Here is a 72,089-nt window from a genome sequence, read left to right on the forward strand (position 1 = left end):
CATTGTAAGGCATTCTGGTTAAGTAAAGGTAGTAGGATCACTGCTAGATACAAAACCCTTGACTGCCTTGCAGGCAGAGTGAACTAGTTTTCAGAAATATCTAGGGTTGGTAGGTTTCTTTTGTTGTAGTCCAACCCTGTAGAAAAAACACAGGCAGGAACCACTACCACAAAAGTCTATCTTATCAAAACACCATTTCCTCTCTTCACAGGGTTGTGTTTTTGTGCCATGCCTATTCCATGTGAGAGGCAGACTCACACATGTGGAGTACTGTTTTTATTGGGAGAAGTGTGGGAATGCGCAATAGTAGGCCATTTGTTATTATCTATTGATTTTTTCTATTCTTTAGCCTTCCACTTGATAGTGAGTGCACACAAACATATATTTTAAACAAATGCTCTCATTATGACCTGGCATTTTGGGTAATCCAGAAAGTGTGAATAACCTGTATTGCTAAACACAGATTCTTAGGTATATTTTTTAAAAAAATGCATAGACTTTATTGATACCCATGATTTATTGATTGGATTGTTTCACATGGAGTGAAGCATGGTCGGCACACCAAAAAAACCCATTGTAGGCTGTGACTCAGTTGGAGACTCTGTGTATCACAGGTTTTTGGATAACTGACAAAAACTATATAACTCAACACCAGAAGCATCTGATGGCTGTAATGGTAAATTACGTTTGTGGATCAGCCACAACTGACCGCTTGCAGAGATTTCACAACTACATAGCTTTCTGGATTCATCTATGGAGATCACATCTCTTTCGCCCACTATTCGGAAGTAGGAGGGAACTGCATAAATAGAACAGCATGTAGAACATTGCACAAATTGGTGGGAAAAAAATGATTTTTTCCACTCTCCGCCCGAGAAGAGAGCGATCTTAGCACTACAAACATTGGTAAATTTAAAGAAAGTACCCAAACTTGCTTGCTCTGCAGTTTTCCCTAATTAAAAAATAATCACATTTGGCTATTCTCTAAAACACCTCCAAGGGATACTCTAAAACCTAGGTACCATTACAATCTCTAACATATAAAGTAAAAAGACACACTCAATAGCTTTTGCTGAAATAAAGTTATGAATTAAAAACTGTCCCCACTGGGGGAGCGCACGCAGCGCCAAACAAGATGGTCGCCTAGCTCCGGAGCCCTTCGCTGTGGCGGAAATGTCACGGTAAATTTTGCAGCAAAAAACTCTCTTTAGACATTGATACAGAGAGTTTTAGACATTGAAACTGCTCCTGAACAGACTCATATGCCTGATATGGGTGTCTTCTCTGTTTTTTCAGGTAAAACCTCTCTTTATTGTTCTGACTCCTCTGCAGCCGCCATTTTTTTTTCCCTGTGAGGATTTCCTCGCATTTTGCCTCAGTTGCCATGCTGCTTTCCTAATTATTTGGTGATATTTAATAATTTTTCTATCATTCTTTGCCTGACCAGACATGTTTTCAATTTCAATAACAATAGTGCCGTATTTTTGAACTGATTGCGCCTACACTTGTGGAGCCTACCTCACATACTGTGAGACATTCCACTTCACTGGTGTTTTTCCTTCTCTCGCACATAGTTTTACCTTTCCTGCTCTATGGGCAGGAGCAAGAAACTATTACTTACACAGAAGAGATCCAAAAATCAATCTCCAGTGTCAGTATCTTCTTTCTCTGCTCCTGTAATTAGGAATACTACTACTATGGCGCAATCCAGCTCTTCAAAGTCAACAACTTCGTCACCAGCATCAATTAAATCGCAAATCTTATCTTCCGCTAACAAACGCCTCAAACAGGACCCTCCTTCTCCACCAAAACCTGCTTCTCCGATTTCTCTTGACACTATCTTTGAGGAAATTCACGCTTTGCGCCCCTTTATCGTGGAGACTAATTCACTCTTAAGGACTATGGACACCAAGTGGGCTCCTATGGACTCTCACATCTCCATAGTGTACCAGCAAGTTGATGAACTTCAAAATGTCTCTACAAAATTGCCCTTGAGAAGGAGGTCCTTTGGTCGAAGAAAGAAGCGGAGGACTTGGAAAACAGAAATAGGCGCAACAACATACGCTTATATGGTCTTCCAGAGAATTTGGAAGATGATGATCAAGTTCCTTTCTTAAATAACTTTCTCATAAATCTTCTGGACCTCCCTGCTTCTACAAATCTGAATATACAGAGAGCACACAGGCTAGGTCCTCGTTTGTCTTCTTCAGCTGCTCCTTCCAAACCACCAGGTGTGATTTTTCTGTTTTTGAAATTTACAGACTTGCTACTGGTTTTAAATGCAGCTAAACACAAAAAAACAGCTTGTCTGGCCAGGTGCTAAGTTATTTTTATCTCAGGATGTTTCCTCTGCAACAGCTACACGGCGAAAAGAATTTTTGGATCTTCGACCAGGCATCTTTGCGCATACTTGGAGCTCAATATGGACTTTTTCACCCATGTTTATTCAAGGTTACCTACCAAAATAAAACTTCCACCTTTGAGGTACCGGCAGAGCTGAGGAAATTCATCCAGTCGCATTCCACATCGTCAATGGATATCTCTAGCCCTCACTCTTCTTCGACCTCTATACCTTGACTTTTTTCTTCTTTGTTTTGGATTTACTTTGCTTGGTTTTACTAATGTTTTTTATCTTTTCACGTTACTGCAATAATTATATTGTAACACTATGTTGCCTTATCCGGTTCTCATCATTTCTTTTACATCCTTCTATATTTTATAGATACTTTTTTATCCTCTAACACATTTTTCTCTCTGTTTCATGTTTATCGCATATGTTCCCCACTGTGACACTCCCTTCCCGGTTAGTTGTGCCGTCTTCCTCGTGTCGCCACTCCCCGTACTTCTTCTTTCATCTTCCCCTAATAGGTACGTATCACAGTTGTCATCTTCTTTGTTTTTTCAATTTGCATTCCCTTATTGCATTAGTGGCTGTCATGTACTGTCTTCTCTTATTGTCTCTTTTTCACTCCTCTCTTCTTTCAGTCCTTCTCCCTTTTCTTCTTCCTTTCTCCTTCCCTTTCTCTCCTTTTCTCTAATGTACTTACATTTGGATTGTGAGTTTGACTATAGTATTTATTGCATCTTTGTTAATATTGCACGTTTTGTTTTTATTGTTGTTGACTTTTATGTATTTTTGATGATTTTACTTTCAGAGTTATTTCTTGGAATGTGAAAGGTTTTATTAACTCTATTAAGAGACAGAAAATGTTATCACATCTTGCCTTTTATAACCCTGACCTGTTTTTTCTGCAAGAGACCCATCTAACAGAAACGGAGGCTTCAAAATTGAAGAGGAGTTGGGTGGGATCAGTTTTATTCTCTCCCACTTCTAATAAAAAAAATGGTGTAATAATTCTATGTCATAAGGAAAAAAATTGCTCTTTTTTCTTTCCCTGCCTTTGGGTACTGCAGTGTTGAAACAGTCTGGTAAAACAGGAGGTACCTTTCAAGAAGTCACAATTTGCCTTATCCATAAAGAAGAACGTGATCCTATGTTTCGCAAAATTATAGACTGATTTCTTTGGTTAATGTCGATTACAAACTTTTTGCCAATACACTTGCTTTACGTTTAGATCCTCTTTTACCTCATTAAGGGGCCGATTATGATAGCGGATAATCCGCATCCTCCGGGCCGGCGGTAGCCACCGCCGGCTCGAAGGATGCAGATTATCCTCTGCAGACTGAGAAAAGACCCCCCGCCAGATTAGGACGGCTGGGGCATCTTTTTTCAGTCCGCCGCTTTTCCGCCGAGGTCGCCTTCCGACCGCGGCTGAAAGGCTCTAACATGGCTGGCGGTGTCTATCAGACACCGCCAGCCATATTAGGATGGCGGCGCTCCTATGCCTTTCCACTGCGGCAATTCCGCTGTGGAAAGGCATACTTTGTTTTCTTCGGGGGCCCGTTTGCGGGCCCGCAGGGGGGAAGGGGGGGTGGGGGTACACATGGGGGGGTACCTATGGTACCCCCCTGCCTTTGCGTGCATGAAGCGGCAGGCACCACGCGGTGCCTGCAGCTTCGTGCATGCAAAGGTAAACATGCTTTTTTTAACATTGCGGTGTGTGCTGCTTCAAGTAGCACCCGCCGCAATGTTAAAAATACAGGATGTGACCGCCAGGGTGGCGGTCACATCCTAATTAGCATGGAGGGACCGCCGCTGCCACTGTGGACGTCCCCTCCTCCTCTGGGGTGGCGGAAGGACGCAGGTCCGTCCGCCATCCTAATAGGCCCCTTAGTTGGTAAAGAGCAATGTGGTTTTGTTGGAAGCAGGTTGACCTCGGATAATTCTCGTCTTTTCCTTAATGTTTTTTAACAAAATCCCCTTTCTCTCCACATCTTTAGCGGCCATTTCTGTTGATACTGAAAAAGCATTTGATAGAGTAGATTGGTCATTTTTATTTGCATCCTTGAAATGGCATGGCTTTGGTCCCAAATGTATTTCTCTTATATATTTGTATATATTCAGCCCCAGAGCGACAGTATTCCACAATCCAAAACAATGCTTCCATTTCAGTTTTTTCGTATGGTGAGCAACATTTAAAACTCTCTGCTTATGCAGATGACATCCTACTCTTTATTTCCGATACTGACAAATCCATTCCTCCCTTATTACAAGAAATTGCTTCCTTTTCCCTTGTTACTGGACCTACTCGTCCCATCTCGCTCCTCCCATTCCCCGCCAAAGTCATAGAGAAGACCGTCAACAGTCAGCTCGCCGCCTTCCTTGAATCTAACAATGCCCTAGACCCCTCACTATCCAGTTTCCGAGCCAACCACAGTACCGAGACCGCCCTCATTGCAGCCACAGACGACATCCGGACACTGCTCGACAACGGGAAAACAGTGGCCCTCATCCTCCTGGACCTCTCTGCAGCGTTCGACACAGTCTGCCACCACACCCTTGTACAACGACTCAGGAACGTCGGAATACAAGATAAGGCCTTGGACTGGATCATCTCATTCCTAGCCAGAAGAACCCAGAGAGTCCGCCTCCCCCCTTTCAGATCAGACGCCACCGAAGTCATATGCGGTGTACCACAAGGATCTTCACTCAGCCCCACCCTCTTCAACGTCTACATGAGTCCCCTCGCATCCATCGCATGCCAACACAATCTCAACATCATCTCCTATAAAGACGACACCCAGCTGATCCTCTCCCTCACCAACGACCCAACCACCGCCAAAACCAACCTACACGAAGGGATGAAAGACGTAGCCGAGTGGATGAAGAACAGCCGCCTAAAACTGAACTCAGACAAGACGGAAGTGCTTATCCTAGGATCATCCCCCTCTGCCTGGGACGACTCTTGGTGGCCCTCGGCCCTAGGCAGCGCACCCAAACCAACGGACCATGCTCGCAACTTGGGATTCATCCTAGACTCCTCCCTCTCGACAAGTCAACGCCGTCTCATCATCATGTTTCAACATCCTACGCATGCTCCGAAAGATCTTCCGTTGGATCCCCACCGAAACAAGGAAGACAGTCACCCAAGCACTTGTCACAAGCCGTCTGGACTACGGAAACACCCTCTATGCCGGAACCACAACCAAATTACAGTATAGACTTCAACGCATTCAGAAAGCTTCCGCCAGACTCCTCCTAGACATACCTCGCCACAACCACATATCTGGTCACCTGAGAGACCTGCACTGGCTCCCCGTCAACAAGAGAATCACGTTCCGTCTCCTCACCCATGCACACAAGGCCCTTCACGACCTAGGACCCAGATACCTCAACACTCGCCTGACCTTTTACACCCCACCCGCCAACTACGATCGCCCAACCAAGCCCTCGCCACGATTCCACGCATCCGAAGAGCCACCATGGAAGGAAGATCCTTCTCCTACTTGGCGGCCAAGACCTGGAACTCCCTCCCCACCCACCTCCGTCTTACACAGAACCACCTCTCCTTCAGAAAACAACTCAAGACCTGGCTGTTCGATCAGTAGTGAACCCCTCTTCCCTTAAGCACCTTGAGACCCTCTGGGTGAGTAGTGCACTATACAAATTTATGACTTGACTTGACTTACCCTCATTAATTTTTGTCTTCCTCATTCCTTTTCTTTCACTGGGTTTGCATGGAATAGTTACAAAATCAAATATCTAGGTATGTGGTTCTCCAATTCTATTGCCTCTTCTATTAAATTAAATATGACTGCGATCCTGTCTCGGATTAATACATTACTTTCTTCTTGGAATCCTCTTTCTTTCATGGTGGGGTCGGTTGGACTCAATCAAGATGATGATTACTCATATTTTGATTTATGCTCTTTCTATGCTTCCTGTTCACATTCCCGGCTGCTATTTTAAACAAATCAATTCTTGTCTATCTAAATTTCTTTGGCAAAATAAAAAATCAAGGATCTCTCTCTATTATCTTTGTAGGACAAAATCTAATTGTGGTGTAAATTTCCCTAATTTTTGCTTATATCATAAGTCTTTTTGTCTTCGACAGGCCCCCAAATGGCTCCTCTCTGACTTCTCCCCCTTCACTCCCTTATGGCTCTCCATTGAGCGAGCCTTATTATTACGGTTCTCTTTAAAGGAAGTTTTGGCCTTTTCTGCCAAAACACCTCTTACCTCTCTCCCTTTGTTTAAACACACTTGTTCTCTACTGAAACCTTTATTACATCCTAATCCTATCTCTAGAGAATCCTTTTTAGACTCCCCTATTTGGCATAACTCCCTCATTACTATTAATGGTAGACCTATTTTTTGGAACTCTTGGAGATTACGGGGTATAACCTGGGTCAAAGACCTTTTTGATGTTCTAACTCGTTTATTTCCCCAGTTTCAAACCACTTTTCAATGTCCCCGCTCCTTCCTACAGAAATGTACTGCTCTGATGATGGTTATTCTTGATATTTTCTATTCTGTTCCTTCCTCATTTCTTCCCCCTGCCGCTCATTCTCTTCTCAAAATTCTTCTCTTAGTACCTAAAGCATCTCCTATATATAAATATTTCTCAGCTCCTAATCCAGAACGTATCAAAACCAAGTTGGAACTTACATGGGAATCTGACCTGGGATTTGAATGGTCTATTATTTTTTGGGACAAACTTTGGTCACGTTCTCTCAAAGGGCCAGATGTAGGTCGCCAATTACCGGTCAGTAACGGCCGATTTTGGCCGTTACCGACCGGTAATTGGTTTTTGAGATGTAGGGGGCCCGAATTTTACTGAATCTGTAAATTTAACGATTCAGTAAATTTACAGATTCTGTAAAATACCGACTCGGTATATTTACCGAATCGGTAATTCCAGATGTAGGTGGAACTTAAAATAGTGCCACAGGCCCTTAAGAATTCGTTATTTACCATGAAATACTATCTCATGGTAAATAACTAATTCCTGTGTACATGCACATCTGTGCATGTACACCTGTGCCATGTGGCACACATACATGCCCTAAGGGCATGTATGTGTGTCACATTGCACACAAGCCAGAATAAGGGGTGCAACAGAGGGTCAAAGTGACACCCTGTCCCCCTTGTAAATTCGGTAATTTTACCGAATCGGTATTTACCGATTCGGTAATTGACATTGATTCCTATGGGCCTCAAGGCCTATAGGAATCAATGGCAATTACCGAATCGGTAAATACCGATTCGGTAATTACCGAATCTTACCGATTCGGTAATTGATTCGGTAAATATGCCTACATCCCGATTGCCAGTTCTTAAATACCAAATCGGTATGATTCGGTATTTAGGAATCAGTAATCGGGGATTACCTACATCTGGCCCAAAATCTCTTGTTCCGCTTCTCTTACCCAATCTATGTTCTTTCTCTATCATAGGCTATATCCTACTCCCACTTCAATAGCTAAATTCTCTCACTCTACTAATACGAACTGTTGGACCTGTGGCTCCCCTAATGCTGACCTTCTTCACCTTCTTTTCCTCTGCCCTTCAGTCTCCTCTTTCTGGAAGAAAGTTTGGTCCTATCTGTCTTGCCTATTTAATATTTCTATTCCCTATTCCCTTCCCCTACTTTTCTCTGGAAGTCTCTCTGATTCCATAGACCTTCTCCCTCATAAAAATGGTCTCTTTGGCCTTATGCTCGCTTTAGCTTTCCAACACATTACTCTCAATTGGAAAACACTACCAAAACACTCCATTCAACACTGGTGGAATAGCCTCTGTCATATGCATCAACTTGATGTTGCTTTTGCCTCCTCCTGTAAGCCTGTGCTCAATAGAGATCTCTTTTGGCTACCTCTTATCACTTATTTAGATAATTTAGTATTAACTGATACTAGTTTAAATGCTGAACATTTCAATCCTCCTTAAACATTTATTATCAGTCAGTCAGTCAAAATAGCTTTATTCGAGTAAAACTCATAAAAGCAGAAGGAAAACATCCATGACTCATATAAAATTGCACAATTACAAAATAATGAGTTAAAATGTACATGCTTAAAAGAGTTAAAAAAACATTATCTGGGCAAATGGAAGAGGTAGAAATTCATTGTCACTAATTACAATAAGATAAAAATCATTTACTATAAAGTTAAAATGTTAGAAACTGATAAAAACACATTATAGCCAATCACATTACCTGGTCAAACTAAGTAGATTAGAATTGAACACTCGACAGAGACCGCCCTCCTCCTATCGACAGAATTGCTGCGGAGCAAGGCGGATGAAGGTCACACGGCAGCAGTGGTCCTATTGGACTTAAGTGCGGCGTTAGATACCGTATCACACCCCGTATTACTGGACCGCCTGAGTGAAAAGGGAATAACCGGACCTGCACATGAGTGGCTGGTATCCTTTCTTAAGAACAGGAGATTTCAAGTGCATTGCCCACCATGTAAATCCAGTGTAAGATGTCTCAGGCAAGAGGTTCCACAGGGCTCGATTCTGAGCCCCACATTATTCAATCTGTACATGGAACCCCTTGCCAAACTGGTGGAGTCATATGGTGTTGCAATAGTCTCCTATGCATATGATACACAACTGGTGATCAATCTGTCCCGTGATCCAGTTGTGGACGCTGAGAATTTCTCGGCCTGCCTTGTGGCACTTGACGGTTGGATGAAACAGAACTGTCTCCGCCTTAATGGTAACAAGACGGAAGTTCTTATTGTAGGTCCCTGTCCTTCCATCTGGACCTCTGCCTGGTGGCCCATTGAACTGGGCTCTGTCCCGGCCCCGGTAGACACAGTTAAAAACCTTGGCTTTCTTCTTGACTCTAATCTAGCCTACACCAATCATGTTGGTAGGGTCGCGGGAAAATGCTATGGACTTCTGAAGGTCCTGAGGAAAATCCTGGACCTATTGCCCCCCAGCTCCAGAAAAACTATGGTACACGCCTTGGTCACCTCCCATTTAGATTATGGGAACTCCCTCCTATGTGGACTTAGCAAAAAAGGCCTAACACAGCTACAACGCGTCCAGAACGCAGCTGCTAGGCTGGTCCTTAACCTCCCTAGGAGAGCCTCTGGGAAACATGCATTACGCTCCCTTCACTGGCTCCCAATAAAGGAAAGAATCAAATTTAAAACTATGTGCATCACCCACCGTATAGCTCACAAAAAAGCACCTCCATATCTTCAGGACCTGCTTCCAGTCTATCGCCCCTCACGTCCTTTGAGGTCGATGGGCAGCATGCTATTAGTGGCACCTCGGATACATAGAGCAAGGATGGGAGGACGTTCCTTTAGACACCATGCCAGCAATGACTGGAATAACCTACCTATCGAATTGAGGATGGAGCCGTCTGAAACCAGGTTCAGACAGAGGCTGAAAACCCATCTTTTCCCCAAGATAAATTCAGCATAGTACGCCCGTGTCCCTTTGCTCACCCTCTGTGAGCTAAGCTGAAGAGATATAGGTAGGGTTGTCAGCGCGGGGACGCACTGTTCTCTGTGCAACCAAGCGCTTAACAAATGGCATAAACTAAACTAAACTAATTGCTATTCAAAAAGAATCAATTACCCCCGATTTGTATTCTATCTTAAAACCCACACCCATCCTAAGTATTTGGCTACCGCTACTGAGATGAATGGCAAAGTGCTGGTGCGTATAAGCCTTTCTGCTTCGGCGCTGCTATTAATACCCAGTAATTTGTACATTGGGGTAAGCCAAACACGCCTTGGGGTAACATATCCAGGGCAGGTGAAAAGAAGATGAGCAATTGTTTCCTTTTGGGTCCCACAAGCCGGGCAGATATTACTGCTTACATCAGTCCACTTGGAAGTCAATGACTTCAGGGGTAATGATCCAGCCCTAAGCTGTAAATAGAGCTTCCTATCCCCAGGCTTGGTAATAATATCCCAATAGGGTTCAAGGCTGAGCATAAGTTTTGCCTCTAAAAAAAAAACACGCCAGGGTAGATGAATCAGTATTGCTCCAGGCATGGTATGCAGCCTGTTCCCAATATTTCTCCTTTAAAACCTTCTTAGATGGGAATAAGGCTTCTGCTAGGTTTTCCCACAACATTTTCATACCCAGAGCAACCAAACTACTTCTCACATTTCTTAACCAACGATTCTTGTGGAAGGGATCAGAGTTTATAACATCAACAAACCCTGCGGCATATAAAGAAAGCTCAGGTGTCGTCGACAACCTACGCCAGTATAGAATAGGGCGCAGCTTGGCGACATCTGCAATAGCTTTCCTGCCCAAATCATATCTTAACGGCTTCAAGGGGGTACTCTGTGGGAGACTGGTGATATTACAAAGGAACTTATTTACGGAGAGGGTTAGTGGTACCATTTTCTCAAACCCCCATAATTCCGCGCCATATAGCGCGGAACTAACAGCTTTTGATTCGTAAACTTGGAGAACAGACTTGATTGGTTTTGTTAGTGACTTTTTGTGCTCCAAGCTTAAAGCTCCTGTTGACTGCCTATGTTTTAAAGCAGCTATATCTATATGATGGTCCCACTTGAGATCCTTTCCTAGATGAACACCCAAATAGGTGAAAGCTTTGACCAATTCAAGAGGTTGATCATTCATAAAAACTTTCACTTTAAAACTACGATGCAGATTAAACACCATAAATTTAGTTTTTGCCACGTTAACCTCCAGACCTCGCACGATACAGAACTCTTCAAAGATTACTAGGGCGCGCTGTAGGCCACTAGGAGTTTTGGATATGATTAACGTGTCATCCGCAAACATTAAAATCGGAATCTTACTACCAGCTAGGGAAGGAGCGTCTGTGTTTAGTGGTGACAAGCAATCGACTTTTCCATTAATGTACAAAGAAAATAGTGTTGGGGCCAAGGTGCAGCCTTGTCGCACATCACGTTCAACCGGGAATTGGGTGGTGACCCTGTCCTGTCCACCCCATTGGATTTTAGCATAGTTAGCTTCGTGCAGCCTCATTAACATAGTTAAAATCTCATTAGAGAGGCCTAATTTCTTTAGTGTCACCCATAACTGTGAACAGGGAACAAGGTCAAAGGCTGCACGTAGGTCAACAAAGGCAGCGTATTAGCTGCCTTTGCCCGGAATCACAGTCTTCCAATAAAGGAGAGTAAAACGGAAGACTTGATCGATGATACTAATGTATTTGCAAAACTTCGCTTGGAAGGGGAACAGTATAACATTTTATTCAGGGTCATCCTCCTGATTACCTTTTGAATCGTATCTATCAGACTGATAGGTCTGTAGTTTCCCGGTTGAGATTTGTCACCCTTTTTGTACACTGGAATTATCACCGCCCCTTTCCATGAGTTCGGGATCTGGGCACCTTGCGCTATAGCATTTGCCAACAACATAATATATCTGCCCCACCGTGCCTTATCCTGAAGAAAAACATCGACAGGGACACCATCTGCTCCCGGCACCCTACCTCCAGCCACTACATTAAGGGCTCTTAAAACATCATTATCATTAAAAGCCTCGCCTTTATAAAAAACAAATCTAAGATCTTCCATTTGATTCTCTGAAGGGTTACGCGCATATGGTGGTCTAAAATAATTGACCCATCCTTCCTGCCAGACGTGGTTTTGGGGCTGGTCAGACTGGCCCCCTCTACCCCACTTGATAATATTCCAGAATAATCTGGTATTCATCGGAGCTCATCCCATAGATTCTTAGCTTTGTGGATAACTCTTTTGTATTCCTGTCTAGCTAAGAAGACAAAATTCAATTTCCCAACCCTGATTGCATTACCCAAGGCAAATCTAGCTCGCCTGCAGTCATCAATATACCGCCGTAGTGGTTTAGAGGCAGCTAAGTTCTTGGTCTTGACAGGGATAAGAAAATGAGCACTAATACGCTTAAAAAGGCTGTTGTGTAGCAAAGTTACAATACTTAGATCATCTCCGGAGGTATCCACATGTTCTAAGTCCAGAATTACTTTATCAACCTCCTCAGTTATATTATCCAAAACCTCCAACTTTATAACTACATGTGACTAATTCAGTCGTTGCATGTCATTAGTAGGGACAATTTTTGTGGCACAAAGCTCAACCCCATCTACCCGTGGTTGCTCCCACTTCCACCAATCATGATTTACACACAGGGGGTTATGATCGCTTTCCAAACGCTCCTTGACCATCATACCGGCTATCGTGTGCCATAGCTTCAGACTCCAAAGGACAAAATCGATCCTGCTTTTACTACGCCCATTGTTAAATGTATTAGCCCCAGACCTATCTTTCAAAGTCCTACCATTAAGCGCCCTAAGTCCCCTTTCATAGCAGATGGTATTGATCTGAATAACAACCTAATTCCACTTCTTGACGGGGTTAAGTTCTAATTTTGGTACTCCCCATTGGCTATCTTCATCATCAGTAAAGTGCCAATCGGGAGTAACCAAGGGCTCAAAGGTTGAATTCAGATCACCCGCGACAATCACACTACCGCCTGCTGAGTGCAGCTCGAGGAGCGAGTCCAAGGCCATTATAACCTGGGACTTACCCCCCCGAATCCCCCTCACATAGACATTATAGATGTCCAGAGGACCCAGAGAGCCCAAGTCCAATCTTAAGACCTGGATGTCATTACTCTTTGAGGGCAATTTTTTGATAGTCAGAGGGAGTTGTTGGCACACCCAAATAGTTAGGCCACCCATTGAGCGCCCTTTGACCCCTTTAACTGCAGGTACATAGAGATTTAAGTAACCCAGGCAAAAGTATGGCTCAGACAACCAGGTCTCTTGGAGGACGCATACATCAAATTCACTAATGAATGTCAGCTATTCTGGCGATGATGTTTTAGTGCCCAGGCCTGCTACATTCCATGAAATTAGTGTGCCACCCCTAAGATCATGACCTATGGGTGGCGAGTTATTTCCTTTGCTTGTGGAATTTAGCCTGGATCGTCTCTTTAATCCAGGATTGAAGGAATTATTTGACTGGTTTACAGAGAAAGACCTCCCCTGGTTGGAGCTAATAGAGGGGCTAATATTATTTATATTCGAGCTAACAGCCCTAGGTGGCAAGGAGTTGCCCAAACAGTTTCCAGTCTCTTGCAGGAATATTATTTTGGTGGTGTGGCTGGCAATATCAGCATTACCAATTTGGTCCTCTGATCTATAACTGGACCAAGATCTATTGTCGGAAGTATAAATTCCTCCCCTGCCAGAGTCACTAGCACTAGGACTGGACTGGACAGACTTAGGGCAGGTATATCAGGGAGTCAATCAATATTTTCCAACCCAGAGCCTCCAATGCTACCCCGTGATCCCTGCCCAGAAGGTGAATAATCCCGAAATAGAGGAGGGATCTTCCTTAGCTGGATACGCAAGTGCGCTGGTGGGCTCGTTCTAAATTCAAGAGCAAATAGGTTTTCGGCCAGTAGCTCTGACCGTAAGGCCAGTTCAATACAATCCTATTATTCAGAGTGGAAGGTTAGCCTAGTGGCCTTAGTAATATCATCCCTGATTATCGATCGGCACCCACTGACATAACGTAGCCAATGAATGGCTTTGTTAGTCAGAGAGTCAACACTCTCATTCTTTTCTCCCTGCAGCTAACTTGGGGACATTAGTCATGTAGAATTTATTTGCTCTATATAATCCCCTTGTTTCCGGACCCTCTCTTCTAATTGGGGTTTTATCTCTATTAGACGCCTTTTTGGTAGTAACCCACCTGGTGTCGGTTATCAAATACTCCCTATCAGCTATCTTCAGTTGGTAGGCTGACCTATTTATAAGTGACATTGCTGGTTTGTTTTGGCCTATCCGGGGTGGCATAGATCTACTTGTCCTAACCAGTTCACTATAAGAGGGTGGGGCTTTACGCCCACCACCCGCTGTCTTTCCCACGACCAGCGGGTTTGCCATGCCATTACCGGGTTTCAAAGGAAAGCAGTTAGTGTCAACTGTGCTCAAGTTTAATAAAGTACGTGTCCCCCCCATTTAATATAGGCCCTACCATAGCAGATACATTTACAATCAGGGTTTTCATAGACTCAATCTCATCCCATAAAAGGGATACTAAATTCATTAAGCCTTGAATATCTTGTGGGTCATTTTTACCCTTATCGCTAGTTTGGGCTCGGGAAACCGGGACATCTTTTGGCAAGAGATTTAAAGGGGGATTTAAAGCAGGGTCCACACCTAAGCCAATTGATTGCAGTACTTGTGTCATAGAACTCTCATTATGTACGTTCGCCAGAACAGAAAACTTGTTAGTACAAGGAACTGATTGGTCACATACAAATGACTGACTACTATTAACCAGGATAGAGCTTTCAGTACCGTTAACTGTAGTACTCTCTAAGTGAAGTCCCTTTTGTAGTAAGATCGCTACCATTTAAACCTTTTTTCTTAGTAAGAAACATGGCAGGAATAACAGGTGAAGCAATACCCTCACATTCTGTCCCCAAACCACCTGCATTCTGCTGAGAGGTGACCCCAATTACATCTGTTTCTTCATTTTCAGTAATCAGAATTGCCTCACACTCTTCTACAAGGCTATCAATGCGATCAAGGACGCAGTTAGTAGCAGCGTGCCTAGCCGCCTTTCTAGCCTTCTTTCCTTTACGGGGTTTGGAAGAGCTCCCGACATCGCCCCCTCCCCCCTCCATTGACTTGTGTTTACCCATGCAAATAGGCCCTTCTCTTGCTAAGACTAAGGAGTTTTGTTGGGCAACAATCAACTCTATTAGTCCACAAGTAGTCCACAGCAGATGAGAAAAGAGCCCTTCAAACTTGCAGAAGCAATATCGACGACAGGCAAACAGTACCTTTTGTGATTCACAGCATGAGTCCCTCCTTTACTTCGAGACACCACGTGCTAATAAGTTGAAAATCTCAGGGGGATGGCCCTGCCCTGGCTTTTTCTGGCACTGACGGGTGCAAGACAGGCCCGCCCTTGGCCCGGGCTTTGCCCAGACACGCCCGCGCGCGTCCCACGCCAGCAGGAACCCCAATGCGCTTAAAAGCGCCTCCTAGCACTTACCACGTGACACGTGGACGTGCCACACAAGGGGGAACTGGGAGTTGTAGACCGGGGGCAGGAGCATCAAGTCCGGTGGCAGGCGCAGCTAGTCTAGTGGCGGAAGCACCCAGTCAGGTGGCCCCTGTATTGCAGACCCCTCCTGTACATCTCCTCAAAGGCAGCAAATTAGATGAGAACAAACCTGCACTGCGGGAGCCCCAGTGCGCTTAAAAGCGCCTCCTAGCACTTCCCCCGTGACGTGTGGAAGTGCGCCACACGGGGAGAGCTGGGAGTTGTAGTCCGGGGGCAGGAGCAGCAAGTCCGGTGGTAGGCGCAGCTAGTCTAGTGGCGGAAGCAGCAAGTCTGGTGGCATCTGTATTGCGGACCCCTCCTGTGCTTTTCATCAAAGGCAGCAAATTAGATGAGAACAAACCGCTTATCTTCATTCCTTACCTTTTACAGTTTTTTGATTACCATACATATTAGCTTGATTAGTTTTATCTTTCTTATTCTGACATAAGATCCAATTTCTTAATTCTTAATTTATTAGTCTTTAAATATTTACCTTCCTTCCTTCCCTCTTTTTCCCTTTTCCTTCCCTCCCCCTTGTTCCCTTCAAAAATGTAAAATAGTTTTCTTTTCTCCTTTTCATAAACATCTCATTTGAAATGTTTTTTCTCTTAGAATGCAGTAAATTTGTATCATTGGTTTCGTGTTATCTGTACTACCTTTTATTTGTAATAAAGCTTTTAAACCAAAAAAAAAACCTTCCCCCACAATAGTGCTCTGCATTGGAGCGTGGTCCGGGCTTTAAAGTTGAGGGATTAAACCCAATTCTGTATGGAACAAACTAGATCACACATCATGCACAATTGGGCTACTGCGGCTTTATATGCAAAGGTTTACTAGGAAAATAAACCCAACACTCCAGTGGAAAAGAATTCACATAGGTAGCAAGAAAGTGCTTCAGTTTAAAAAAACAATTGCAGATAACACTCCCTTTGAAATCAATTCATTAGTTGTCGGCAAGGTAATTCAATGATTTACACGTATTACTCTTATCTAACAAACTTTAGGTGTTTTAGTCCAGGTTTCCACACTAACTCAACATTGCATCTTCTTGAGGTCAGTAAATTGGGTATCTAATAAGGGATATTGTAAATACATGTTATTTATACGGCTTGGAAAAAAGCACTAGTGCAGCACGAAGGCTATAACTAAGTTTGAGTGTAAGACAAACACCTTGGATGCCTATAAAAGGTGTCTATGACTAGTAGGAAGAGTGGAATTTTCGGAGGAGCCAGGAAGGATTGTATCGACAAAAGTAATGTGTCTGAGGGGAAATTGTGTCCCCTGACAGTTGAGAAAACATGCAGACAATATACAATATGAAGGTAAGGGTAAATTTAGAGTGGAACTGGTACTGTACGAGTAACTTGGAAACATTGGGCTCAACTTGGGCTGCCTGTGATGTCAAATTTATGGGACAAGATGTGCTAACATTACACAAATTATTTCAAATCACTGAAGACTAAGCAGCCAAAGTCAAGCACAGTCCCGTAATTTTGAAGACTATATGGGCTAACTGTAAGCCATGGTAGTGTGAGAGGAATTATATGCTGAACATGCATACCGCCCACGATGATGCCATAATGGTATGTCAGTGCACTATTCCCTTTGTAGTTTCAGATCACAATGCAAATTGTGAATTGGGGTGTGAGGCATCTGTCTTCCATTGCCAAAGACTAATCAGTTTCAGAAGGGCCCATCCACCTGTCTAGCCTCAGCAACCACCAGATATGTCAGAATCAGGGAAGGAAATGCATCCTGCAGTTTCTGCACCTGCCATCTCTGCACTCCTGCTGTATCTATCGCTTTTGCCCCTTCTGTACACAGCTTCAGACCCTGGTTCTTCAACAGTTTCTGCCCCTGCAATCACCACAGTTGTCATGGTGAGGAACGCAAAGGTCCAGAGTCAACTCCAGAAAGGTGACTTCTTGCCCATCTCCACTGAGATGAGGAGGATGTCCATGTCCCTATCCTGGAAGGAAGGAACATGTGATTTGGGAGCCTGTATCTGTGCAGCCTTTGGACAGCATGGCAACAGCAGAAGAAGATTAGGGGGCAACTATGGAGGCAGGACATGCATCCCTCCTCCTGACATTCAGAAAGACTGCTTCACACTTGCAGACATCAAAGAGACCCACATGAAAGCAGGGCTCTGTAATGTGGGTGGAGACCAGTGTAGAGTTGTGACATTGAATCCACCAAAGGTGGGATGTTAGGTTGGCACTGATCCTTAATAATAATACTTTTATTTGATTTGTGAAAATCATAAAAGGGTGAGTCTTACCACCATGAGATAAACCTTGACATCTTTGGATCAGCATAAAAACAACATAAAATCACATAGAAAAATAATGCAATAAAATAACACAACGCTTAGCAGATTACTCAAATATGCAATCACTGTGTAAAGTTAAAAGAAACAAGTGTAGCTGGGCAAGGGGATAACTATCTTGTTAAAGGTTCAAAACAACAACTGGGTGTTCTGAGAAGGGATGCAAAATGCTTGGGGGGGTTAAATGTGTCTTGAAGGAAATAACACATTGTTGATTCAGTATGAAGTTTTTAAGCTGGAAAGGTGAAAATAAAGGGAATCCATTAGGAGATTAAGGGGGAGTCCGGGGCCAGCCGTGGGGAGACCAATTGGCCCAGGTCGTCTTTAGTTGTTTCCTTGTTTTCCAGCTCTTGGGCAGCATGAGCCAGGAGTTTTATAGTTTTGCAGGAAAGTTGTATCCAAGACCCGCTAAGGCATTTTATCACAGCCGCCCTGCAGGTTCTCACTTGCGCTTCTCTTAGGAGTGGTAACAAATGCATCTTCCTTAAATTTTGGAGTGCCAGGCATATACATAATAACTGCAATAATGACTCTACGCCCTTGCTGCAAAGGCGGCAGTTTGAAGTTGTCCAAGTCCGCAGCCATTTGGGGGTAAGGTCTTTACTCGAGAACCAACCCAGCCTCAGAAGGCTTAATTTCCTCTTAAAGTGATCCCTAAAACAATCTTGCAAATATGGCTGATGTTTCAGATGGTTATATGTTGGCAACACAATTCAGGCGTGGCTTTTGCTAGCCACTGCGCCTTTGTCCATTAGCAGCGATGCTTGTTTGATGGCTTTGTTAGTAATCTGTTTAAAAGTGTTGTAGGACATGGGTGAGAGCCAGGCTTCTTCCAGCTTTAATGACTGAAGCGCTTGCCTAAGGGACTTATATGTTGAGTTGGAGGACCCGGCCTGTTTTTCGACTTCTAGCCAGCAAAGGTGGGCAAGTGAGTTGTCTTCGACGTCCCTCATACGCCAGTAATATTTGGCCAGGGCTCCTTGTCTTGCCGGAGTCTGGTTTGCTAATCCAAATTCCAGACGTATTTGGGCTTGTGAAATGTGTCGCGGGTTCGGAAAAAGGTTTTGAAACAGTTTGGATTGAGCGAGATTTAGCACTGTCGAGTCCCTAGATGCCATCATTTCCGAGCCATATGTGAGCGATGGCAAGAATTTAGCAGCTACGATTTTTAACATGTGGCCAGTTGAACTTCCACTTAAATGTTTTTGTATGGTTTTAAAAGCAAATTGAAGTTGTTTAGCTTTTAATTTCCCCTGTTCCAGATGGTGTTTGTACTTTAGTTGGTGATCAAGTAGGATGCCCAAATATTTGTATTTATCAACCTGTGTTAATATAGAAGAATTTAACCTCCAGACAAATTTAGGTTGTTTCTTTCTGGAGCTGGAGAAGCATAGGATGTTTGATTTTTTTAGATTTATTGTAAGTTGTGCTTTGGAGATGTACAACGCAAGTTTGAAAATCAAGCGTTGTAGGCCAAGCGGAGTTTGTGAGAGGAGCACAATGTCGTCTGCATATTGTAGACTCACTATAGGTGTTTGTCCCAATTTCGGTGGGTCTCCCTGAATTGTGCGTAAGTCACCTTCTAGGTCTGCGGTGTAGTTGTTGAACAGGCTGGGCGCCAACACGCAGCCTTGCTTTAGTCCGTTAAAAGTTTGAAATTTCTTTGTTAGACATCGGCCATCTCCTTTTTTTATTTGGACCCAGGTGTGCAAGTATAGTTCTATGATTGCTCCAAACAACTTTGGCGGAGCACCCCAGGCTTTCATTTTGGCCCAAAGTTTGGATCTAGGCACTTTATCGAAGGCCGCTTTTAGGTCTAAAAAACAAGTGTATAGCGTGCTGGAATTATCGATTGCCTTTTTAGCAAGGAGGGTTAGCGCAGATAAGTTTGTTAGGGTACCCATTCCGGCCCTGAAGCCTGTTTGTGTCAATGGGATTAACCCTTTACTGCTGACCCAAGACTCCAGTTCTATGATGATGCATAGATCTTGGCCTCCACATCAATTAAGGCTATTAGCCTATAATTATTGGGGTCTGAGCCGGACCCTGATTTGTATATGGGGTGTAGAATGCTGCCCCTCCAGGAATCAGGAATATTCCCGGTCCTTACGCTGTGACAGAACAAAGGGGATAATTGACTAGCCCAAAACAATGGGTCTTGCCTAAATAGGGGGTTGGGAAGGCCATTTGGTCCGGGGGCTCCGTCAGCTCCCAAGAGTTTTATGGTGCTTGAAACCTGCAGGAATAGGGTGATGGGGACTTATGGGTTTAACCTTCTCTGACGAATCTGTTTAGTGCTGCAGGAGTGGTGGTCACATTTACCTGAAACTCCAGTGGAACTTTCTAGACTCTGTACTTGGAGACCATAATGGGTGCATCCCTCTTTAAAAACAGCACCAATTCTAGCAAGAAGTGCTTGCAATAAAGCATTTGTCAATGTTTGGAGGGCCTAAAGCAAGGCTTCAGGCCCTCACAAGGATCCAATCATAAATCATCTCTTCCTGGAGCCTACCACTCCAGGATATCCTGCTCCTACACAACATCTTAGGACTCCACCCTGAATCTTAACCAAGGATGCCTCTGTAATGAAAAAACACAAAATTAGCTTGTTAGACAGGTATCATGCTGGCATACAATTACCTTAAACCCCTTAGCTTGGCCAACCGTAATATCAAGAATCTGACAACCACTAGAGATGCAGGAGCATTGTGTGCATAGCACTCCTGTATCTTTTCAATTCACTTACTGATTGTACAGTCTGGAACTTTCTAGTGCACATATGAACTACGTATTCTGCAACTCCCAAATGTGCATACACATAAGTAAAACTGGAGACCGAAAGTGCAAACTGATGGATGTAGCAGCGTATAGCTCACCATTCTAAGACAATATGCAGCAATACAGGGATCTTTACTCAGGGTTATGAATGCTTGGCACATTACATATCTTAGTTAAGATGAACAAAAGCTTAGAAAAACACTCTAGTGATGACTCTCTACTTAACCAAGGCATTGTAGAAGAAGTAGCTTTCAAGAGATTACACATGTTGACCTCCCTTATAAAGCAATGATAATGACAGGTTTAACAGATGTTTGTGACTGCTATGATGAGGATGACTGTTGATGTTCCCTGCTCTATGCTGATAACAGATCAATGATTCTGAGCTCTGAAGACAGAATGCGTGAATCAGGTACTGCTGCAATTGGTGACGGGTAAAGACCAAGGCGATCGAAGTGGGCCCAAGGTGTTTTTCTTTCCCTTCCCAATCCCATCTCCCTCTGCATGTTTAGACCAATGATCAAGTTCACTTGTGGCAATGGGTTCAGTTGAGAAATGGTGTGGTGGATAGCATTACTCTTGCATGCCTCTTAACACAGATTAAAGCTTATCTGAAACCAGACCTAGACAGCAGCTCCATTCCATCAGCCTCCTCCAGGTCTACCCATCCACCAATTGAAGAAAATTGGGACAGGCCAAGAAAGCCCCAGGGATGCTTCCAATGAAGAAGCAGGCATAGAGCCAAATACTTTTGAGTTCAAAGGCCACAAGCCGCCATGTTGGGTTTAGTGTGGGTTATTTGATATGGCCGTTAGGGGATAGATAGCTGGGGCCCAGAGATGTTGTCAAGAGGGAGCTACCAACGCATAGCAGGTGTTGGAGTTAGGGTAGACTGGAGGAGTGAACTTTCAGGATACCAGTGTTTTGAGGTTAGGTTTGAGGTATGAAAGTCATCAGATGAATGGGTTTAGGATGGGATCTAGGAGGCACAGGGAGGGTCAGTGATAACACACAAATATGTTGAGCAATGCGCTATGTACTATTATATTCTTACATTGTATTTTAGGTCAGTTCAAAGGTTTTTAGCAATGATGTTGCCTCTGATGCCAGCAGAAATATATCACTATGCACTTGGAGTGTGCTGAAACATTCTTATTTCTTGCAGTGGATTCCTACCACTGCCCAGTGTACTTTTTGTGAGTGGCCATGTCCTGACTGAGATAGTGATGTATGTCGATGATGTGCTGAATTCCTTCGGATCTTGGAGACCCTGTGGTTCCTAGAAACATTTTACAGCAATGTTGGCACTCCCTAGCTGTGTCAGGGGCCATCTGTACTTTCTGTTTTGCCTTGAGCAGAACCAGTGATGTGTGGGACATTTGAAAAACCCAAATGGCTTTGAAATAAGTCTTAAATGTGACTTTATTTACTCTGTGCGGGTCTGCTGAGCAACTAAACTGAGCAGACAGCCCACTTATGAAATGTCCCAGAACCTTTGAAAACGTGGGCTGTGACATGAAGCAGACCCATAGGTTTCTGGTAGATGCTAGTGCTAATAAAATTGGCCACCAATAGGTTTTGAGGGGACTTATGGCACCATGTATACCCTACTCAGATCTGTTGCATCCTTGATGACAGCCAGAAGGTGCAATTTAGTGGTAACGTAGAGTCGATAGCTGATCAAAGTCTGGGAAGCCAGCAAAGACAGGGGACTCATGCTTGGCTTTTGCTTCTGTCTGGGGATTGTCAGTGGCCTTCAGCGGAGAGCAGCTTGTTGGTCTTTCACCAGCAGCATCACATGCTGGATTTGCAGATGCATCTGCTAAAGCTCAATGAAGTAATTGATATATGGTACACCTCTATTAGTGCTTGTGGGCGTATGTGAGTGTTTTTGTGGTCTGCATTTATAGGTGTCTGCGTTGTGTTGGTGGTATTCAGTTGTTCCTTAGTTTGTTGCCCAATGACATAATACCCTTTAATGTATTGGTCACGGTATGTTTTTAGTGTATTTGGACAGGTATTTAATGCTGTTGGTAGCTGCAAAAATAGCAATCTACGCTCTAAGGGCCATATGTATCAAGCCAAATTGACTTCGCAAATGCCGAAATTCGCTGAATTTCGGCGTTTGCGAATGCAATTTGGACAAATGGTATGTATCAAGGAAATGTGCTTCAAAAATAAGGAATCACAAAATTTGCTAATCGCAATTAAGGAATTTTAAGAAATCGCTAAAAAAAAGCGATTTTCTACATACATACCATTTTGCGATTTCTAAACAGCGATTCCTTAAAAATTGCTATTAAGAAATCGCAAAAGGGTATGTTGATACATATGGCCCTAAATCTGGTAAAAGCACAGCATGTGTGTAAACTTACACTTGGAGCCATGAGATGAGATTTCAGCATTGAAAACCACTGAAAGCTTGTGGTTCTATCACATCCACACTGCTTGTAATAATACTTAGCAAAACCATAGCTCAGGGGGACTCTGCACCGTCAAACCCTGCCCTGTACTATTAATATCTCACTTCATGCTACCCAAGTCTTGGAACACTTGTGACAGACAGGGCTTGCCATCTTCTCCCAACAGTGCCTTCTCTGCATCCAAACCATGCGTGAAATGTGCCATCTCTCCAGAGTACGGCAGAAAGCATGAACAGCTTGTTCCCATGTGTGCCACACAATATTTCATCATTACAAATGAGTTTCAGTATCTACTGTGTGCAGAAGGAGGGGTGGCAGTTTGCGATGCCAGTGGTAAAAGAAAAACGGCATATAGGGGCACCGATGAATTAGTCACAGGTTTTCCACTGGTACAGACAACTCTGGTTGGCGTAATAATCTGCATAATATGTTCACAAATGCCCCTTGGGCACCGTTCCATTTTGTCTGCGGTTGAATCTCAGGAATAATGTATTATTCATTGTCTCGCTACACTAGTGAAGTGGTAGCTGTAAACATCAACGCAGACCTACCTATTGCTGTTACATTTTTAACTCAGCAGTACAATCAGGCCCATAAGACTAATGCAGCAATTGAGGCCCGCATTATTTAACCAGATAATTAAATTAATTAGCAAAGGAAAAGTAATTTTGCGGTAAAAAAGGCTAATTATTTTGTATAGTTGAGAGTGGGGGCAAATTAACTATTCTGAGGCACTACTCATTATTTATTGTAATACATTAAGACACAACCATATTTAAAACTTATAGGGCCTGCTGTTGAGTTTGGAGAACATTGAAAACACGTCGGAGCACCAAACTCTTAGTAAGCATCCCTCATTTAGAGGAGGGCCAATGTAAGCTTTCTATAGACGGAGTTTCCTTTGCTTCAGTGTCGAAAAGCTTCCTCCAATGGCCTGATGGAGAAGGAGCTATTGGAGGAAAGGCATTGCAGCACATGTCCTATTTTGAGCAAATGGTATAATGAATGTCCTTTTTCTCAGTCCATAGGTGCCAGGAAAAAGCTGACAATGAGGGAGACAAAAAGAAAATAATGATCCCCGCACCCTGGGGGAAAACTCCCAGGCACTTTTTTCCCCCAGGATGTGATGAAGAAAACTCTCAGGTGTGGGGGACATTACTTTTTTGTGTTTCAAGACCAACTTTACACTTTGGGGGTTTGTTTTCTAAAAACAACAAATATGTGAAACGTTTGGTGGTGTTGGGGTAAAAAGTCCATTGAATTGTGAAAGTCATGCACTCCTGCCCGACTACCGCTGCTGCGTTCATATATGGATCCTTGGAAATTATATTTGGTCATGAGCGAACATGGATCATGTCTCTGAGCTATGATGTAGGCCTGTCTCTTTGATTGTTGTCTGATTAGACCAGGAGGGGTGCACAAAGCACTACCCTCTTAGTGGTGAAGGGCTACTGCCCTTCCCATTAGTTAAGTAGCACAAGCATGGTGGTGGCAGCATATTATTTAGTAAAGAGTAATAAATAGGATGATTAGGTCTTTTGTCTTTGTCATGGGAGGGGGCCTGCTGATGCCCTCCATTTCAAGTAAGCTGATGTGTGCTTCTCTCACACCAGGCCTCCATCGTGTTGGGTGGAGTGCGGGGAAGTGTGTATGTTTCTACACAGCCCCTTTATGTTCATGTGCCCATGGTGGGCTACATGGAGGTCTGTCCGTGTGTTTCTACACAATGCTGTTATGTGCATATGCCTGTGGTAGCAGTACATGGAGGTCTCTGCACATGGTTCGACACTGCGCTGTTATGGTCATGTGGCCATGTATCAGGGCCTGAGGGTCACATATTGGGAAACCCAGGGCCTGACTGGAGAAGTATGTGGCAGTAGAGGTCCCCAGACAGATTTGTGGATTTCTGCATTCCAGAGAACTGTGTGGGACGCACTTGAGGAAGGTAGAGCCAGGCTCTTCAACACTTCAAAAGGGGCTCTTTTGATTCTGGCACAGGTCACTGGTCAAAGTGTCCTGGACACATCTGAGGAAGGAGATGGGATGATAATGTAGTCATAATGAGTAGGGTTGGGGCCCTTTGGAAATCCTTTGATGCACATATCACTGAGGCTGACATCAACGCTGACATCCAGGTGTGAATCTCTTGTTCCTCCATGGCCTGTGTTTGGAGCTATCAACATTGGAGACTGTCCTGCTGTGATAGAATGATCGCTGGAGGAAGACCATAACAAAGTAGCGGGCACTTTGAAGTGGATAACCCGCAGAACACAACCTTTTAAAGACAGTGACTCTAAATCACAAGTGTGTCAGGAAATGGAATTTAAAAAGAGGGGTTGAGACTCCCAAACTATCAAAAGTGAAGCTGTACATCAGCATGGAGAAGCTCAACAACAGTGCTGCCTTTTGTGACCTGGACAGGCACCTAAGTGTCTGCCAGTTTCCCAGGAGCACCATGGATGTTTGCCATCGTAGCTGCTGATTCTAGAGTTCTGCTCACCATCGAGCCAGAAACACACGTCTGGAGACTTTGGACTGTCATCCCAAAGAGGCTGATTACGGGGCCATAAGGCCCTAGGCGAACTTGATTTGAGTGAAGCGCTCCAGCACAGAGACACGTGGGCTTTTGCTAAAAGCTCTTGTAGAACTTGTAAAATTTGAACTCCCAAGCGGGCCTATATTGGATAGCACCACTAGTGAAAAAGAGAAATGTGGTGTAACGGCCAGAGCTTCTGTCTTTGGAGCTGGGGGATCCAGGTTGGAGTCTCTGCTTGGCTCAACATCCTGTGATTCTTGGCAAAATCACTTAATCTCCCAGTTCCTATTGACAGCGCCTGGATAACCTCAGTGGTGATTAGCTGTGCTCTACAAAGCAGAGTATTATTAATAATAACCATCATTCCTAGAAGGGTAAGTGGGACTGGAAAGCTTATGTGCGCAGCAGCCAGAGCTGCCAACTCGGGAGCTGGGGACCCGGGTTTGAGTCTCGGCATTGGTGCAACATCCTGTGATTCTGTGTAAATCACTTAATCCACCTGTGCCTATGGACAGCACTTGGATGACCTCACAGGTGATAAGTTACACTATTTCAATCTACAAACTATAACTACCCTGGGTAATGCTAGTGGGCCTGCCTTAGGAAGACTATGGATATTATTTGCAGTGTGTTGCATTATACTTTAAGTTAGTAGATAAATGCCCCATTTTACACAGAAGCAAGAATTTGACTGGACAATGATTTATTGGGAATGCTGGGTGTACCTATTGGTTGTGAGTCTGTGCTCTCCTTTCAGCTACCTCCTCCCCGAGAAGCCTTGGAGAGCTTGACCCACGCTACTACTGACAGTCAGGTGCTGAAGGAGTAATTGGCACAGTTGCTCAGAGCCCATAGTAGTCAGGGCTGTAAGATATCAGTAATAAAAGGCCACAACCACCACAGTTAGGCCCAGTAACTCCGGCTTGCCCCGTGGCCCTCAGAAAAGGGTTCTGACAAATGGATAGCCATCAAAACCACCTATGCGTCAAACCTTCTCTACCGTACTGATGGTATCACCCTTAACCCCTTCGATCATTGTGACAAGGTCAACTCGTCATGGGTGTTACCTGCGCTGTGCGTTTGACGAGTTGACCTTGTCACATAACATGGGTTTTTGAAAATTGCAGCACAGCACGGGAATATACAGCAGCAATGATGCGGTTAAAATGCTGAGATGACTGCTTGGCTGCCAGTTATCTCTAAATTTGATTGACAATACTCTGTCAGGATGGCTTAAGTAATGTCCTCTGCCATTATCAAAGAAACCCCGGACAACAGCAATGTGCAATGCATATTTAATAACCATGTGTTTCATTGAAGCACTCAGATTTACAATGCAAATAGCTGGGATTTTTCTAAATTCTGGTCGCCTTCTTAAAATAACAACTGGCATTGTCTGTGATGTACATATTGAAATCTGCATTAAAAGGGAACAAAACATTTTCATTGCAAACATTGACTCGTTGCTTACATTTTGCTTGAATTATACAGTCTGGTCTGTAAGGTTGATGTTTCCTGCCTCAGACAAAAGCCCTTACCTGAATCCGTGTACTGGGCTAATTACGATCATCAAAACCTGAAAGGTGACCCGATAGCTTTTAAAAACTGCAAGTAATGCGTTACACTCCCCTGAGCTTCATTTTCAGAAATTTTTGATCAGTTTGAAAAAAAAACATGATTTCTGGTTGATAATTACAAATTATACTGCAGGTTTTGGTTTAAGTGACTTGTGCAGCAAATCCATTATGTTGCGGAAACATGACAGATGTGCGATCCTATAATGGCAGCAGCCCTGAGCATTATCCAGTATGTCACGTTTCCATTTTTAATCCAGTTTCTTAATATTTACGTGAGTGAAGCAAGACTCAATAAAATGTATATTTTTTCCTGAGGTCTTGAATGCCTCAAATGTACTCGCATAGAGGTTAACTATAACCATGTTAACCGAGAAAATGTGCTTTAATCAGATTGTATTTGTGTAGATTGCCCAATTCATGGAAAAGTTACAAGTTGGGTGCATGTTTACTATTTCACAGACTTGAATATACCACACAAACAAGCATTTACAATGCAACGGTCTCGCGTTTTGAAAGGTTAGAGCTATTGGCATTGTACATGACAACATTTGTATTTATGTGTTGGTTTTGAAAACAGATAAATAAATGGCATTGTCAATAGCTTAATCTCTCACAAATGCGAGAGCTATTGCATTTGCACCCACACACAGAGCCACACACACACACAAAGAGCCACACACACACACAGAGCCACACACACACACACACACACACAGAGCCACACACACACACACACATAGAGTCACACACACAGAGCCACACTGGCATGGCATTCCCTCGCTAATCAAGCATTCCCCCACTTGCCCTCTCCACTGTCGGGGCACTTTCAACACTGTCGGAGCATTCCACACATGACAATGCTCCCTCCACTCTAGTTCCTTATGACTTATGGCTAGGACACTGTTGGGGGGCAATAGCAGTCTTTGCAGAAAACTGTTTTCGCTAACCTGGAGTAGTCAGTGTACTTCCATACTTCTGCACCATAGGAGGCTATCAATACAGATCTGGCTTTATACATTTTAACAACATCAAGTGGCATGGACCCTAGTTAGACAACACATTTGAACAGTGATGCTATGGTAGGTGTGAGTTGCATTGTCCTCACACTCATCAAATGCTTCCAGGAGCTCGTATTATCGAAGGGGACCCCCAGGTAAGTAAAGTTCACATTATTGAGCAAAACATTTCATTGCCCAGGATACATAGTGTATTCTTTAAAAAAATTGGCTTAATGCGTGTACATTAGTTACTTTTCTCTAACAAATACTCAAGACAGTTGTAGGGTGCAGAGAACTGGATGCACAGCCACCCATGACCATTTGCTCAGCTTTAAAAATTCCTTTATAACGGGGCAGCTACCACAGAGTTTAGTCAAAGGAACGTAGTTTAAAAAACTATTCTACATTAAGGGAAAGAGTAGTAAAAATATATGTAAGGCTACTTTAAATAAGCAAAACTTTCTGTACCATGGAGCACTGATGACAGTGCTATATACAGAAGGTGCTAAGCTGGTTTATGTATACATTCAGGCTCATAGAAAAGACATGGATTGTAGGGCATGAAGGCTAGGAGGGGGTTCTTGTGAGCTTATAGCCAGATCAAATCCAAATATTAGCACTAGTAAATAATTTGCATAAAAATACTGCAGGCCGGGGGAGTGGCCAGCAGCATGGCTAAGTAGCCGCATTTGCAGATGCTCTGTTCGCCCGGCACAAATTCTGCCTGGTATCCTGTCTTGTAGCCACCAATAACGCTCTCACCTTCCAGCCGAGTGTGCCTTGATACTCAGCCCTGCAAAGGAAGCCGCCTTTGTGGTCGCTGCAGCGTGATTTGGGGTGGAAAAGCTATCTACCCGACGTCGAGATCCGGCTGCCAAGATGGCTGACCGGAACCAATAAAGGTGCAACATTGCCCCGGGGCTCCTTACGGCAACAGGAGGAGGACCCCCGCGCTGTGACATGCCCACTGCAGACTCTGCCCACCGGTGAAGTGCAGAAAATGTAGGCCGACAGAGGGGTAGATATTGCCGGGACTGGGCCCTGTGGACCCTGTGGAGCCCTGCAGCGGAAGTCGCCTTTGTGGTCGCTGCAGTGTGATTTGGGCGGGAAAAGCTATCTTCCCGACGTCGAGATCCGGCTGCCAAGATGGCCGAGTGGACCCGATAAAGGCGCAACATTGCCCCGGGGCTCCTCACGGCGACAGGAGGAGGACCCCCGCGCTGCAACATGCCCACTGCGGACTTTGCCCACCGGTGAAGTGCCGAACCTGTAGGCCGACAGAGGGGTAGATATCTCAGGGACTGGGCCCTGTGGACCCCGTCGTGCCGGGACGGCAGTCACCACTATCTGGGGGGACTGAGGAAGTATTTTGGGCTGAGCGGTGGGGAGGTTCTCTTCCTGTCCCGCCCTGCCGCGAAGCGGAGTGCTGTGGGGAGATTCTGATTAAGTATGAGCTGAGAGCGGGCTCAGATCGGCGTGCACCCGGGCCCACGTCTGGGACGTGGTAAGGGCCGCAACTGCGCTACGGGCACGCCCGGAGGCGGTGAACGGCTGTGGACAGTGGAGGCTGGTGGGGGAGCGGCGCTGAAGCGGTTTCTCTGGACAGAGACGATATTGCCCATGACACGCCTAAACAGCGAGACGGGCAGCAGGAGTCTGTAAGCCCCGTCCTTTTCAGACTGGGGGGGCGTGTTTTTTGTTCTCCCCTCTTCTCCATTGGCTGGAATGTAAACAACGGGCGTGTTTTTGACTGTTGTTTTGCATTCCAGCCAATGGAGAAGAGGGTCGAAAGAAACTAAAAAACACGCCCCCAATCCAAAAAGGACGGGGCTTAGATGGAGAGAATGACATCACTGAGAACTCTTCTCCAATGGCTGACCGCCGTTTAGGAGGCCAGCCAATGGAGAAGAGGGGCGGGGTTTAACCTCGCTACTCAGTCATTAAATCTCACCAGCGAGACTGCACATCTGCGCAGCCTACGCTAGCCGAGACCTAAAAATGTACGAAACCCCCCTCAGTCAATACCGCTAGCACCGCACTGTTGGTAATTGGGGTGGCTGGCATGAAATCTGTAGCAGCAATGTTACCACAATTGTCCAACATGTTTTTGAAAGAAACTGAACAATGACACAAGCATTGCTACGTGTTTTTCTCCAAATTCAAAAAGACAATGGAAATAACCAGGGCTTTAAGTGGGCCAGGTCAAATCGGTGCTGAGCACCGGCAGTTTTTTAAAGGGGGCCTCGAAAAGGGTCTCTATCGAGCTCTGTTTTGTGCCCTGGCACAGGCGGTCCGTTTTCCTCTGACTACAGTGACAGCAGTGCCTGATGTGTGCTGCTCACTCTGCTCGCTTCTCACTAGTGGAGAAGTTATGGCATGACCTCATGCCAGGGGAGCTTTGTAGGGGATGGGAAATCCTTTAAAGAGAGTCATTTTCTCTCTGGATTTCCCTTCTCTTTTTGACTCAGGTGCAACAACATTGTTGTGGGGTCACCAGGGTTTCAAGTGGAAGCTGTTTCAATATTATATACAAGCCATAGTTGTTGCTTATTTATCTTATGAAACTAACAGCCATTGACAAAGCCAATAGTATTTACTTGTTGTTGTAGGTGTGATGTTACTTGCTGTATCATATATCTGGATGCAAAGACAGAAACATCAAAATACAAGTCGGGTGGACCACTATGCTGAGCACAGATTTTAGCTTACGTGTTTTAAGCCACGCCCTTAATTACCTTGGCCAAATGCTAGCGGAGAGCAAAAGAGTTAGTTCATTCACCTGAGGTGAATCACCTGTAAGGTGCAACTGGCCTCAGCTGCCCCTACAGCAGTTCATTAGACGTCCGATCACCCACGTGCGTGAACCATTTGTGAATTGCCAGGTGGAATTTCCCTTTTCCTCCAAATATTCCTTTGTTCCTAATCTCTAAACTCCACTAGCGTGCAAACGAAGAGTCACCACATACCATCTCTCAAACGTTCTCTCTATTCACAGGCTCCTCCTTTGCAATCTAGATTTCTTTCACTTTTACTAATCTTTCAAACGACGCCCGTTCAAGATTCTCTACCAAGCGCGCACTTGTACGCAGGAGTGCACACGAGTTCGCGGACGTTTTCCCTTTTGCCAAAATAACTCTCTCGCCTTTTGTTCTTCGTCCCGGGGCATGCCGGGATGATCTTTGGCAGTTCTTCACTGGGGGTCCCCGTCGCAAGCTCCACGTCTTCTGTCGTGAAACGGGGCGCTAGACGTCCAGGCTACAGCGCGCCCCGAGAGGACAGATGGCCAGCACGCCCATTAACATGATAGCCACTGCTCCCCTTCTGCCTTGGAAACTGTTCTGCCTGTGTTGGCATCTCCACGCACCCGTCTGACATCCCCACTGAGGGCGGCGTCCTCTGGGGAGGAGGGAGAGCAAAACAGACAGGGTGGCCAAGCGAAGGGAAAGAGAGGCAGGGCTTGAATATTGTCATGCATACTCGTTTCATTGGCCACAATTTCACCCTGGTTGTTTGACTTCTTAAGCGAGCTATAAGTAAAAAGCGCTTGCAACTTTCTGTGATGGGTTTTAATAAAATGTTTTACTAAGCTTCTCTAAAAGACAAGGCATATATCAGGGACAGCAGCCGTGTAAGCTTTTCTAACACAATAGAGGCAGATTTGACTAAACGAAGTGTCAGTGGCAGTCTATGTGAGGGACTATGACAGAGTACAAATATACTAAAGAGTGTAAGACATAGTGAGAATGAGTGTGTAAAACTGAGTTTGTGAGAGAATGAGTGCCCTTAAGAGAATGTGTATATGTGAGAGTGTGTGTGAGTGAATGTGTGCTATGCTTGCAGGCGTGCTGCTCGTCTGGCATACTGGAGGGTATTCTTGCCTTATGGAAGAGGGCGCTAACGACAGAAGAATGTGAGGTGTTACCCATGGCAAAATGCAGGCCCTAATATGCTGCATGTGAGTCTTTGCAAATGGGAGGCATCCACAGCGAAATGCTGGAACTGACATTTGAAGTAATTTTTGCCATAAGAGACCTTGTACTCGTTTTATAGAGGTGTGCCATTGGCACAATGCTGCTCCTTGTACACGGGGGTTAATTTTTTGGGGCACCTATACCTATGAGAGAGTATCCATGGGAAAATTCTGGCACTGGCATATTGTATGTAATCCTTTGCATAAAGGGTTCACTTATGAAAAAATGATGACCATGACATAGTGGAAGTAATTTTTGACTTATGATATCTGAAACAATAGTAAACACTCCTAGGAAAGGACAGGCTTTCTTGGCATTCCATGAAAGTACTGGAATATTTTCTGAATACCATTTGAGGGTCTGGTGTTTTAGCAAATTTGACCCCAAAATCTTAAAAAAAAACTCAGGGGAGAAGGCAACTTTTCTTGGACCACCTACAAGAAGTCTGTTTACTTGTTTTACTCTCTGGAATTCTGTTTACTCATTTTGCTCGCTGGAATTCGGGGGAAGTATCATTCCTCACCACTTACAAAGCTCTTTAGCCAGCATTGGGGGGGCAGAATTGGCAATGTGCAGAGAGGGCAGTGTAAGAGTAGAGTGCACATTGTGTCTGCAGAAAAGACAGAAGCAGGGATTTGACAATGAAATAACAGAATTGTGTAATTGCGAAATAGATGTAATTGCTTACATTTCAAAAGAGGCTAAATTTGTTGCTCTCTTCTCCTACCTGTAAATCTTCACAATTTATAGACAAAATTGGGCCATGTGGACCATTTATACCCAAAAAACTCTCTTTATCTGGCTTCATAGCTGAGGGGAGCAGTCTGTGTGAGGGCTTCCGCTATTGGCAAGAACAAACTGATACAATGGGATGGTGCGGATGGAAGGGTCAACATGAGACTGTTGTAGATGCAGCAACTGGTGTGTCCAAAGGGGAGCTGGGATCAGAGGGCATAAAAAACGAATTAACCTGCACAGCACAAATGCAAATGGGGAAGAAAAAAACACGCACAGACACCTTTGCAACATTACTGTGGATGGCAAGTCCATTTTGAATGAGGGATTGTCCTTATTGAGAAGTTCTGTTCACCAATAGAATTAGCAAATCTTTAAAAACATGGTCCATGCTGTAGTTAATGCACACAGTGAACATGTCATGATGTTTAACAATAATACTGTGCAATACTAATACAGCGTGGTAAAAGAGTCTTCCCATAGCAAGCTATCATTTCATGACATTTTTTAGGTAACTAAACTACCCTCAAGAGCCAATAGGAGTGCGTCAAGCCCTGTTTATGGATAGCAGCACACGTCTTCTGCCCAATCAAATACTACATTCACAGTAACCAATATGTGGATGGAGAACAAGGCCCTCTCTCAGGTGTGCTTCTTAAAGCCCCTTTCTGTTCATTGCATAACATCATTAGGCTGCTGTGATGTGAAGCCAGACCTAAAAAGTACATTTCTGAATATATATAGTTCCAAAACACAGCCATTATCTATGGTACTTTAAAAAATGCACCAGAGTACGATAAAAGTAGCGTAGCTTTTACGGATTAACGCAAGGAGTAATGTCATGGGTTGCTGAGTATTGGTCATTATCCAGAAGTAGTGCATTGGTTTTATAATGCTCGGTTTTATTGAAAATCAGATTGTTTTAATTTCTTTCCTTTCATGCACTTTTTGCTGATAATGTTGCACAGTTCCTATTTGCACTCACTGTGCCTTTGACTTCAATTGAAATCTTAGTTAGTGAATGACAGCAACCAAATGGAGCTCTGTAGCGCACAGTGCATAGTTGTCCTGTTGGAATTTGTATCCCTATTAAGAGAGCATATTCCTTTTATTTATTTATTTTCCTAAATTAATATGGGCTCCGTTGTGGTTAGTTCACTCTGTACATGTTTAGTGGACTCATTTAAATGTTTATTGCATGGATACTAACCTGATGTTTATTTGTAACTCAATGTCTAAACACTGAAATAAACATGTATGCTCTCCAAAGATTGCCCATTTCTATGCAGTGCACACATATAGGAATAGCCACTGCTCAACCTGTAAATGGTTTGCAGCATGGGTGTTTCATTTTCTTTTCATCAGAAGAACAACCCAGAAATGGTTAGCAGGAAAAGCTAACTGGAGCCATGAACGCCATGTAACCTAATGCCTGCCTTGCTTATGAGAAAACTACCCTCTGTCCTGGAGAGCAGACCTGTAGTCTGAAGAGTAGACAGTGACCAAGAGACCTTAACATCAGACAGGGTGAGCTGACCATGGGCCTCAAGATAACAGAAACAGACCCACTAGAAGATTTCACAGAAAAAAAGAGTCCTCGAACCACAGTACCTGAAGTGTCAGTGCTACAGGGCAATCAGATGCCTTGGCAGCACAGTCAAAGCATCACCACTTGCACTTGCTGTATGCCTGGCACACCTGCATTACTTCTCACTCTCCAACTTATTTTAGACCCCCTGCTTCCCTCTCCATTGCTCAGTCACAATTCCAGCAGTACTATACAGTTCATCAGAAAACAAGTCATGAAAACAACCCCAGTTACTCACCTTAGCCCCCCTACCACCCAGGACTTCATCAAGGCTGCAAAAGCTTGTAGGCCAGCAGGATCACCAGCAGACCCATATCCTGCTCATATATGGAAGAATATCCTCATTAATAGCTCGGCAGCAAATCCAGCCAGAACTATCAATAACTCATTGGATCAAGGTCTCTTCCCAAAATAGCTCCATAAAACAAATAGGCCTTCAAATAAGGACTCATTCTAACATCCAGCCAACAACCAACAGTTTTTAGACAAAAAGATTGACTTCAAGACAAATGTCTACATTCATCAAAGAAAGTAATCTTCTCTTATATTACCAAAATAGTTTCTGGTCTGATTGTGGCACAAAAGCAGCACTGGCTTCCACACTGCATTATTTAAACACTACAATGAATTCAAGAGGAGTACTGGCAAGCCTACTACTTGACCTCTCTATTACCTTTCATTTTGTTGATCTCTACAGAGTCTTGGAATTGGACCAATCTTCCTAAAAACATAACTTTGTATCTGTAGTCTAGCTAGCTAATACTCCCGACGAGGTAACATTTTTTGCCAGCTTGACAATAACAGTCTGGTGCACTCCTACATGGACGTGGCTCAATGTGCAACATATTCAGGAACTGCTCAATGTGGCATGATATTAATAACTATTGGATTTATATTTAGTGTAGCACAAATGTGTGGCAGTGCATTTACAAGCAGCAATATTATCAACTCATTGGCACACACTTAATCTCAGGAGGAAGAAATAGTATTTTGGGATTCAACATGTGACTTTCCAGTCGCAGACCCCAAAATAACATGCGGTAACCCACTAAATAGTGTTTAATTTTTAAAATAATAAAGGCTGAGGCCCAAAGTTTTACTCAGGCGCCCAAGCCCGAACATTTGAAATGTCTGTAGAGCTGAATACCAAGATCGCCTAGATGTGATAATACAATGTACCACTTTCAACTACCACCAGGCACTCCATGCCCCTTTATCTCAATCTTGCAGGTTTTTTCGTCTTTGCTTACTGTATTTGTCACAGTATTCTATATGGCCGGGATGCCCGCCACCCCCTCCCAACACCAATCCCCAATGGGAGAGGACAGACACAGGTTTGAACTTTTGGAAGGCGGGGGGGAGTTACCCCCCCGGCCGTATTTATTAAAATATGAAACAAAATTTAAAACATTAAATAAAAGTTTCATGAATTATGTACAATTTTACATTTATTACATTTCGATGAAGACATGTTCTTTGGCTAACCTTAACAGATCTCTAATACAAAGGTTTCCTAGCCGAGTCTAGCATCCTGCAAATGCATACATTCTAAATTAAAATTGTACATCCTAGCATTAAGGGCCAACGGCAAGGTCTTAACCGGTGTCAGATCCCTACTACCAAAATCCCGCCCTCACGGTGTGAGTGGCGCATGCGCAGAGGACTTTACCCTCATTGCCAACTGTAACTTCCCTTGTCGTGGGGGCCCCCTTTTCACTCGACGCCATCTTAAAGGTCGTCCGAGTTCCCGTGTGAGGTATCTGTAGGAAGGACAGCGTGGACTCCCCCCCATCCCCACACTCTCTATCCGCCGTCGCGGATATCCGGCCCCCGGGAAATTCGTAGGAGGGGCATCTAGCCGCCTCCCCCATGGGAGGGGCCTATGGCCATCTCCCCCAAGGCGACCCATCCTTAGTGGGTGCCGCCTCCCCGTGGAAGGGGCCAATGGCCGCCTCCCCCCGGGCGCTCCCATCCATTCTGGGTGGCGCCCCCCTCTAGGGACCTTGAAATTACTGCTCACCGATCATGACCTTACCGCCACAGGCCGGATAGTTGACCGACTATCCGGCCCCCCCACTCCTCCTAAAGGTCATGCCTCCTCAAACCCCTTAGCCATGCTATGAAGTCTCCTATGAGTAAATCATTCCCTTCCCTGGACAGGTGAACCCCATCGTTCAGATACATGTGATCACCCCGAATACACCCGTGAGGAATGCTATGCAACTGCGCGGAGCGAAACAATTTCCCAATTTTATTGTTAACCCTTTTCACAGAGTGGTTCAATGCTGACACTGACAGGCCCCCCGCCAAATCTTCCTGGGGATCATATGGGACCAGGCAATCGTGCACCCCGGGACATTTTTAGCCAACCAGCTAACTGCCGACAAAATGTGTTCTAATAACACTCGTCTTTCCAGTTTCACCAAGTCATTGCCCCCCAGGTGTACTATGACTACAGATGGCGGTGACCTTTGCCGCCCTAAAAGACCCTCAAAAAACGATTGAAATTGGTCAAAACAGAGCCCGCCCTTCCCATGGAAGGCCACTCTGTACACGTATTCCCCAGATGCGTGAGTCGCATCACCTGCTTTGAATACGTCCCCGGCGCGCCTCACATATGAGTGGCCCACGACCCATACCACTCTCTCTCCAGTCGGTGATCCACGACCGCTGGTCTCCTGATGTTGGGTCGACTTCCAATTCCGCCCCGCGTGACAGGCTCGCGAAACTGTAATTGAAACAAAAGACAAGAAGCGTGAGTGCATGTCAGTTGATCTTTACAACATGTGCAATCGCACATACCTTTTGAAGCAATTCGAGGACCAACGGCCTAGCCGTTTCACTTCCTCCGCACTCTGACCCCGGGCTGTAGCCTCAGTAGCAGCCCCTATCCTGAATGAGTGGGTCCCAAAATCGCACGGGTCCATGCCCGCGGCAGCGATTGACAGTGCTAGTAGTACCCTCTGAAACTGAAATCTCGTCAGTGGGGTGCCATCCTTGTGCCTAAGCAAGCTCCCCCCCCCATGTAGCCGTCCTCAGTGCCAGGTATTCCTCTAAACACTGTACCGGACAAGTGGGGGACCCTCGTGCGCGCTGCACGATAACACTATCACCCATAGCTCCCTGGTCAGTCTTGGACCTGGCTATCGAGATTACCATCGAATCACCCCTTATTTGGACGTGATCCCTGCACAGGCCTCCCTCCATATCCTTCTTGTTCCTTGCGACTAGTTCTCTCACCCGCATAACCCCATGGAATGCCAAGGCGAAAGCTTCCTGGAACAGAACTGCTTCGAAAGGGGAGGAGCACGTCTCATCTAGCTTTGCTAAAAGTCGAGACAATCTGTCTAAACCAATCGGGCGCCTCGTATCCTGCTTGCGACCCTCAAGGCGTTGCCAGCCACGGAGTGCCTTCCTAACCAAAAAGGAATCCGTCGGATCTCTTATGCCATGCACCTGTGCCATGAATGAAATGGCCGCCCTATGTCTATTGGCCGTTGCCGCTGATTGGCCTTCTCTTTGCAGCGCAACCAGGAACCCCAGGAAGGATTCCTCCTGTCCCCAGCTCTGTCTCCCTGATGGACCCAAAAATGTGCAGTAGGAACGAAATGCTCCTTCGTATGCCTTCCTTGTCCTGGGAGCTAAGCTGGCTGCCACAAGGTCTTGTAATCCGGGGCACCGATTAGCCATAGAGCTTCGGGGAACGGTGCCGCCACTAGGTCCGCTGTGGGTAGATAGCCCCTGAAAGCCTGCATGTGTGAACGAGAGAGTGCATCAGCTGCATAATTCAGTACGCCTGGCACATGTTTTGCCCTGAACTGTACATTCAATCTCATGCAACGTAAAACAATTTCTTTCAACAATCTCAAGATCCACTTGCAGCGGGCTGCCTGCTGATTAATGCACTCGACCACAGTCATATTATCAGACCAAAACACCACCGAGCGGTCCCTGAAGTCGTCTGGCCATGCCATCAGAGCAACCCAAATGGGAAATAGCTCTAAGAACCCAATGTTACCTGTCAGACCGCTGGAGTGCCACCACGTCGGCCATACTTGTGCCGACCATCGGTTACCAAAGATGGCGCCAAATCCCACGCTTCCAGCTGAGTCGGTCCACAAACCTAGTTCATCCGAAGAAGCAGGTGGTTTGTTCCACACAACTCGACCGTTGAAGTCCGCCAGAAATGCCAACCAAATGCGCATATCCTGGCGAACCTCTGTCGACAGTCTCGTACGGTGGTGTCCCTCCTTGAGACCAACCATAGCTTGTGCAATAGAGCGTGAGAAGGGGCGGGCCATTGGTATCACCCTTAAGGCGAAGTTAAGCTGACCCACTGTTTGCTGTAACTGGTGCAGGGTCACCTTCTCCTTGCCCAGGCATTGTGTCAAGGAAGCCCTAAACTTGGCCACCTTTTCCATCGGTAAATGGAAACATCCCTCCACAGAATCGAGCTCAATTACCAGAAACTCCAGTGAAGTAGATGGTCCAACCGTCTTACCTGGTGCCAATGGGACTCCGAATTCCCGCATGAGAATGCAGAAGTCCAGCAGCGCCTGTGCACATGTCGTATCGCCGGCTGCTCCCAGAAACAGGAAGTCATCCAGATAGTGCATAACATGCCTATGCCCTGTGGCCTCGGTGAATGCCCACTCTAAAAAACAGCTGAACATTTCAAAATAGGCACAAGAAATGGAGCAACCCATAGGCATGCATTTATCCATGTAATAACTCCCCTGAAATGCAAAACCCAGCAAGCGCTGATCACGCGGGTGTACCGGGAGCAACCGGAATGCCGATTCGATGTCTGATTTCGCCATCAGCGCTCCGGGGCCCAGGTGATTTAACATGGCCACCGCATCATCGAACGATGCGTACCGCACCGAACAAATATCTGGGTCAATGGCTTCGTTCACCGAAGAACCCCTTGGGGCAGACAAGTTGTGAAAGAGTCTAAACTCCCCTGGGTCTTTCTTCGGGACCACCACTAGCGGGGAACACACGAAATCCGCCACCGGCGGGCGATGAAAAGGCCCCGCCACCCGCCCCAAGCTGACTTCTTTGGAAATTTTTCTTGCAGCTACGCTTGGGTTATGTTGTACAGATAACTGATTTTTACAAAAGGAGTCCCCCCGAAAATCCCCCGCTGGGATGTTGAAGCCATATAGGAATCCCTTCCTCAACACCCCGGCGGATACATGATCAGGGTATTTGTTCAACCAAGGAGTCAGAACCATGATATCGACAGGTGTAGACAATCGGTTACAAAACATCACCTCACTCTTGCTTAGACCCCCCTTTTCCTCCCGTTCCGCTGTTTTTAGATCTACAGCTACTCTCCGGGTGTGAGGAGTTCCCACAGCCCGCACACGCATGCCTGAACCGACATGTTCCCTGGGGCCTGCTACATTTGCCTCTATTGAAGCCCCAACAAACCCCCCGCTTGCCGCCATTCCCGCCGGTCTTGGGCTGATATTCCCCACCGGCGCCTGCTCGAAAGGGCACCGCGGGCTTTTGACGAGCTGACCCTGACCCGCTCCCGCCCGGCGAGGACGTACCTGCCGCCCCTGGCAAGAGCTGCTTGTTCCATGACACCGAGTCGAGGCAATCCCAGGTCAAAGTTGCATCAAACTCTTTCGCTTTTCGGAATTTCATGTCGTAACCTTTCCACTCGTCCCCCTCATACATGGTATAAAAATCCATAATCCTATTCTGATAACAGGTCAACTCAGTCATGACTTCAGGCTTTCGTTCCTCCATGACTGCCGTAAATATCGAAAAGGCCTTTACCCAATTCGCTACTGTCTCATCGACCCTAAATTCCGCCATCTTGGCCCGCCATACACTAGGGTGCCATAAATCCTTCTGGGATTTCGCATATTCCATCTCGCGATGGTCAGTCAACAATGAAAACATATTCACATATTTTTCCCCCCATATCAGTTCCTTTGTGGCCGCAGGGATGTGCTGGGCCACCCTTTCGCGCCTTGAAGGTAACGAACCCTCCCCTGCCATTGGGAATGTATGCTTACCAGGTTCGACCGTCGTGTCTGCCGCCTTTTCCCGGCTAACCGCAGGTCCTCCCGGCGCCACCTGTGGGGGAACAAGAGGAACATTCACCGTCGCGGCCTCTCTCGATTGCCGTAACTGCTCGATTATTAGTCTAGCCTCCTCGGCCGGGTCACCAGCGGCCACTGCCCCCCCGCTTTCTTCTTGAGCCATGGCAATACTGCCGCTAACTGGATGGCCAGTTCCGGGGGCATCTCCTCATCATTAACAGGAGTAATTACAACGGGGATTGGTAAACCTATATCTGGGTTTGGTACCGGGCTGTCCCCCGGTGTGATGGGGGCGATTGGGGGTACCTCAGGAACCAGATCTTCCCCAGAAACCGCCCTCCTCTTAACACGCTTTCCCCTACCCTCCGGGACGACTCCCGGCAAGGCCGGGCCTATTACCTTCTTTGGACGGCCTGAGCTGTTCTGGGCCGCTAACTGTTTCTTAACATCGGCCAAACCTCGACCGATCGAGTCAACTTTACCGAGTTTTCGGTCCATGATCGCCATTCGATTCGACAAGGTGCGCAGTACCTTCTCCAACTCGGAGCTCTTTCCTGCCTTCTTGCCGACCATAGCTGCGTGTACTCTGCGCTAGTTGATCAACGAGGTCCAGGATCTTCGTACTCCGAATAACTGAAAGAGAAACAACAAGATTACAAGTTCTCAAAATTGCCGCTTGTTCCGTCGAGGGCTCACGAGCAACGAGTTGGTGCAGCCTTCAGAGCACAGGAACAAGAGGACGCTTCTTCGGATTCCCGCTCTTTTTATCCTTCTGCGGGAGGGCGGAGACCCTCCTTCGGTACGCCTACTGGGCGTGGTCTTCCGTGCGGGTGTCTAGGACAACCCCTCCTGGGCGGGAAAGGGCGCGCCCCGGCTACGCCACTTCGGGCATACCAGCCGAGCCACGCCTCCCGCCCAAAATGGTTTCCCGGGGGGATCGGGGCACCCAACCATACGTTCGGGGGGACCGAGTGGTCGCCCCTTTCCATTTTTCTCTTCCTCTTTTAAATCTTTTGTGCTTTTTTCTCTCTGTTCTGGAACAAAAGCTGATGAGGAAAAATAAGTGTGGACCCCAAAAATGTGAGCTCCACCTGCAACCACCTGCTCACATTAAGCCACTCAGCCTACTATTTTGAGCTTTGTACATAAGGGCAGCCTCAACTATTAATATTTTGCAACAGCCCACTGGGTAAACTAAATTTGTACCTTCATTCAAAAAAAGGCCAGGAGCAATTTTTGGGATTGAAATGATAAAAAAAGCACAAGCAAATTTTGCTACCACTGAAGGAATCAGGGTTTTGGCAAGAACCTTTTTGTCTTGAAATAACTACGAAAATGTGTCTTATGTGTTTTATATAATAATTAGTCAAAGCTGATTTTTTAGCTGTCAATTAACTCAATCTGCTTTTCAAAGATCACTGTGAGTAGCCTAGGAAGTGTCAAATCTACAAAAACATGCTCATTATAATATTATCAGGTTTGTCCAATTTGTTTAAATTGCAAAGTTTGTCACTTCTATTCTCATATTGGCTATGGGGATAGCTCTGAACCCATTTCTGGAAATGCTTATCCTGCGTCATTGCTGGAAGTGTTAGCGGACCCGGAAGTTCAGGTCTAATAGCACCCATGCTGCAAAATATGGTGAGGGGCCCTGACATTTCTCTTAATTCTAGACTAAAGTGCCCCACTGCCAACACTTAGGGTCGATTCACAAAGGTTAAGTGAGACGAAAGTCTAACTTTACGACTTTTAGTATTCACAAAAAGCATTTACGAGTAGTAAATGCCCTTTGTAAATACCGAAAATCTAACTTTTACGACTTCAATATTCACAAAAGGCAATACAAATAGTAAATGCCCTTTGTGAATACCGAAAGTTATAAAGTTCGACTTTCGTCTCACTTTACCTTTGTGAATCGGGCCCATGGCACTCATTCAGTGACCTTCGAATACATGCCAGGGCTCTATATTCAGTTAGGGCCCTGGGCACCCAAACATTTGTAAATCTACACCTTAGGCTTACAAACATCAACTTTCTGAGGTTTTCAAGATTGTGCCTGAAAAAGTTCAAAAGATCAGAAAATTCGGTATTACGTGCATACAAGGGCATGACAGCATGCATAAGTGTACACAGTGTACTACTGCACATTTGAAAAAGCCTAAACATTAGTGAAATTGCTCTTTTAATTGTATAATTAATTTTTTTACCCTGAGATTTTAAATTTTTTACAATGGAGATACACCTTCCTCTGATGACACAAGTAGATACTCCTGTCATACCTATATCATTTTACTGGTGGTCTAAAATGCTCAACAACAGGGCTGTTCCACAATAATTAGTCTTTCCGTACAAAGTTGTACAAAAGTCAGTACATTTTATTAAAAGTTTTGTTTTCATTTTGTATATATTCCTCATTTTCTCCTTCGAAACATTTTTTTTCTTTATTCAGGATCTCAATCAATGAAAACATGTACGTATGTATTTTTAAAAAAGAGAGATAATGATGAATATGTACAAAATGAAAAAAAATCGTTTAATAAAATGTAATGACTTTTGTACAACTTTGTACGAAAGACTAATTATTGTGGAACAGCCCTGTTGTTGAGCCTTTTGTAGGCCACCAGTAAAGTGATATAGGTCTGATAGGAGTATCTATTTGTGTGATTTGGCTTTCTTTCCCCCCTCACTCTTGGACCAAAAAGTACTTATAGGGGGTACCTTTTTGCTATACACCTTCCTCTGTTCTCCCACAAAAGTTTGGGGGCATTCTCTTCTGATTCCCACATTTGTAATTATATTTACTCCTCCTGTCGACTGGAATACATCTCCAACTGTTTTCACAGTAGATGTAGGTAGTGGAGAAGTCTGTGAGCTCCCCATAACTCTTTAGTCTGTGAGACTTTCCAAACTTTAAAGGATATCCCAATCCCTAACCAGAGAAATTATTCAATCTTACTTAATATTACACAGATCTGGGTTGAGTAAATCATTTTATATGTGCAAATGTATACTTTGTGAATTTCAAAAGTGAATTTACACCCATAAGTCAAGCCATTTGCTTATTTAAATTGAACCTACACATACAAATTTCTTTTTAACTCCTGTCTCGGTATCTTTCTTTGTGCACCATTTGCACTACAGGAGCTATAGAGGGAAAAATAAACAACTGTAATCCATGCTTAGGTGTGAGGAAGCACTTTATAAAATGGTCTTCTTTTTATATAGTAGGTGGTTATGCAGGAACAAGGTGTCTTGGCGCAAAAGTGGACAAGCCGCTTTGTTGGTGCAATAGCTGCCTACACACTGCAAACGTCAAGCCCATGCACTGTCCATGGATCACTGCCTTCATGACATCCTATTCAACTGCACAGTCACCCGTGGTTCCCCAATTAGTCTGCAAATAGTCAGTCACGGATTGTAATAGTGTATGCCAATCCGACTTTATCTGTGCTTCGCTCGGAGAGAGCCCAATGTGACCGACTATCATTATCTTCACCGACTGATCCCTGTCCCACATTCCTCTCCCCACGCCTCTCACTACATTGGCTCACCCCATCAACCATGATCGTTCAAACCCACTCTTTCCTGTCCGGACCATATCTGACACTCAACTCAATGGGCATATCACCTGCTCTAATGCCCCTATCTTGTTATCTAAAGGTCAAGGATCTCCGCTAGTCCCACTGGATCAACTCCATCCTCAGGAGCCACTCTCCATCACCATGGACTCCAAGGGCCTACACCAAGGCCCTCTTTCTCCGCTTGCTGTCCAAACACACCCCTTGCCTCTTTCTGACTGGGTTACGCACCTGGACAATATATCTCTCCAGCTGCACCTCCTCGCTCTGAACTACGTGACCTGCAAGCTCTCTCACATGATCTGGTCCCCGTGATCAGATCCCTCCTCACCTCTACAAATCTGCCTAGAGCCCCCCTAGTGGGAGTGATCACTTGGGCCAGTCCTTAGCCCCCGTCTTGTAAACGATTCTCTTAGCTCATGCGCCATCCCACCCCAGAAGATGTGAGAATTACTTGGCACCCACTGAACTCAATGACTAGCACAACTCTTACTCTACCAGGTCCCATTCCAACTTGATCCCGCCAAGCAAATACAATCCATACATTCCAACCCGTACAGAAAACCTCCTTACAATCCTAGAGTCATCAATAAAGACAACCTCAAGAGAGTGAATAACAATCAGTCTCCGTCACACACTCATCCTCCACGACTTAAATGTGTACTACTCAATTGCAGGTCAGCCAATCAACACGCCTCTGACATCTTTGACCTCATCCAACACAAAGATTTAGACATTATCATCTTCACTGAAACTTGGCTAAATCCCGCCTCCACCCCTTTCCTAGTACCTCCTACTCATGACATAATTAGGCTAGACAGAGCCGAGAAGCTGGGGGGGGGGGGGTGGCCTAGCATGTATTCATAGGAACACACTCTCGATCTCTCACTTAGAGTCCTCTTTGCCCTCCTCCTATGAATACCTTTGTCTCAGCGTCTCTAGTAATAACCTGCCGGTTTGCAAACTTCACACTTTTCATCACCCCCTAGGAGACAATCTCCCCTTCATTGAGCAATTAATGGAAGTAATCTCTGGCAATATCGACTCAGCTGTGTCCCAAATTTTCCTTATTGATTTCCACCTTCACTGGTCTAACTCCGATGACCAAGGGGTTACTTGCCTTAAAACATTTTTGAATGATCAAGAACTGACTCATCACTGTGACCAACCAAATCACAACAAAGGTGAAAATCTAGACCTCATTATCTTGAAAGGGCAGACTATCACATTGGACACCACTAACCCTTGCGACTGGTCCGATCACCACTGCATCTTGTTTTATATAAACAGGAGGGGGCGTTGAGGAAGGCTTAACCAATGAAATCAAAGGTCTGGAAAAGGGACCTCAGATTACTAAACTCAGTTGATCTAGCAGCCCACTGTAAATCTGCCTTCTCCTCCCAAGCAGACTTGATCGATGTTCAGTTACTCACTGACTCCTACAACTCAACCATCTCCAACATCCTGGATGACATTAGAACGCTCGAACCAAAAAAATGGCTCAACAAAAATATCAAAACCTTGGTACAATAACAATTTAAACACGGAATGCCGCAACCTTAGGGCAGCTGAATGTTCCTAGAGATCCAATCCCTCCTTGGAACAACTAAAACTCCTTAGAGAGGTTAGAAGTTTTTACAGCAAACAAATCAAGAGTGCCAAGGCAGACTACTTTAGACATCAACTGGATTAAGCTGCAAACCGGCCTAAGAAACTATTTGAGGCAGCCTACCTTCTTGCGATGATCTTGCTGCTTTCTTCACTGAGAAATCAAGGCTCATCTCCGTTGATCTCGCTACCAAGAAGGGGCTCCTTCCATCCCCTGGGTCCATACCACCCCTCTTCCTCTTTCAAAATAGGCAAATCTATCAACCTGAACACCAAGAACAATGTGACATGGGACACCCTTACCCTTTTCAGTGAAAAAGACATCAACAAGATTCTTCAGAACATCAATCCATCTAACCATTTTAGTGACTCGCTACCTCCGGCCATCTTCAAAGCAATCAAGAATGCACTCACCCCCACCTGGACAAGGATTATAAGCGCTTCTCTTTCCCAAGACACAATCCCAGACTGCCTAAAAGCAGCACAGGTGTCACCTATTCTAAAAAAAAACGAACGCAGGTAATTCTGCCCTCAATAATTTCTGCCCTATCTCCAGCATCCCCACAGTAGCCAAACTACTTGAAAAATGTATACAATCCCAACTCTGTGCTCACATAGAGAATTTCCAACTCCTAGACCAGCATCAATCCGGCTTCCGGAAGGGGCACATTACCGAATCGGCTCTCACACACGTGATGATGACATCTTAAAAATGATTGATCAAAATGACTCATGCCTCCTAATCCTCCTGGACCTTTCTTCCGCTTTCGACGCAGTAAACCACGACAACCTCCTATCCATTCTGAAGAACAGGAGGGGTTGCTCAGGTCGGTGTTAAAATGGTTCTTGTCCTTCCTTCACCAGAGATCACAAAGAATCAAGGCTAACCACTCCCTCTCCCAGCCCTCTTCTGTACTCATGGGTGTCCCCCAAGGGTTCACCCTATCTCCTATCCTTTTCAACCGTTTCTTGGAGCCACTAATGAATTCTCTAAACTCCACGAACATTCTCTTCCATATGTACGCGGATGACACACAATTTTATTTGAAAATCTGTTCCCCGGACAACATCATCTCACTCAACTCTACCCTAAACGCTACACAAAACCGATTAACTGAGAACCATCTACTGCTCAACACCTCCAAAACTGAATTCCTTTTCATCTCTTCTCCGAACCACATCCCTAATCTAGTCCCTTGGCTAAATCACCTTACTGCCTTCAATTGCACCTCTCTCATTATAGACTCAGCCAAATCTCTCTGGATCACCCTGGACAAACACCTGAATATGAAAAATCATATTAGCAAAGTGTGTATGGGAGTTAATCACTTGATGAGGACACTCCGAAAATCAAACCATTCCTTCCACAAAAGGACTTCAAGCAGGTGGTATAAGATCTGGTCCTGCCAAGGCTGGACTATGGCAGCGCAATGCTCTGCAGCCGGCCCAAATACACCCTGGCACCACTAAGGGCATCACTGAAGGCTGCAGCCAGACTGGTCACAGGCACCAAACGAAGTGTGCACATATCCCCAATCCTAAAATCTCTTAAATGGTTGCCTTACGAAGCTTGAATTCAGCGAAAGTTTGCCGTTCTAGTGCACAAAGCCCTGCATTTCAAAACTCCCAGGTACCTTGACCAAAAGCTTGAATTATCCTGTGGTAGGATAGCATCAAGAAGCGCTATTACTCTCCTACTGAAACCACCCACCCTTAAGAAAAAGAGAACTGCTCTCCGGGCCTTCTTCGGCGCTGCCCCAAGGATTTGGAACCTTCTTCCACCGGAAGTTTACAGAATCTCTTCAAAGACCGTTTTCAAACTTGAAGCCAAAAGATTCCTAATGAACACATTATACCTTAATTTGAGCTTAGATCACTTGCTCGAACCCACTGCTTCTACAACCATTGTACCCTCATGTGAAACTGTTCATCTTTATTGCATTTTGTGTCCCCCTTCGTAGCCTGTTGGTTTTTTATTTTTTTTGTAAATGTGTTTTTATTGTTGCATCATAACACTTGGGTACATAGAGAATCAACTGCTGGCGTGGCGTCAACATTCAGCAACGGTCAGCCATGCGCGCAACTTTTCTGTGAGCAAACTTGTGGAATTTTGACATTTCTTCTGTGAAACAGTACAGATTGGTTCGATATAGTCTCAGGCTGGGATCCTATAATCGTGCTCCGTAAGGGAGAAGGGTGGATACTAGAGGGTACATGAATGCCCGCCTTGATGGCGTAGGGTCAGAGTCTGTACAGTTCTTATAATTGTATTACCAGTAACTGGGGAAACACAACTGGGGAGGGGAGCATATAGGCGTTAGCAGGTGCACGGTAGAAGAGGAGCAGGTGTCGGATATCGGGAGACGAAGGGTTCCCTCAAAGTGCGCCCATATCAGAGCGGTGTAGTCAGAGAGCGGGGGCATTCCATGTTAGAGCTTAGTGGGATGGACAGTGTGGGGTCAGGGTCTTGGACAGGAGCTATATGTTCACTCGGGAGAGGGAGGGGGGGTGGGGGGGGGGCGTAGGTGGGTCTTCTGTGCGCAGGGACTGCCGGAAGCTGTGTAGGAGCATGGCCCATTCCATGGAAATGGGATGTTTACGCGCGCCCTTGGCTTCTTCCTCCCTGAGGGCGTCTTCCTCCGCTGCCGCCCACTTACAAACTGCTCCTGTCCAGGCTGCTATAGGGGGACCCTCCGGGGATCGCCAATGCATAGCTATGCATCTGTTTGCCAGCAGCAGCGCCAAGGACACGAACCGCCTGTGTACAGGTTCTTGTTTAGGGATGTGTAGGATGCCCAGTGCGCTGGATTCCCAGGAAGCTAGTGTCGTGAGGCCTGTGAGATCCGCCAGTGTGTCGTGCACAGTTTTCCATAGGGAGTGTAGGCCGGGGCAGTCCCAGAACATGTGACGGAAATCTGCATCAGGGGAACGACACCTGGGGCATAGGAATTGTGTGGATGGGTAAAACCGTTTGTAGGCGCGCCGGCGTGAGGTATGCCCTGTGTAGTATATAGTATTGGATGTTTTTGAATCTGGCATTCCTGGAGACGCGTTTCGGGGCCTCGAGCGCCTTGGTCCACTCTGAGTCGTGTAGTGCGCGACCGATGTCCTCCTCCCATGTGGCCCGTAGGGCCGCCAGGGGGGCGTGTGAGAGTTCCTGGATTGATTTATACAACCAGGTGACCAGGTGGCGACCCACTCCCATGTGTAGGATAGTGTGCACTACTGGGTGCGTATCTGGTTCCCCTGCCCTAAGATTATGGTAGGGACGGAATCCCTCAAGTAGCTGTCGGTGCCTGAGGAATTGACCTGTTGGAAGGTCATATTCTGCGGCCAGCTGAGTGATTGGTTTCAGCTGTCCTTCCTCGAAGAGCGACTCCATATCCATGATAGCGCAGCGAGTCCACTCAGCCAACATTGGCGCCGAGAAATAGGAGTCCTGTCTGGGGCAGCCCACCAGCGGTAGCAGCGGGGAGTATGGGGTCCTACTAGGGGCCATCCGGTGGATCCGCATCATACATTGGCGCGCTATCGTGACTTGGTGGGGGTATGTCCGTCTGGGTTTGGTGCCCGGGAGAAGGAGACGGATGAGCTCCGGGGTCGGAACTCTGCCGGTCGGGGTAGAGGTCTCCAGGGTGAAGCGGTCCGCTGTCCAATACGATAGCCATTGGAGCTGTGCCGCCAGGAAATAGGACTCGAAGGAAGGAGCTCCAAGTCCGCCTTGTGTTGTGGGGAGTTGGAGGGTTTTCAAGGCCACTCTGTGTCGATTCGCGCCCCAGATAAGGGTGCCTAGCAGAGAGTTGAGGTCCTGAAAGAAAGATCTGGGTGGTACCACCGGCAGGTTCGTGAAGTGATAGAGAAGTCGGGGGAGCATCACCATTTTTGCCAGGGCTATCCGTCCTATGGGGGCCAACGGGAGCTTGTTCCAGAAGGCTACAGTCGGGCGTAGATTAGCAAGCACCTTCCGGTGATTGCCATCAAAGATGTCCGCCGGAGAGTGGTACAGGCGGACACCGAGGTACCGAGGGGCCTCCGCGGACCACGAGAGCTTATGGGTTCCCAGCCCGACGTCTCGGGGCGGTAAGTGCGGGTGGAATGGGTAGACCGTGGACTTGTCCCAGTTCACCTGGAGTCCTGAGGCGTCCGCAAACTCTGTCAGCGCCACTCCTATGGGAGTTAGATCCGCCTCTATATCTCGGACATATATCAGGAGGTCATCTGCGTACAGAGAGACGCAATGCGTATCATCCGCGAGCGGGATGCCCCAATGGGCTCCCTCCTGACGCAGTCTAACCGCCAGCGGTTTGACGGCCAGGGCAAATAAAAGGGGTGATAGGGGGCACCCCTGTCTCGTGCCTCGGCGGACCTCGAATGCAGAGGATATGTGTTTCCCAATCCGCACTCGCGTGGTTAGGTCGGTGTATAGGAGGCGAGTGTATGCCATGAGTGTCGGGCCAACGTTGAGACAACTCAGGATCGCGAATAGGTACGACCAGGTGAGAGTGTCAAACGCCTTTTCCAAGTCCATAATCAGGCAAGCGGCGCGTGGGAATCTGTCCCGAACCTGATCCTGAACATGGAAGACACGGCGGATGTTCTGTGAGGTGTTCCTGCCCGGTACGAACCCACATTGGTCAGGGTGGACCAGTGGGCGTACGACCTGGGTGTACCTGTCAGCCAAGATCTTCCCGAGGACCTTGCAGTCCGCCGAAAGGAGCGTGATAGGACGATATGACCCCAGTTGGAGAGGGTCCCTGTGGGGTTTAGGGAAGGTCACAATCACGGATTCCCGTAGTGACTGAGGAAGCACTCCCAGATGGAGAGCCGCCGCGTACATCCGAGCCAGTCGGGGAGCTAACAGGGCAGAGAACGTCGAGTAGTACTCCAGTGGGAAGCCGTCGAGTCCCGGGGCTTTATTCCGGGACAGGGCACGTAGTGCCTGAGTGACATCCGAGGGTGTTATTTTGGCGTCAAGCGTGCGTTTGTCGGCGTCTGATATCGTGGGCAGCGTCAGCGAATCGAGGAAGCAATCCACGCATGATGGAGTGTAGCGGGTTGGGGCCTCGTATACCTGTGCGTAATGGTGTTGGAACGCCAGGAGGATCTCGGCCTGGGATCGCACCAATATGCCTTCCGGATTGATAATATCCGTAATCGGCTTGGTCTCGGCGTCCTGTCTTGCCATCCAGGCAAGCAGTGCCCCCGTTTTGTCCCGTTCTTTGTGTACTCTGGAGGCATAGGCTCGAAAATTATACTTCCGGAGATCGGCGCAAGCAGCCTGGTATATCGACTTCGCCTCGGCCGTGAGCGCAACGCTCTCTTCCGAGTCATCGGTTCGTTTCGTAAGCGTGGCCAGACGCCGTTCCGACGTGAGGAGTGTCTGTTCTAGTGTGAGACGAACCCCTGCGATTTGTTGTATGCATTCCCCCCGTGCCACCACTTTGAATGCATCCCATTCCACTAACGCCGATGATGCTGTATCCGCGTTGTGTAGGAAGTAATCCTGGATACTGGTTTTGTGTATGTCTCTGAAGACTTGGTCTGACAAGCAGTCCATAGGAAGGCGCCAGGTGGGGACTGGCGGGCGTGGGGGGCGCCAGATAAGGCGCAAAATGTGAGCATCGTGGTCCGAGAGGATCCGACCCAGATAGTCCGAGGACGTGACCCTTGGGAGGATAGGCGCAGAGCATAAGAACCTGTCCAGACTGACCCGAAGGTTGTGTGGAATCGAGTGGAACGAATAGACACGGGCCAGCGGGCGTAAGTGTCGCCACGCGTCGGTGAGTGCCCAGTGTGTGGTCCAGGCCCTGAAGAGTTCTGCCTGTTGGGGGGTTGGGGAGCCTGTGGGAGGGGGGTGTGATCTGTCCAAAGCGGGGTTCAGCGTGCAATTGTAATCGCCTCCCAAAATCCATGGAATTGTAGTGAATTGGGCCAGGACTACTGTGAGGTGATCCCAGAATTTATCTTGTTCGGTGTTAGGGGCGTAAATGCTGCCCAGGAGGACCCCTTGCCCGTCTAAGATTCCCTCTAACAATGCGTATCTGCCCTCCCTGTCAACCACCCGTCTAAGTGTCCGAAAAGGGGTGCCTGGCCTAACCCACACTAAGGCGCCACGAGCGAATGCTGAGTAGGTCGTGGCGCAAAAGGTCCCTCGCCATTTGGCCTGTAATCGGGCCAGTTCGGTAGCGTTGGTGTGTGTCTCTTGTAACAGTGCTACGCAAGCTGACATGCGCTTAATGTAGGAGTAGACGGAATAGCGTTTGCTAGGCGTGTGGAGGCCCCGTACATTCAGCGTGAGGACGTTAACGTCTGACCGTGAAGTCACCATTGCTGTGGTTTCGTGCTTGCGAGTGGGGAACCCTTGTACCTCCCAAGGACCGTGTGGGCCTGTGTCTCGTATGTGTTCCTGCGCGCCATGCTGCCATATGTGTGGGGGAGGGTCTAACGGGGGCTACAACGGGTAGAACCAAAAGTGGGGAACAGTCCCAATGCCAGGGATATATCACCGGGGGTGGCATATCCAAACTAGTGTCCCACTAGGGGAGAAATATAACAGAATTCTGTGGGGGTGGTAGCGTGTGTTTCTGCCGGGCTATTCGCAGATCGGGCTGTTGTAGGAGAAATGGCATTCGCGCGTGTGCATGTAAAACCAACTAACTAAGCCTCTTTGGCGCGCATACTTCGCATAGCGTGATCAACAGCCAAAAGGAAAGAGGATACAGCAATCGTCCAATTGTTCATCCTGAAGAGGTGCCAGGTTGGCCTGCTTGGGTAGTGTCCGTGGTATGCACCGCAAGGAGGGGAGATGAAATCGGACCAAATCCTGACATTGTGCCATCACTGTCCCGGTCCTTCTCGGGGGTGAACAGGTGTGGTTGGTTTTCCAGGTCCGAGGCTGGAGGAGAAGTGTGTAGTTCGGTCACTGCCCGTAGGGCGTCCCGTCGTTCCTGCATAATTTGTGTGAGATCGGGTGAGCCCGAGGGTGAGGATGCTTGACTCTTGGAGTTGTCTGTCCGGGTGCGATTTATGCCTCGCCTTCTAGATCGTCGTGAGTCATTGTTTTGTCTCCGCTGGGGACCGGGCTTAGGGATCAACGGACAGTGGAATTCCGCCCAGTCCTGTGCTTCCTCCGCCGTGGTGAAAAATATGGATTTCCCGTTATGAAGCACCTTGAGGCGGGCCGGGAACAGTAGGGAGTACTGGAGACCATTTTCACGGAGACGCCTTTTAACTTCCAGATAGGTCGAGCGTTGCTGTTGTACCTCGCGGGCATAATCTGGGAACACCATGACCTGCTGGTCTTCCACTTGCAAGGGGCCCGCCATCCGGGCCGCGCGGAGCACCGCATCCCGGTCTCGGAAATGCAGGAACTTAGCCAGCATAGGGCGTGGGGGTAGGCCCGGTTTGGGCTTCCGGGCTGGGACCCTATGTGCCCTTTCGATTGAGAAGAACGCTGACCGCTCCGATTCGGGGGTAAACGACCTGGTCCATGATTCCATATAGGTCAGCGGGTCCGAGTTCTCAATCCCCTCCGGCAGACCCAGGACGCGGATGTTGCAGCGTCTTGAGCGTCCTTCCAAATCGATGGTGTGCTCCTCGAGGGCCGCCACTCGGCGCATGACTTTCTTCATGTCTGCTTCTTGCGTCTTCACTGTGGGCTGAAGCGCCGCCACGCTTCGCTCTCCCTCCTTCACTCTATCCACCAGTTTGCGGTGATCGTCGCGGATTAGGTTGATGTCCGTCGTCAGGGCGCCCAGACGTTCCTCCATAGAGAGCCGGGACATTTCGATAGCCGCCAGTACCTGATCCAGTTTCGCCGATAGCGTGGGATCCGCGTTCGGCGTGTTTGCCTGGGTCCATGTCCTTGTGTGCGGCATGTTCTCGATGGCCGTTTCAGGGACGGCGGTCACCTGCGTGCCCCTTGGTTTCCCCATTGGGCTGTGGGAGAGGGCGCCGCGGCGTCACGGGGTCCGGGGGCCACGGTTAGTTGGGTCGAGGGTCAAGCCTGTGGGGGTCGAGCAAGCAGGCTCTTGTGGCAGTCAGGGCACCCCTGGGTTCGCTCGGGGTCCCCCGGTTCGGTGGTGGGGCCTGCATTGGCGTCTGCGGGCCCACGGCAGCAGGCTATGGACGTGGTATAGGGCCAGCTGCACACCCCTCCCCGCGAGGCTGTGAACAGTCTGTGGCGGGAGTCGAGGTAAAGTGGGCTGTGTGGAGGGTCCCTGTGGGACCGTGGTGGTGAGGCGCTGATCTTATTGCGGTGTGCCTCTGCCGTGCCCCGGAGGGCGGGTCACCGCCGCCGCCGTTGTAGGGAAGCCCGGGCCAGGCCCGGCGCTTAGGCCCCTCCGGGCGCCATGTTGAGGTCAGGCAGCTCGAGTAGCAGTGCTGTCCGCTGCGCCAGGGAGGTCGATGCTGCCTCGGTCCCCCGCCCAGGACGTGCGATGTAAGGTGACCGCTGGGGGTCTCAGGGGGGCCGGAGGTCACTGGGAAGGTAGTGGTGGGGGCCCCCAGGGGGGAGGGGGGGAGCCGGCACTCACCACCCGTCAGGAGCTGCTCCGTTGTAGAAGGGTCCTGGCGCCGCGACGGTGGTGTGCTTGCTGGCGTCCCTCAGTGCCCAGCGGCCGGGCCGGCAACCAGCCGGGCAGAAGTGCTGGTGGGGTGAGGCTCCGGTCTGGCGTCCGCCATCTTGCGCGCCGATGCGCGCTCGTCGCGGCGAGTCCGGTGCCGCACAAGCCTCCAGGAGTCAGGCACGCCGACCTGCTAGGAGCTCCGCAGCCCCGATCTGTGTGCGTGTTCCCCGGGGTCTCCAGACCGGCAACGGGGGTGCGGACACTTAGGGTCTAGGTGGTCGGGGACGCGGCCGCCATCTTGCGGTCCGGCTCCCCGCTCCGGCAAACAAAGTTTCTTCTCGCTGATACCGCACTTCAGCAGCGGTCACGACTCTATCGGGTGAAGCCCCTGGTGCTGCCGCTTCCGTCGGTTACCGTTTTGTTGGCTGAGGCTCACGGCGATCCCTGGAAACGGGCAGGATGCAAGCCCGATTGCGGAGCCTCAGCAAAACACCACCGCCATCGTGGCTTACCAAGCCACGCCCCCCCTTCGTAGCCTGTTGTATTCAGGTTTTTCATATCATTATCTGTGATTCACTTGTCTGGGAAACATGCTAGTATTCCTGTTATATATTCATATATGTTGTCGATACTGGGTCTGTGCTCTTTTTTTCGCATTGTATAGCCCCTTTCTTATACTGTTACGTACTTGTTTATTGTACTATTCTCTTTGCGTCATTTGTTTGGGAACTATGCTTTTAGTTGCTGGGATATATGTGATTATTCCTGTTGTATATTCCTATTGGTGGTCAATATTGGATTATGTCCTTCCTCCTTTCCTATGTAAAGCGCTCTGATATCCCTCGGGATCTTGTTTGTGCTATATAAAACTTTATAAATAAAAATTAAATAAATACAAAATAAATAAAATGCATGCTCATAGCGGGGCAATATATCTACCCGCAAAAGCCAAGTCCAAGCCAGCGTATCAAACCCGACTGCCCACCACTCCAACTCACCAAGCAGTGGTGGAAGATCCAAGGCAAATCAGGTCAAATTCTGCACTCTCAAGATAGCCTTGATGGAGAAGCTAGTCGCCAATAACTTATCCAATCGACCGTAAGTATGATGGGTAGGTGAATGTCAGGTAAAAGCTCTGTCCTCCGTTCTACGTGCCGTCCACACATCCAAAACCCCCAAGTTTGACATAACTTCAGGCAACGAATCAGTCATACATGGCTTTGTGTCAGCCCTGAGAGGTCACTTATCCCTTTCCCCTCCAGGACACAATTGAAGTCCCCCAACCAAATCAGCGGATCATCAACCTCAGACCCCGTCAGCTCCTGCAACCTGAAGCAAAACTGGGGGTCTTCCAAAATGGGTGCATACATATTGATCAATGAAAGGACCCTTCTATCCAGTCTACCCTGAAAAAAGCATACCACTCCTGCACATCAGCTTCCCCATAAGTAGGCACAAATGGATTCCCTGGAGCTACCCAAACCAAACACCCTAGCATAAGAGGAGTAAGTAGCGTGAAACATTTGGCCCTTCCACTTCCTGGCCACCATGTCAATCTCTACATCTGTGAGGTGAGCCTCCTGAGGATAAGCGATGTCCACTCTATGACGCTTAAAAAAGGAGAGGACACTGAACCTTTTAACATACACACCAAGACCCCAGACATTCCATGTCAGTGTCCGAAACCTTCCTCCCAAACACACGATAAACTCATGCTGCACTACTCCATTTCCCACGTGCACCAACAAACTGCTTAACGCCTTTCATGCTGATGACGGCCCCCAGCCGTCATGCACTACGGTGCTCGTGTGCTGATGACGGCTGGGGCCCGTCATAAACCCGCCCACTCGCGATTCTGCCGCACAGGCGCAGAATCGCGGCCGCACCCAAGGTGTTAAAGAACTGCACAACCAACAAAAACAAGAACTAATACCCCTATGCCAGGACAAACATAGTAGAACAGTCCTGCTACGAGAACCACTTGTATCATGTGCTGTGACAGCACAAAATACGTTGAGCTAGCCAACCGAGATAAGGACTTTAACCACACCTCCCCAGTTCCCATCCATTCCACCCTGAGACTCCAGCATGGATGTGCAGCAACACACCCCTGAACCCCCAGGTTCAGGGGTGTAGCCCTGTAGTAAAGAAAAAGCAGAATAACTAACATCACAGTACATACATATGTAGCACATCAACCCCTCATGAAAAAATCCCATAGCTCTACGTTAATAAGTTGTCCATTCATCTAAGAATTCAAGCCTAAACAGACCTGACAATACACCCCATTGTCATTAACCACTTCCCCGTGCACATGAGAGAACACTGGTTCCGTCGACCTGCAACCAAAACATCACAGGTCAGTATATTACACCATTGTTAGAATAGTCTCTGGTACCACATCTACTGAGAGAAGCTGTGAGTAATTCAAGACAGAGGCCTTCTCCCAGGTCAGGGGCACTACCCCCTGAATCCTCTATGGAGTCATGTGCACCACCTGCATAGTACCATCTGCCTGTACCATGACTCGATGCAATTCTAGGGACTAACCATCTGACAAGCCCCCTCCGTTGCAGCACTTCCAATCATCACAGGCCCTTGATCCTCCAAAAGAGCCACAGATTCCCAGGTCACTGGTCGATGCATCATCCCAGATCTCAAGCCAGTCCAACACATTCAGGGTTCTAAAAAAAAACTGTGCCCTTCCATTAGCAAGAACCTTAAATTAGGAGGGATATAGTAACATATACTTCAGGTTCATAGCATGCAACTTTTGCTTGACACCAAGGAATGACTTACGTTACTCCTGAACTTTCCTCTTTAAATCTGGCAAAATAGCAATAGCATGATTGTCAACTTTCAGGATCTCCTGTTTACAAGACACCCATAGGATCCAGTTGCGGTTCCTATAATTCAATATTTTGGCTATAATAGTCATGGGGGACTCCCTGCCCTCTCAACCACAAAAATCTCAGAAAGTCCCTTCGGCAGCAGCTGCAGCCAAATGAATCGCTCCAGAAAGTCCACTGCCGACGAGCCTTCTGAGGAAACCCAAGGAACCGGAGATTACAGTGGTGGATGTACCCCTCCGTGGACTCCAGTTCCTTAGTGACTGTTGCCATCTTAGCCATTTGCTGCTTAAGCATAGAGACCTCACCCTGCAGTGTCTCAATGTTATACTTAGCAGTTGTCACCTTCTTGGGGACCTTCCACAAATCTGCTCTAATCAAGTTCACATCAAGGGATACCATTTTGATCTTATTCTCCAATTCTGAGCGCATACCTTGTATAGAAGCTGCAATTCAGCATGTGAGGTCTCACCCACAGAATCCGGGGAGGCACTGTGTGAGTCTGTACTATTCCTATAAATCAGGTGCTGCAATGGCTGCTGAAGGGTAGCGTACTGTGGGATAGTGTTAGATGCAGGGGTTTTGAGATGCTTGTCTTTCCCCATAATCACGTCCAACAGGGCCACCCAAGATGGTCCGGCAATGTCAAAGACCACCACTCAATTACATACCAGTGAACTGCCTCACTCGCCCAGTGCCTTAAGATTTCCATCAGCCGGCCCACAAAACCACAGAGCTCAAGGCTGTCTCATATCCACTAGCTCTAGCCATAGCAGCCAGAACATTGTGTTGAAGTGTAGGGCTTTATGAATTGTACTGGCAATTTTGAGCTGTATCCCTGTTTCATGTGGGAGCCAGTTGCAGGATTGCAGATCGGAAGTGATGTGGTTGTTTCTTTTCGATCCAGTGACTAGCCCTGCCTCAGAATTAAGAGAGACCCTTGGTCGAGTTATCTTGAATCTTAGTAGACCACTGAGGGTTGCACTACCATAGTTCAACTTGGAAATCACAAGGGCTTGAACAACAGCCGTGAAGTCATTAAGGGGGAGGAAGGGGTTTATTTTCCATAAAATGTTCATTTAGGTTTGCTCCTTTGGTGACAGCCCTGATGTGCTTCTACATGTTTAGGTTTTTGTCTAGCATTATTCCTAGTGATCCTGTGGAATCTATAATGTGTGTTACACAATTAAGAGCTGTTAATTGCTTCATCCGTTCTTCGATAGTGTATGATTGTTTGGGTGGGCAAATAAGAGGAATTCCGTTTTGAGGGTGATTCATTTGAGGTAAGTCAGTCATTTTTTTTGTAGGGTTATGTTGAGGGGACTGATATCCTCAAGGAAAGAGAGTTTTTAGTACAGTTGGGTGTCATCAGCTTACATGTGGTAATGGACGGTGGAAAGTTTCAGAATTTCAGCTAGCCGCTCCATGAACAACTTGAAGAGAGTGGGCGAGAGCGTGGACCCCTGAGGTACCCCTAGAGTGACCAACGTGAAATTGGACAGGGAATGGTTATCCTGGAATCTTTGTGTTCTGTTGTGGAGGAAACAGGCAAACCAATTAAGGATGGACCCTGAGAGTCCAATCCTATGTTTCAATACATCAAGAAGGCTGTCATGTTTAACTGTATCAGAAGCTTACTATAGGTCGATGAGGATAAGAAGGCAAGATTTGTTCTCATCCAGCATTTTTAAGGCATCATCCACAATGTGTGCAAGAGCTGATTCAGTGCTGTGACCATGGCAGAAGCAGACTAGAATTGGTCTAACAGCTGGAACTGTTTTATGTGGTTACATAGTTGGTCCCAGACACATTTTTCAAGGAGCTTCTCCAGAGTGAAAATGTTGTAGATTGTTTAAACACCTCCCATTCCACCAGTGCCGTGGATGCTCTATGCACATTAATGAAAAAGAAGGTTTGGATAAAAGTGCCCAGGGACTCCCTTATAGGGACATCCTCCAACATCAGGGGGCTGAGTCTCCATAGGGGAATCGGGGACGCATCCCCAAGGGTTGGTGGGTCATCAATAATGGACCCTGGTCTGAAAAAGTACACACAGTTACTCAGTATGTATGTATGATGGAACCATTAAAGTCTGGGGAGCAGAGGAAGGCATCTAGTCTTGTGTGTAATTGATGCATGGGAGAGAAAAAGGAATAGTTCCTATCCTCTGTGTGCAGTACCCTCCAAATGTCCTCTAGCCCCCATTGCTCCCTCCAGTCTCTGAACCCCGTGGCTGTACAGTGGGTCTGGTCCCCTGGGAGAGGGAGTTGGGACGGGTCAGCGAGATATCTGCCACACAGTTAAAATCACCCCCTAGTGTCCTGGTCCCTGATTTTAGGTCAGCCATCTGGGCTGAGAGGTCATGAAAGAAAGTCACCTGGTCTTGATTGGGGGCATGTACACTACCAAGAATAATGGTGCACATACATAAAATGGAGTTTTTATTTTGGGAGTACAAAAATATTGACTTGGAAATATCGAAGGGACTGAATATCGGCATCAAGAATATCGGTGACCAGAATATCAACATGAAGGTAAGAAATATTGGTTTTCTTAATATCCAAGTCAGTAATATCGCTTATAAAAATATTATTGCTAATAATATCAATGTTTATATTAGTGTTATGTATTTTAGTATGTATTTTAAATGTATGTGTTCTATATTTTTTGTTAAGTATTGTATTTTTTATAAAATAGATGTATTACATTTTTAGAAGTTATTAATTTCTTTTAAAGGAAATTTCGCGTTTTAGTTCCGTAGCGGGTTGTGGTTTTATAGGGGTATAGGGTGGGAAGTAATTTAATTAAAATAAAGTAATTATTAATTTTTATTTATTGGTAATGATAATTAATTTATTGGTAATTAATTTTTAATTGGTAATTAATTTGTATTCATTGATTAATTGATAATTATATGAATTGTGTAAACAAAAATTAGGAGTCGGTTGTGGGTTTATAGGGGAATAGGGTGGGAAGTAATTACATTTTAATAAAGTAATAATTAAATGTTTATTTATTGGCATTGATAATTAATTTATTGTTAATGAATTATTAATTGGTAATTAATTTTCATTAATTGATTATTTGATATTTATATTAATTGTGTTATTTTTTTTAGGAGCGGTCTGTGGGTTTATAGGGGAAGAGAGTGAGAAGTAATTTAATTATAATGAAGTATTTATTAATTTGTATTTGTTATTATTTATAAATATTTATTATTAATGAATTATTCATTGATTATTGAATTAAAAAAATTATTTAATTGATAAGTATGTTAATTTTAACCCTCTGCTATTCAACACTTTCCCTACAGGTACATTCTCTAGAGTGGGAATAGTAATTTCTTCCCTTACGCTATCCAACACTTTCCCTACTGTGGCACTCTCTGGAGTGGGAATAGTAATTTTTACCCCTACGCGATCCAACACTTTTCCGACTGTTGCACTCTCTGGAGTTGGAATAGTAATTTTAACCCCTTCGCTATCCAACACTTTCCCTACTGTTGCACTCTCTGGAGTGGGAATAGTAACTTTTACCCCTACGCTATCCAACACTTTCCCTACTGTTTCACTCACTGGAGTGGGAATAGTAATTTTTACCTCTACGCTATCCAACACTTTCCCCACTGTTGCACTCACTGGAGTGGGAATAGTAATTTTTACCTCTACACTATCCAACACTTTCCCTACTGTTGCACTGTCTGGAGCAGGAATCGTAATGTTATCCCCTCCGCTATCCAATATTTTCTCTACTGTTTTAGGTAATGTAGTGTATAAAGTATTTTAAAAGATTAAAAATATTCAATTTTTTTAATTTGTTATTTATATTTTTATTTATATTATTGGTGTATGTCTGTGTATATATATATATATATATATTACCTACTGGCGGTCGCCAGTAGGTATATATAGTTAGGATTTTTTCTCTATGGGATTTTTGAAAATTCTATGTCTAATACCTTTGGCGTTTGTGGACGGAATTGGCTGAAATTTTCAGGAAAATGGAACATTTTGTTTCTGAGCAGCCCCTGACAATTTGGGGGGGTTTCATCAAGGGGGGGCCGAGAAAAAAGGGGGGTCCCAAAACGCATTTTTCCCATGTTAATTTCCATAGGGCGGTTGGCCTCACTTTTAGCTCGAACGGCTGAATGGATTTGCACGAAACTTGGCAAAATTGTAGGGACTGTTAGCCTGATGTGCCTTTGCTAGGTCTCAATATATGTGCTCCAGTGGATTTTGAGTAATTTAGGTTCAAAAAAATATATATATCTGGGCGGAGCCTAACCACACATCTGATCTGATTGGCTGTCAGCACTTCATCCAAGAAGTGTTGGCAGCCATCTTGGGACCAATATACATGATAGCACCTCATTAAAAAGCATTGTAGTTAATAGAGGGTTTTAGGACTTTAGTTACATTATAAATCATTTGTTGATGGTACCATACTCGTTTTAGGAATTGTGGTGGGTTCTAAGGTGATTTTACCATGTGAAAAAACCTTCTGCTGTGATATCATGAATATTGTTTGAAAGAAAACTAATATCTCATGATTTTCCCACAGTGGTTTGGAAGGGGATCTATAAGCTAAACTGAAAGCATATTTTCTGTAAATTCACATTATCTTTCTCAGTCATGTGAAAATGAAGTCTGACATTCTCAGTAAAACATGTACATCCAACAAGGACAGAGACTGTCAGTTGATTCCTTTGTGTTCTACTGCAGCCTCCTAGAGTGTTCTAAAGAATAACTAGAGCGCTAACAGTCCTACTTATTACAAAGGTATGGCACACCTGAAGCCATCTTGATTGGAATAAAGTGGTAAATCTTAAAACATTTAATTTAAAAAGAAACAACATGAGGGGGTATATTTTGCCATAGAAAGTATGATTAGTGCTGCAGAATGAAAAATTAGGGCACATTTTGAGTGACTTCTCAAATCCTTTTCTATTTCATTAAAACATTCTGACATGCAGTCTCCCAAAATGGCCACCAGAGACAAAAGAGCCCAAATGTAGCCCAAATATCACCCAGATGTAGCCCAAGTATAGCCCAATGACAGAATGTCCCAGAGTGTTCTAAAGAACAACTAGAGCGCTAACAGTCCTACTTATTACAAAGGTATGGCACACCTGAAGCCATCTTGATTGGAATAAAGTGGTAACTCTTAAAACATTTAATTTAAAAAGAAACAACATGAGGGGGTATATTTTGCCATAGAAAGTATGATTAGTGCTGCAGAATGAAAAATTAGGGCACATTTTGAGTGACTTCTCAAATCCTTTTCTATTTCATTAAAACATTCTGACATGCAGTCTCCCAAAATGGCCACCAGAGACAAAAGAGCCCAAATGTAGCCCAAATATCACCCAGATGTAGCCCAAGTATAGCCCAATGACAGAATGTCCCAGAGTGTTCTAAAGAACAACTAGAGCGCTAACAGTCCTACTTATTACAAAGGTATAGCACACCTGGAGCCATCGTGATGGGAATAAAGTGGTAACTCTTAAGACATTTAATTTAAAAAGGAACAAAATGAGGGGGTATATTATGCAATAGAAGTTATTATTAGTGCTGCAGAAAGAAAAATTAGGGCACATTTTGAGTGACTTTTCAAATCCTCTTCTATTTCATTAAAAAATTCTGACATGCAGTCTCCCAAAATGGCCACCAGAGACAAAAGAGCCCAAATGTAGCCCAAATATCACCCAGATGTAGCCCAAGTATAGCCCAATGACAGAATGTCCCAGAGTGTTCTAAAGAACAACTAGAGCGCTAACAGTCCTACTTATTACAAAGGTATGGCACACCTGAAGCCATCTTGATTGGAATAAAGTGGTAACTCTTAAAACATTTAATTTAAAAAGGAACAAAATGAGGGGGTATATTTTGCCATATGAATTATGATTAGTGCTGCAGAAAGAAAAATTAGGGCACATTTTGAGTGACTTCTCAAACCCTCTTCAATTTCATTAAAAAATTCTGACATAGTCTCGCAAGATGGCCACCAGAGACAAAAGAGCCTAAATGTAGCCCAAATATCACCCAGATGTACCCCAAGTATAGCCCAATGACAGAATGTCCCAGAGTGTTCTAAAGAACAACTAGAGCGCTAACAGTCTTACTTATGACAAAAGTATGGCACACCAGAAGCCATCTTGATTGGAATGAAGTGGTAAGTCTGAAAACACTCAATGTAAAAAGGAACAACATGAGGGGGTTAATTTTGCCATAGAAAGTATGATTAGTGCTTCAGAAAGAAAAATTAGGGATCATTTTGAGTGACTTCTCAAATCCTCTTCTATTTCATTAAAAAAATTCTGACATGCAGACTGAAACATGCACTTTGAATACCAGCAGCAGACGTCCCTGGTGAGCAGTAGCTTTACTACAGTGATCTAATGTGCAACTAGAGTGCTAACATTCAGAATTTATGGCAAATGTGTGACACATCTGAATGCCTTCTTGATGGAACCAAAGTAAACAAGCATTGAAAATGCAATAGATCTCGCCCTCATTTAAGTTAAAGCCATTCTGTTTGTAATGAGGTGGCTTTTTAGCTTTGCTTTTATTAGTGTTTTTTCAACTTTCATGTAAATAACGCACCGTTTTCACCAAATCGACTTTGCCCAAGCACACCCTTCCCTTCGGCCAACAAATCCCAAAAATTCGGCACACCTGCCGATCCAATCTCTCTACAGCTCACCCAAGCCCCGTCCCTCTAGCGCAACTGGAACACCCCAAATTCACCTTCTCCATGCGCACCAAAAACTCCCATTGAATAACATGACAATTCGCTACTCCGCACAAACATTGCTCTTTAAAGCACTTCCACTGCTCCGATCCGCTTCAAACTTGGCTGGACACTAGTTCCAGCTATTCCCTAACATCTCACCAAAAATCAGCCCAATCCATCCACTGGAACGGGGACGAATTTCAACCCGAATACGCGCCCCCCGCAAACACAAAAAAAAGCCATAAAACGGCCAAATCTCGACCAAAAACCGCCAAAATCCCTCAAAACCTTGCCAACACCAATACGCACGAAACTGAACCGGCCCCTCAGCCCTAGGCTCCGGGAACCCTACTTAATTGACCCAAAAGCCCTAAAAAAGCAACATAATACACACGAAAACGCCCTAACAACCCTAAAATGCATATAAGTATATGTATGCATGCATTTATGTTTGTATTTATATGTAGATATACAGATGATATATGTTTATATATGTATGTATATATATATATTCATTGAAAAAACCATAGGCTATAGACCATATATAGTTAGGAATTAGCATTTACAAAACCTTGAAAATTCACTGAAAAAACCGTAGGTTATAGACCATATATAGTTAGGAATTAGCATTTACAAAACCTTGAAAATTCACTGAAAAAACCATAGGTTATAGACCATATATAGTTAGGAATTCGCATTTACAAAACCTTATTTTACTCACACAAAACCATTGAAATTCCATATATAGTTAGTTGCACTAACTATATATCGCGCACCCGCAATCCACTGCTGATCATGTCACATATTACATCATTCATGACATGGTCAGTGACATCACTGATGACATCACTGATGACATCTCAAATGACATCACTGATGACATCACTGATGACAACATCCAGTGACTGTATGGTTCTGTAAAGTTAAAATATGTCTTACATATTGAAGAATGAGTGGATGTATAAGTGTCTGGATGAAGGATTTAGTAGGTGCATGACTGACTGTATGAGTGAGTGATTAAATGTGTCTCACTGAGTGCATGGGTTAGTGACTAAACTGTCTTAATTTGTGCATCATTATGTCTGTTGTTCTGTAAACTGTTGCATGTGTTGATAAGTAGCTATATGAGTAACTATATGGGTTATTGATTGGTTGCCCAAGTATTTGTATGGGATACTGAGTGTGTGTGTGGGTGGCTGGGAGGTGTATGACTCTGTGCATAGATGTGTGAGCAGTTGATTCACTAGATGTATGGTTTCAAAAGTGCATGTGGAAACAGCTGTATGGGCGGTTGACTGTGTGCATGAGTGTATTGGTGAGTGAATGGATATCTCAGTGCTACATTGCTACATGTCAAAGTAAGTACATATGTAAAACACAGTTCATGTGAGAGTTGACATATATAAATAACTGTGCATAAGAGCCAGTGAATGTGTGAGTGGCTGTATGGATCATTGTGAACTTGTATCAGGGATTGTATAAGAGAGTTAATATGTGTTAGTATATGTTTGAATAAGTAAAGTTTGCATAACTGTATAGTTGAGGAAATGGAGGTGTGATTGATTCTTTGATTGACTGACTAGGTGTGTGAGTAACTCCATGGATGAGTGACAGTCTGTGAGTGTCTGTTTACACTGATTGTATCTAAGGTTATATTAGAGTCTGAAGAGGTTCATCGTATTATCACATGAATGATATCATCAGTGATGTGATCAGTAATGTCAAATGAGATGTCATCAGTGATGTCATCAGTGATGTCATTTGAGATGTCATCAGTGATGTCATTTGAGATGTCATCAGTGATGTCATCAGTGATGTCACTGACCATGTCATGAATGATGTAATATTTGACATCATCAGCAGTGGATTGCGGGTGCGCGATATATAGTTAGTGCAACTAACTATATATGGAATTTCAATGGTTTTGTGTGAGTAAAATAAGGTTTTGTAAATGCGAATTCCTAACTATATATGGTCTATAACCTATGGTTTTTTCAGTGAATATATATATATATATATATATATATATATATATATATATATATATATATATATATATATATATATATATTCACTGAAAAAAACATAGGTTTCACACCAGTTATAGTTAACAGGAAATTTTACTGACATAAAACCATTGAAATTCCACGTCATGGTTAGTTGGACTCACTATAACTTGCGCGCCTGCAATGCACTGCTGATGACGTCACATATTACATCACTCATGACATGATCAGTGACATCACTCATGTCATCCCTGATGACACCATCCAGTGAATGTGTGTCTTTCTGAAAAATAAATATGATTTATATATGTATTTGTAAAGGTTGATGGAAGAATAAATGGTTAAATAAGTGTGTAAATGGATGTTTAAAAAAAAAAAAATGATTGGTTAACTGGCTTATTAAGTGTATCTTAGTGAATACATATATTAGCGAGTAATGTTTAAATATATGTATCAGTGTTTCACTTTGTGTATAAGTGGCTGCATGGGTTGGTGAGTAGCTACATGTGTGTGTATATGGGTTATTAGATTTTTTTTTAGTATCAGTATGAATGTCTGCATGGTTTGGTGGGGGTGTTACTTAGCACATAGATGCATCAATGACTGACTCACTGTTTGTATGCGTTTTGAAGACAGCATATGTGCAGAATTTTATGGGTGGATGAGTGTGTATATGTGTGTGTTAGTGAGTGAATGACTGTCTCACTAGTGTCATTATCAGTAACAACATATGTTTTAATCTAGTATATGTGAGTATTAATGTATATAAGTGCGTATATGTGAGAGTGAGAGATTGTAAGAGTTCCTGTTTAAATAAGTATGTGTTTCTATAAGTGTTTGTTTAAGAGAGTAAGTATGTGTAAGTATCCTTAGGAGTAAGGTGGTAGTGTGTGTATAGTTGTATATGCAAATAAATGGATATTCTATAGTTTATTTGCATGTGTGAGTATGTGTGTGAGTAACTTTTGGATGACTGTCGACGTGTAACAGGATGTATAGGTGTATCACTACATATGATGAGTGAGTATATGTATGAGTAACTATATAGAACTGTTGGTGAATGAGTGGATGTGTATATAGATGGTGGAATTACTGAATTGGTTGTTGTAACTGGTATGGGTATGTCAATTCTTTTGAAAATGTTAGTTTCTATTTTTGAATATGTATTTCAAGGGTTACATTACACTGAAAGGAGGTCTGTCACTCTGTCACAAGGATGGTGTCATCAGTGATGTCATGAGTGATGTCACTGACCATGTCATGAGTGATGTAATATGTGACGTCATCAGCAGTGCATTGCAGGCGCGCAAGTTATAGTGAGTCCAACTAACTATAACGTGGAATTTCAATGGTTTTATGTCAGTAAAATTTCCTGCTAACTATAACTGGTGTGAAACCTATGGTTTTGTCAGTGAATTTAATAGGTTTTTTAAATGCTAATTCCTAACTATAACTGGTTTGAAACCTATGGTTTTTTCAGTTTTTTTTATAGGTTTTTTAAATGCTAATTCCTAACTATAACTGGTGTGAAACCTATGGTTTTTTCAGTGAATTTCATAGGTTTTTTAATAGCAAATTTCTATAGCTATGAAATGTAATATTTTATAAAATGATTCCTATATTCTATATTTATGGAATACAATTTTTTTTAATGTTTATTCTTTTTTTTTCTTTTTATAGCCTTAGAGCGCTCCCGGTGCGCGTACCGGTGCGCGCACCGGTAAGCGCTCCCAAAAAAATGTGGGAAGTTAATTTACATAAAAACCACTGGAGACACTTTCACCAAATATAGAATAGGCCCTACTACATACCAGTCCCTACCATTTCCCAAATTTGGTGGTATTCCATTCAGCCATTTAGGCTGTAGCTCTGTCTAAATATCCTGAGGTAAATTACAAGACAAAAACACATATGAAAGTGTTGGAATTTACAACCAATTAAAATGTTACTTACATTTTGTACTGTTATGTGCTTACATTTGATTGGTTAAGTACATGAATATATATGAAAAATGAGAGGGAAACACAGCCATTTTGACTAATACTACCTGAGGTACATTTTGAAAGAATTTTGACAGAAAACTTCAACTACTTTGAAAAAGGTAAGTTGTTAATTTTGAAGGGGAACTATGTTGTGCACTTTAAGTTAATTTGGGAAAACGTTTTCTGATAGTTATATACTGTCCCTCTGTAAGAGTTAGAGATTGAAATAAACTTCTCTGTTATAATTATGGATTGAGTTAGGCTTCTCTGGTATAATTATGAATTTACTTAGGCTTCATCACATGCACTTTTTAATAGTTCTACTTCCTGCCTGAAACCATACACTGCCCAAAAATTACTTCACTGTTAAAAACTCAGAAGTACCTGTCTGAACTTAAACCCAACAGTACCCTTACTCTATTGATATAGTTATTTTTCATGCAATTTTCAGAAAGAAAATGGAAGGAGAAAAACAATCGAATGTTATTTCTTTCGAAGTAAAGGTGGAAAATCCAGAAGAACAAAAAGATGAATTTGATTTCATGGATGACTCTTTGGACCAACAGTTAATAGAATGTTTGGAACAAATAGAATCATGTACTAATAATTTTGAGGAAATTCCGGACAATATTATGTTACAAGTTTTATTAAATTTTGAAAAAGAATCAGAAGAATACATTTATATTTAATCATTTTAAATTGTTTGAGACATTATTCATTTTTATATGTAATTCATGAAGTAGTACCAAAATGATTATATTATAAAAGGAGACTTATAGTATACTGTGCAACTTTTTTGTGTTACATAGTAAGTTTACTCATAGTTACTACCTTTCTCCCACTATATTATCTCCAATGTGTATTTTACATCTCTTTTTCATCCTAAGGGAGCAGGATAGACTACCCATGATCCCCTAGGACTTCTCAGGGAGTGCTTAAAGGATCTGTTTCTGCGTTCCTGACAGACTATGTTATGGATTCCATATACCACAATAACTTCTATAACAACATGCAAGATATCTACAGAGGAGACGGTGTACATTAAATTTAAGTCTCTGCATTGGTACCTACATGTAGGTACTTAAATAAATTTAAAAAAAACAACAAAAAGAACATTTTTTTAAAACAGCTACTTTTTTTTAAAACTGTCATTCTTTTTTCCCCATGGTACGCTCCCCGGTGGGCTCCCCGGTGCGCATACCGTGCGCTCCCCCCGCGCAAATCGAATTTTTTTCTTTTCTCCCGTGGGGCCCTTTTATAGCCCCCACATCAACCCTAGGGGGTCAGGGGGGGTCTACTCTGCCCCCTTATAGTCAATTTCCCCTTTGTTTTTGCCACCTCTTGTGTCTCGATCCTACCGAGACACAAGATGGCGGCCGCTCCGGACTGTTTGGAATGTTTACAGACACCCGAGAGCCAATCAGCTTTCCACGCGCAAGTCGCGTAGCGCGCCCGGTGTGCTCCCCGGTGCGCGTACCGGGGCGCGGCCATAGATATATATATTTTTTTGAACCTAAATTACTCAAAATCCACTGGAGAACATATCTTGAGACATAGCAAAGGCACATCGGGCTACCAGTCCCTACAATTTTGCCAAGTTTGGTGGAAATCCATTCAGCCGTTCGGGATAAAAGTGAGGTCGACCGCCCTATGGAAATTAACATAGGGAAAACACGTTTTGGGACCCCCCTTTTTTCTCAGCCCCCACTTGACAAATCCCCCCCAAACTTACAGGGAAGGACTGGGGCGCCGTGAGGCAACTTTGAGGAAATTTTCAGGCAGATTCCTCAACCGGCGCCAAAGTTATTCACAATAGAATGTTGAGATTTTGTATTGAAAATAATCGTAACTATAACTACCTACTGTAATATATGTATATATATATATATATTAATAATGTTCAATATGCTTTTTAACAATTTATACATTATTAAAATAATTATTTATGAATAGTATTAACTAAGTATATATATTATATTTTATACATATATATGTTTAATTTATTTTTACATAATATGTATTAGTTATCATTCTAAACATTTTAAAAAAAATTTAACTATGTTTCTTTTAATTATATGTATTATTTACTTTATTTTACATTATTTTTTAAACATTAAAAACCCGATATTTTTAACAACAATATTTTTGACAACAATATTTTCTCCCTGATATTTTTGTGCTTACTATATATGTATATAGGACTTCGATATTCTGGACATCGTTATTTTTATGTCGATATTTTTGTACCTCAATATTCTGACTGTCGATATCCTGTCATTGAGCCAAGCATAATATCCCAGCAGAGGAGTCTCCCAGCAAGTAACACATCAGGGTATGTACTTGTTCACAAGGGACCCCCGCCTATATCTAAATGAACACACCCCAAGCAACACTGAAAAGTAGGTCACAAAAATCTACCCTCTCCATCTTCTATGTAGTTTCTCCACGTTGCCCCTCAGGAGATGGGACTCCTGTATTAGAGCTACCTATATGCCCCTCCTCTTCAAATAGCTGTACACTGTATGTCTTTTAATCATCAAGCCCATCCCTTTCATGTTCCATGTAACAAACTTCAATGTATGGTGTGTTGATGACATCGTAAAAAAAAAAAAAATCCAGATTCCACCCGCTTCCACCTCCCTGCGGAACCCACCTCTGAACAAAGGATAAATTTCCACTCCTGCAAACAAAATAAATCAAACTATAAGAAAAACACTCACAGTCAACAACACCCTGATCCCAGAGCAGTCTGGCAACAGTCAGCTGCCCAAACTGTAGGCAAACCATGAGCTTCCAGAGAAGACCCAAACCAACCGTCCATCTTGGGCGTGCGACCAGACTTAGAAAGAACAGTCACATACACGAGCCGCCGCAGGCCCAGTTCTCGACCCGGCCCAGTCAGATTCTGAAAAGGTTCGGTGGGGCGCAGCAGCCCATCATGGGGGGGGGGGGGCACTGTATTTGTATGTTCCAGTTTCAGATAATGTCATCTGCTGTCCTCTGGGTAACTATTGGCAACTGGTAACTATACTATCCTCACAGGAGGAATCTGAGTCCGACCCCCTCAATCCCCTACTCAGAACAAGAGCCAGCCTCCGAGAGGATTCCTTTGTCTGGCATAATCTCGGCCACTGCCTGAAGAGCTGCAGCTCTTTCCCTCTCTGTTTGAGATGGACTCTGTTTCTTTGGTGGACCCCATTTGGGTCTCCTCCTGCATCTCTTTCTGGGTCCCAGATCCCAAGGCACTGTAGTGAGACCTGACCCCATGGATAGGTCCTCAGATGTTTAACCCTCGATCCATTTCCATTCCATCTTGGGGTCTTCCTAAAAATTGGTCTGTCCATCTAAAACTAGGCAGAGGCGAGCAAGAAACATTAGGCAGTATTGAAGGCTTTCTTCCCATAGGGCTCTCTTGACTTCAATGAACGAGGCTTGTCTCCTTTGGACTTCCAGTATATGATCATGAAATTTGGAGACCTTGCAGCTGTCTACCACAAATGGGCCATCAGTGCTTGCTTTATGCAGCAGTGTGTCTCTTTCTTTACAGTGTAAAAGCTTGGAATGGGGGACGGCCAGGAGCCAACGGTCAGCCTGGGCACAGTGATCCCTTTCAAGGATATAGAACGGTGACAGACCCATTGGTATGATCACTATGCAGACCAAAGGTTCAAGGTAGGTGATCATATCCCTATCCACTCCTTCAGGCAGACCCACCACTCTAATGCTATTTCTTCTATTACGACCCTCCTCATCTTTGGCCCTCTGCTTCAGGGTATGGCCCTTATCAGAGAATTCTGCCACTTGGAGTGTCAATGCCCGTTTTGCTGGGTTACGCTCAGCAATCAAGGACTCTGCCACTTTTACCCTTCCAGCCAGCTGCTTATGTTCTGCTCTGAGGAGCCCCAACCCCACCGACACAGTACTAATGTCTTGGTGTAATGTTGCTTATGTGTCGGCTATGGCTTCTAATATTTGTCAGCTGTTGCTGCACTGGCTTCACTCTGGTCTTGCCCATCAATGCCCAAGGAGTGGACCTAATTACTGCTATCGCAGTAGCGTCAAGGAATCACCCCTCTCTGGGGTGTCACTTTAAATGGGGGTGGTCTCGGAACTCAGGCTCCGGTAACAGATCCCAACAATGCCACTCTTACTTGCTTAGTCCGTCATTCACCCAACGGGGCGAGGGTCAACCCCGTATGAGCGGCGCTCACCACAAGGATCCCAAACCTCCACTTGTGGCCCAGTCTCTTCAGCACAGTGAGAATGAAAAGTAGTTAAAAATAGGGCATAAGAGGCCACTATTCTAGGCTCTGACATCGACCCTACTCCAGGCCAGCTGCTCCTCTGCCTTTGCACCTG

Source organism: Lissotriton vulgaris, chromosome 6 (assembly GCF_964263255.1).
Source record: "Lissotriton vulgaris chromosome 6, aLisVul1.2, whole genome shotgun sequence".
NCBI lineage: Eukaryota > Metazoa > Chordata > Amphibia > Caudata > Salamandridae > Lissotriton > Lissotriton vulgaris.